This window comes from Amblyomma maculatum, chromosome 11 (assembly GCF_055883805.1).
Source record: "Amblyomma maculatum isolate TAMU_Amacu chromosome 11, ASM5588380v1, whole genome shotgun sequence".
Taxonomy (NCBI): Eukaryota; Metazoa; Arthropoda; class Arachnida; order Ixodida; family Ixodidae; genus Amblyomma; species Amblyomma maculatum.
The window spans coordinates 85,297,837-85,369,925 of record NC_139354.1 but is presented as its reverse complement, the minus strand read 5'-3'; the positions used below and the strand labels follow the sequence as shown (position 1 = coordinate 85,369,925).

The 72,089-nt window shown below is 45.9% G+C and overlaps 1 protein-coding gene and 1 long non-coding RNA gene across 2 annotated transcripts; both read right to left on the bottom strand.

Annotated features, from left to right (window-relative positions):
- Positions 1-28,755: 28,755 nt before the first annotated feature.
- Positions 28,756-36,556, bottom strand: LOC146174304 (uncharacterized). The gene is made up of 2 exons (XM_084584160.1): positions 35,654-36,556; positions 28,756-29,306 (listed from the first exon to the last, which is right to left on the bottom strand). Exons 1-2 carry the CDS (start codon positions 36,544-36,546, stop codon positions 28,928-28,930), a joined length of 1,272 nt encoding a protein of 423 aa, XP_084440286.1. The 5' UTR covers positions 36,547-36,556; the 3' UTR covers positions 28,756-28,927.
- A 3,960-nt stretch (positions 36,557-40,516) lies between these two features.
- On the bottom strand, positions 40,517-46,290 carry LOC146174303 (uncharacterized). The gene is made up of 4 exons (XR_014702293.1): positions 45,846-46,290; positions 43,881-44,052; positions 43,326-43,406; positions 40,517-41,417 (listed from the first exon to the last, which is right to left on the bottom strand). It is a non-coding gene; the product is annotated as an uncharacterized LOC146174303 (long non-coding RNA).
- Between the last annotated feature and the right edge of the window lie 25,799 nt (positions 46,291-72,089).

The window sequence follows — 72,089 nt, the reverse complement described above, 5'->3', positions numbered from 1 at the left end:
CAGCAAATTTTTGACCATAACAACCTGCGGGGTGTGAAATTTAGACCAATGGACACCGAAAAAGGAGGTCGGTTGACAGCAAAAAATAGACATAGATCGGTGAAACTCTGATTCACATATCCTTAAGTACGTCTGAACGGTTAGAATTTGTAATCTATATATCAAGGATGGAATCCGGGCTTCAAGGTAGAGCACATTGTTGGCAACAAATTTTGGAAGTCCCAGACACAACCGAAGTGCTTCTCGCTCCAACAGAACAAGCGGTCGAATTTTATAAGCTGCTGATCCAGAAAACAAGACTGAACCGAACTCTAAAATTGGACGCACATACATAACATAAATCATTAAAAGGACATCTCTCCGCATTCCAGACCTGGGACGACTAATTCGGCGCAACATGCCCACGGCCCGAGCCCCTTTCGTAGCAGTATGGTTAATGTGGGGCTGCCATGAAAGATTATCATCATAAGTGACCCCTAAATACTTTAATGATTTAACCTGTGGTATTATTTGCTGCTGATACATTACAGACAGACTTACAGAATCTTTTATATTAAATACGAGGACTGCGCTTTTGTTGACATTTAATGTGAGACGCAAGCCACACAACCAATTCTCAATAGAGTTTAGGTACGTTTGCAAATGGAGATAAAGGGATTGAATATCTGATGCAGTTGCAAAAAACGCAATATCATCCGCATATACGTAAGTGCGAACATCATGATTAACTGGTATTGAGCTGAGTAGTATGTTGAAAAGGACTGGTGAAAGGACTGCTCCTTGCGGCACTCCCCTGGCTTGCTTATATCTGCCAGAATGGACGCCATTTAATGCACAGTAAAACTCTCGGTTTTGGAGGAATTCAGATATCCAGGCTACTAAATAATGTGGAAACTGAAGAGATTTTAATTTTTGCAATAGAATGCTATGCTCAACGCTATCATAGGCCTTGGCTATATCTAGCGTTATCAATGCAGCGTGCATTTTTTTGGCGCCGCGCTAAAAAAACTCGACTCGCGAGATCAGCATGCGCATTCCAGATGGAACACTTTTGACGGAAACCAATTTGGCAAGGGCTGAGGCTATTTTCTTTATTCATGAATTCCGAAACACGTATAAGTATGACTCGTTCAATTAATTTTACAATGTTTCATGTTAATGCAATTGGTCTAATATTATCAATGGACAAGGCACTGCCTTTAATCTTAAGTAAAGGAATTATTTTGGCAAGTTTCCATTCTGGGTGTATCCAAGCATGTTTGATGGAATAATTTACTAGCTCTAATAACGTCTGAGGTGACTCGTCAAAATGAATTTTTAACATTTTTGAAGTTACTTTATCAGGACCGGGAGCAGCGGCTGGTAATCTCATAACTATAGGAGAAAGCTCAGAAACGGAAATTTGAGGATCATAAATAACTGGTTCCATTGGCATTACAGATATCGAGCCCGAAGGAAGTGCAGACGAGAAACGCTTCTCCAGTCCTTTGGAAAGTGTTTCAATTGTGTCTATTGCTTCATGTGGAGTCAAAATAAAGGAATGTAGATTTTGTGCTTGCGGAATCTTTTTCCGCGAGCGTAAAAAACCAAAAAGAGCAGTTCGATTGCCAGATTTAGAGAGGAAATCAAAATGCTTAGCATAACACTCGTCCTTCGCTTTTGCAACTGTACGTTTAAAAGTAGCTGCAATGAACTTGTAATCCTGCCAGTTTTTCGGGCACTGGTTGTGGAGAAGCTTTTTCCATGCCGCCTTTCTACGTCTGTAATCTCGGGAGCAATCAGCATTCCACGAAACAGCTGAAGTATTCCCCTTTGAGCTCCGTACCAAGATCTCAGATTTCTTACGGCAGTCCTCAATCACCGAGCATAAGCGTTTTGATCTTTGTTCTTCATCCGTGTTAGTCAATGACTCAAGATTAGAGCGTAACGTTGACTGAAAGTTATTATAGTTGATAAATGACTTCAACTGAGAAGTCGCTGAAGTTACAGCGCGTTTAACATCAAACGCAATCGGTATGTGGTCACTAGACGTGCCACAATAAAGTGTCGACCAATTATTAACGAAGAGACTGGGAGAGGTAAAAGTTAAATCTAACACAGATTGACTGCGTTTTCTTATAAAAGTGGCCGAACCCGAATTTCTACAGGAAAAGTTATTATTTGTTATCCAATCCCAAAGACGCTTGCCACAACTATCTGTCTTGTAGCCCCATGACACATGATGCGAATTAAAATCACCAGCCAGAAGAACTGAGTTTCGACAAATAACTAATAGCAGATCTAGAGGTTTTGTATCTTGTACACCGCTAGGGAAATAAGCATTCACTAAGGAAAACGGACAGTACCCTGGAATTTCAAAGTCTAGGGCCAATAACTCACAATCTATAGAAGATAACTGGAAAGAAATCTTAGCGCTGTGACAGAATTTTGTACAGACAAATATAATTAAACCTCCTCCTTTTGATTGGCTGTCTTGTCGGAATGAATGATAATTTTGTAAATAGAAATGCTTTTCGGCTGTTAGCCAAGTTTCTTGGAAAATAATTATGTGTGGATTATATTGAGAAGAAATGTAAACTAAATCTGTGGAAGCTGTTAGAATTGAACGACAGTTCCACTGGATAACTCTTAGTGCCCCTATGATTGTGAAATCTTGGCAGCCGCAAGTGCCTGCCCCAAAATATTATCCTTTGGCTTTAACGTATGCTGATGTTTCTTTGATTTTGGTTGGGACCGCGGAGAAGAATGATTGGACGTGGGAGACCCACACCGTTTTAGAATTCTTACATCTGATTCTACCATCTCTGCGTCATTAATGTTTTCATCGTCATCTGGGGGAGCAGCCCTGTTAGGCGAAGCAACAGTAGTGCTTTCAATCAGCTGAGAGCTTTCAGAGGGCATATTTGCCATGAAAGGGGCTGTTCCTGATTGCAGGGCTTGAGTTAGCTGAACTGCCAGAACGTTAGAAAAACACTCTGTGACAGTAGCAACTATTCGGTCGACCATTTTAGTCATTGATGCTTCCACTGCAGTCATTATCGCCTTTGAGATTGATGCATCCAGAGGCACACCTGATCGGGCTGACACACCTGCATAACCGTGTAATCGTTCCTTAACTTCTGTTACAGCGTCACGACGCGAACAGCGTTTTCTATCTATTACCTCTAGAATTTGCAGCTCCTGTTTTCGAGATGGACACTCCAAGGAGTTTGCAGCGTGGGCTCCACCGCAAAGGCAGCATTTGTCGTTTTGTTGTGAACATGATGACGAATGATGACCATCGCCACATTTGGAACACCGCATGGAGGACTTACAACCACGAGCACTGTGACCATATCGCCAGCAATTAGTGCACTGCAGTGGCTTAGATTCAAGAGGATGCACACGGAAGATCAATGGCCATGCTTTTATCTCTGACGGGCATGAAGTTCCCGCAAATGTGGCAATCACCGACTCTGTTGGTACCCGCGTATTATTAACCTCTCGGCTGCAACGATACACCGCTACCACACCAGCCGCCGAAAGAAGGTCGAGGGTCTCAGCTGGAGTTAAGAGTCTACTCCTCGGACTAATCCCTTTGTGCATGCAAGATGAGTAGGGATAAAGCTGCTCACCTGAAGCGATCCAAATGAATTGCATTTAAGCAGATCCTTCACGCAATTGAGGTCTGGAGATCGGCACAGTATCCCGCCACGCCCAAACTTCTCACTTCTGTGATCGAGTCATACAGGGTAGCGGCTTCCTGGAGAGCAGCTCGAACAGTCCCAGGGTTATTCATTTTAATCAATCCGCCATCCTTGGGCACCAGCGCCACAGGAATGTTTGGAACGCCAGATCGTTGGAACGTTTTCAGAGGTAGATCGTGAGGAGTAACGAAAGCCGACCAGGGGGAGCGCCCTTGGTCGGCAGACTGCGTAGACATCACTTTACAGTTACAATCTCTCTGCGAGCGTTATCAACACGGTGAAAAGCGCAAATGCGCAGGGGAAAACAGAAAAAGAGGACTAGCCGCCCAATACTTAGCCGATTCACGCCTTCTGCTCGTAGCAGTGTACCAGCTGACTGGATCCCTCTGCCGCCAGGCAGGTGCTTGCAACGGCGAGCCCAGCGTACTTCTTCTTTGTCTTCGTCGCACAACGCACTGGTGCATGTCGATGGCTGAAGTGCTGACTATCACAGTACATTCCATTTACTTTCAGCTTGGCCTCAAAAAGCTGAACTACTCTGACCGGCATAAGTATTCTCAATCTAGCCTTACGCACACCCTGAACCCACAGTTGCTCTGCCTTTCCTACTTTTTGTTTCAAGCGGCAGCTTTGATGCAATACATGAAGGGCCTGCGAGCGGTCGCACACCATGTGGATGTGCCGCGATACGCAAACAGCAACATGTTTTGTGTGCACTTTTGCTTTGCCGCAGCCACAAGTGGAACACAGAGACATGGGTACAACAAGGCTGCACTCACTTCGACAGGAAAGGTTATATGAAACTGCGCTCCAGCTATAGTCAATCGCAGCCCACATATCGAAACAATTGTTTTGGGTCCTGGGGCCAATGCTTTGCGGCACTGATGCCAGTCTTTTGAGCGTTTGGGTTAAGTATACTGACAGGTGTGCTGTGCAGTTGAATAGTCATGATGAAGCGCAAATCTCTGCCTGTGTGCAGCAATTAGTTCTTTTTTTGACGGTCTTTCATAGGCATCAGTCATATGGTGGCGCTCTGAAGCTGTACTTGCAGCTGGCTCTCTCAGTGAAGAGCCCTGAGACCATTTCTCAACATCCTGAAGGTGCCTGTGGACGTACGCTGCCTGAAATAGTAATCGAGATTACAACAGTTCACTTAGATTTTCGTGTAATATTATAAGTAGAACAAAGTTTTAACTTACAAAAAATAGGCTTCATTTTCACTGGAGTGACACTGAAATATCCCTTTCTTGATTTTCCCATTTTCACTTTCCAACGGTCCTCTCCATTGTTCTGTGCCTGGAGCCTTGAGAAATTTCCATTTAAGTGAATAACAGCCAGATGGGACCCAAAAAGAGGGTATATATGAATTAATGTCTCATACTTTGGAAAAAAATATATTTCTTGTTGCCTACTAGCAAAATTATGCCGAGTAGAGGCTACTATAGGGAACCATTATGCATTATATTCACATCACTGCAGCAGAGATTGCTTCTGTTTCAGCTTCTATATCCAGCGCCTTTATATCAAATTAAGAATGTGATGTAATGATCTCCAAGCAGCAGAATGAATGTATGACATAGCTATACAACATCATATCATGAATAACTCGTATTCTCCCTGTTGTTGTATTCTAGCTATCATCATTAGTCCAAGTGATCAAGGGAACCTTGAGCATTCTTGCAGTTTCATTACAATAGCTTCGGGACATTCGAGACGGTTCTAGAGGGGTCGAATATTAGCGCTGATAACTTCCAGTTCCGTAAAAATTACCTTTGTCTTGGGACTGCACTAAGATGAGGAAAACAAAAGAGAGACGAGAAGTTTTTGCAGCCAGCCCTCCATTCCTGCTCTCAAGTTTGTGTCATTGCAGTGTCTCAGCTCTTGTGCTTTCTGTCTGTATGCATTCCTGGTGCACTGTTATTTATTTCATTTTATCTGCCTATTTTTAACATAACAGCAATCCCTTTCAATGAGGGCCCTTGGGTGGCCTGTGCAGTATGTCTATATCCCCTTGTCTCACTTTTTCCATGGAAGCAGGTTACACAATGGCTAGTGCTACCATCCTACCAAATATGTTTTTACCATATTACATGAAGCATCCTTAGAAAGTCATAAGTGTGAACCGCACTCTCCTCCAAATGTGTGAAAACTATCTTTGACATGGCAGTGTTACATATTTGGAAAAGACACAAGGTAAGTTCAGCTAATTTTACAGCAGTGTATTTACTATCAGAATGGAAGGATTGTGGCAACTGGCTCAAGTGCATTGAGTGCCTACTTTATGCAGAAGTTAGGATTGAGTTACGTGGTGGTGCCTACTTTATGCAGAAGTTTGGACTGAGTTACGTGGTCGGCACTTTTTTGGCAGATGTCGGGGTCGGCTCCTGTTAATCACAATTGCAGGGTCTCGTTTTACCTGGCTTGATAACATGAGAGCTCCAGAATAAACACAGCACTAAGGAGACGGAAGGCAAGCTCAACTTCCATAAAAGAAGGCACCTAATGCGTCCAGTAACACTAAAGCGGGTCCCTCCTCACATTAAAAAAGAAAACCATGAACTCGTTTTGTCCTTTTCTCCAGACTTCAGCACTACAGCAAGAGAAAGACTGTTTTGAGGGGCTTTAAATGGGTCACAGTGCAATTGTTCAGCCTTCCAGGGCTATTCCATAGCATGAACTAAAAGCGATCTGCTTAGTTGCAAGTTCCAATGCGCTGCTTAACAAGTTGAAGAACCAAAAGGAGCAAAAGTAAATGGAGCAAATAAAGCACAGTATTTCATAGCTGAACAGCAGCTTTTTTTTCGCACTCCTCTGGACGCTGTTCCTTTTATAAAGTCAATATTATGTACATACACAAAAGCTTCATGCAAGAATGTATTGTTTGCACATGCCACGCAGAAAAGTTGGACTGCATAGTCACACTGCAATAAAAAATAATGTCTTAGTCTTCTCTTTCATTCAACTTACCTTACATGCACCCCAATATCCAAGTATGCAATCGATTTGGGAGCAAACCTGATGAACAAGTTGTGAAGAGATTCAAGGGAAGATGTTTGGGCTTTGGGAAACAGCTATCAAATGTCCTTCAAAAACCGGGAGCTCAGCTTCTTGAAAGCATATGAATCTGTTAAAAATACATACATATAAATATATGTACTGAAAGGGGGTGTTTACTGTCCTTTAACAGGGATAATAGCCCTCTCCAAGTTGCACAAAGAACCACACAAGAGTACAGCCAGTCTAGGCCTTCTACAAGCGAGCTCGAGCAGCGCAGCGGCACTTTGTCGTCCTTATCCTCGTCTTCGTGGTATTCTCGCCTACTTCGTCCTTGTCTTCGTATATCCTCGTGTAGTTCACTACAATTTCCCCCGGGGCGAGGTGGAGCCATCCTGGCGACCTATGGTGAGGGCAAGAGGAGCGGATCGTAGTACGTTTTAAGGCGGCTCACGTGCACAGTTTCGCGGCCGCGATGACGCATGTCCGAAGAGGTAGTGAGTGCCTCCACGATGTAATTCACAGGGGAGGTTTGACGGATAATGCGGTAGGGGCCGTGATACTCGGTTCGAAATTTTGATGACAGTCCCGGTGGGGTGCCGGGAACCCAAAGCCAAACAAGGGATCCTGCAGGAAAAACGTGTGGCGTCTCATCTTTGTCGTGGTGATGCTTTTGGCGGCCTTGAGATTCCGATGTAAAACACCGGGCCAACTGGCGACATTCCTCCGCATGTTTGGCAACGTCTGAAAGGAGAGTACACTCGGAAGAGTCAGGACGATATGGTAAAATAGTGTCCATCGTGGACGACGCCTCACGCCCATAAAGGAGGAAAAAAGGGCTAAATCCAGTAGTTGACTGCGTGGCGGTGTTGTAAGCGTATGTCACGAAAGGAAGAACAGCGTCCCAGTTCGTCTGATCGGCGGCAACGTACATCGTCAGCATATTTCCGAGAGTACGATTGAAGCGCTCAGTCAGCCCGTTAGTTTGAGGGTGGTAGGCCGTTGTGGTCCGATGTATGACGCGACATTCGGCCAGTAGAGCTTCAACGACGTTGGATAGGAAGACGCGTCCTCGGTCACTTAGCAGCTCTCGCGGTGCGCCGTGGCGAAGAACAAAATGATGGAGTAAGAACAGGGCAACTTCACGGGCAGTAGCGGCGGGTAAAGCGGCGGTCTCGGCATACCGGGTGAGGTGGTCGATGCCGACGATAGTCCACCGGTTCCCAGAAACCGTGCAGGGAAGTGGCCCGTAAAGGTCAACGCCAATGCGGTCAAAAGGGCGGGCCGGGCATGGAAGTGGTTGTAAGGGGCCAGAAGCACGAGGTGTGGATGACTTCCGGCGCTGACAGGCAATGCAGGAGCGGACGTATTTGCGGATATAACCGTACATGCCGCGCCAATAGTAGCGTTGAGAGATTCTTTGAAACGTCTTGACGACACCAGGATGGGCACACTGAGGGTCGGCATGGAAAGAGGCGCAAATTTCATGTCGTAAATGGCGAGGAATGACGAGAAGCCATCGTCGACCATCAGTCATATAATTGCGGCGGTAGAGAAGACCATCTCGTAGGGCAAAGTGTGGTGCTTGACGGCGTAAAGCCCGAGAAGGTGCAGCAGCGTTAGAAGTCGACACGACGTCAATAAGAGAGGCGAGCCACGGGTCTTTGCGCTGCTCCGCAGGCATGTCAGCGATGGTTAGAGAGGAGAGGACGGGATCAGCCGCCGTAGAGCAAGCAGGTTCGTTGGAGAGGGGAGAATGAGACAGTGCGTCGGCGTCCATGTGTTTACGGCCAGAGCGATAATAACGCGGACGTCAAATTCCTGTAGGCGGAGAGCCCATCGTGCGAGGCGGCCGGACGGGTCTTTAAGAGAGGACAGCCAACATAACGCGTGGTGGTCCGTGACGACGTCAAACTGGCGACCGTAAAGGTAGGGTCGGCATTTCGTCAATGCCCACACAATTGCCAAACACTCCTTTTCCGTAACTGAGTAGTTGCATTCGGCTTTAGAGAGGACACGACTCGCGTACGCGACGACGTATTCGTGAAAACCGTTTTTCCGTTGTGCCAAGACAGCTCCGAGGCCAACGCCACTCGCATCAGTATGGACCTCGGTGGGTGCTGTCGGGTCGTAGTGGCGAAGGATTGGTGGCGAAGTCAAAAGACGGCGCAATGCGTTGAACGCTTCGTCGCACTCGACCGACCACGCAGTTAAGTCATTGTTTCCTCCGAGTAGTTTCGTCAGGGGTGCAATTATTGAAGCAAAATTCTGCACGAAGCGCCGAAAATAGGAGCATAGACCTATGAAGCTTCGAAGTTGCTTGAGCGAAACCGGCTTAGGAAACTCCGCCACTGCGCGCAGCTTGGCCGGATCAGGGCGAACACCTTCCTTAGAGGCGATGTGCCCCAAAATAGTCAACTCCCTGGCACCGAAGTGACACTTCTTGAGATTCAGTTGCCGGCCGGCGTCAGTAAGGCAAACCAAAACTTGCCGCAAGCGCTCTAGGTGCGTAGCGAAGTCGGTGGAAAAGACAACAATGTCGTCCAAGTAGCAGAGGCAGATGTGCCACTTGAACTTCCGCAAGATGTTATCCATCATCCTTTCGAATGTGGCGGGCGCATTGCACAGACCGAAGGGCATCACATTAAATTCATAGAGGCCATCCGGCGTCACAAATGCGGTCTTCTCTCTGTCACAGGCGGCCATTGGTACTTGCCAGTAACCTGCACGTAAATCAAGAGATGAAAAGTACTCGGCACCTTGGAGGCAATCAAGAGCGTCGTCTATACGCGGAAGGGGGTAATTGTCCTTGTGGGTAATTTTGTTGAGGCGCCGGTAGTCGATACAAAAGCGAAACGAGCCATCTTTCTTTTTCACTAGCACCACTGGTGAAGACCAGGGGCTTTGTGATGGACGGATTACACCACGTTGTAGCATGTCCTCAACTTGCTCATTGATCACGCGACGCTCTGCCGCTGACACACGATAGGGGCGCTGTCGAAAAGGCGAGTTAGAGCCGGTCTGAATGTGATGCGCGACTGTGGAAGTACGGCCGAGAGGTGTGTGGGCGGCGTCGAAGGCGAAGCGAAATGTCTGTAAAAGGGCCACAAGCTGAGTCCGGTAGGTGGAAGGAAGAGCGTCATCGATGGCGGTTCGGAAGAAGTCGTCTGGCAACGAATCAGGCGTCGGATCGGACTGCAGAGCATCAATGTAGTTGCTGCGGTAGGTCTCGGAGGCGTCCAGGTCAGAGAGAAGGTGGGCTGGTTGAATAGAACCCGGAGATTCCCCACGTAGCAGAGTAATCGGGTGCGGAGACGGATTGTAGATGAGTAGCTTCGTGAAGCCACCGTGAACATCGAGAACAGCAGGTGGCAGCGGCAGGTGCTTGCGGTGGATGAAGGATGCAGACGGCGTAAATAAAACACTAACGTCTGACACAGCAGGACACAAAAGAGGCACAAGGGCACAAGCCTCTGGTGCTACGTCGACATCTTCAGCGATGGTGAGCTTTTGAGGACACACTGAACGGTTGTCGTCGGGAAGTGCGTCGCACAGTGCAGAAAATTCTACTTCAGCTCGGGCGCAATCGATCACGGCGTTATGTTTAGACAAGAAGTCCCATCCGAGGATCACGTCGTGGGAACAAGATGACAAAACGACGAACTCGACACTGTACAAAATACCTTCAATGACGACACGCGCTGTACATGCTGCTAAAGGTGCAATTCTCTCTTCACTGGCAGTGCGGAGCGACAAACCGTTAAATGACGTCGTAACTTTTCGTAATCGTCGGCAGAGTTGCTCATGAATCACTGACACTGCAGCACCCGTATCGACCAGCGCATATACGGACAGACCATCGATAGAAATCATTATAACGTTCGTGGGAGAAATATGAGGCCTTGAGCTTTTCGCAGAGTACGCAATTCTTGCCTCAGGAACCGCGGAGCTTAGTTTCCCTCATCAGCAGGGGGTGGTCGCCGGCGCATTGGTGACAGTGACCTGCGACGTGGAGAAGGAGAACGATTGGTCGTGTACGAACGCTGTTCGGCGGCGTATGCAGGAGAAGACGGAGCAGAACGAAGCAGCGGTGGGGAGTACTCCGAAGACGCAGGCTCGGGACGCGCAGCCATGCGGCGACGGCACCGACGGGCCACGTGTCCAGGGCAACCACAGTAGTAACAAATTGGGCGATTGTCAGAAGTACGCCACGGGTTGTAATAGCGCGGAGTCGCAGGATGAAGCGGAGCCGTTTGAGGAAGCGGTGCATGGCGTAGGACAGGCTCCACGGGTGGTAACGGCTCAGGCGGAGGCCGCGCAGCCACTGCCGCGTAGGTCAAAGGGGCTGGGACAGACGGTTGGCTATATTGTAGTGGTGCTCCGACGTATGTCAAAGGAGCGACGGCAGGAGCTTCAGGAAGCGTAGGAAGTGCTTCTGCGACTTGTTCGCGGATGACTTGCTGCAACTTTGGCGCCAAAGAAGAGGAAGCGTCAGGACGATGGGGAACGAGGGACAGTTGACGGGCAACTTCTTCTCGAATGAACTGCTTGATTTGTTGCAGCAAGGGGGACTGTTCTGCGTCAGCTGTTAAAGCTGCAAGAGGCTCCTGGTGTGAGAGCGAAGGACGAGTGATTTGACGGCGCTTGCGTAATTCCTCAAAATTTTGGCATGCATTGATGACGTCGACCACGGTTGCTGGGTTTCAGGCCAGAAGCATCTGGCACGCGTCATCGTCGATTCCTTGTAAAATATGACTAATCTTGGCCTGTTCTGTCATTGAAGCGTCCACGCGCTTGCACAGATCTACAACATCTTCAATATAACTCGTAAAATTTTCGCTGGGTAGCTGTGCACGGCGGCGCAAGCGTTGCTCAGCGCGCAGCTTGCGCACTGCAGGCCTACCGAAGATATCGGAAAAAGTAGCCTTGAAAGCAGACCACGAGGAGATATCGGCCTCGTGGTTGCGGAGCCACAGGTTGGCAACGTCCGTCAGGTAGAATATCACGTTATTTAATTTGAGACCGTCGTCCCATTTGTTGTGCGTACTGACCCGCTCATATGATGACAGCCAATCTTCCACGTCGTGGTCGCCGGTTCCGCTGAAGATAGGAGGATCACGCTGGCGCAAAGCTCCAGCGCAAAACACGGCGGATGAGGGGCCGGTTGGACTGGGGGTGGTTGCGTCGGTCATTGCTTGTGTCGGGAGTGTGCGGCTTCGAAGCTCCAGGACGGCAGGAAATCCTTACCTCCACCAAGTGAAAGGGGGTGTTTACTGTCCTTTAACAGGGATAATAGCCCTCTCCAAGTTGCACAAAGAACCACACAAGAGTACAGCCAGTCTAGGCCTTCCACAAGCGAGCTCGAGCAGCGCAGCGGCACTTTGTCGTCCTTATCCTCGTCTTCGTGGTATTCTCGCCTACTTCGTCCTTGTCTTCGTATATCCTCGTGTAGTTCACTACAGTACATATAAATATTTGGCTGACGAGTTGCAGTATTGGTGTATATTCTATTCAATCGTAGATGCTGAACCTGCTTACAGCTGCTCCATTGCAGCGAAAAACAATTTTAGCATTATATACATAAAAAGGCCCCAGGTCTTCCACTACTATTTTACTGTGAAAAGAAATCTAAGAGATGTCGATCAAACATGCTGCACTTTGTCTTCTTTAAAATTGTCAGTGTTGGACAGTATGGAAATTCCCATTGTATTTGTGTTCCATACTGGCAAGTATAACCAAGCTGCCTCGGTATTAAAATATCTTGCAGTCTTAGCACTCAGATTGAAATTATATTGTTTCTTCACTTTAATATGGGTTTCTTTCTAGGCTATGTCATATGCGAATTTGCTGTCATGTGCAGATGTGTAGAAAGTTTTTTCCGTGAAGTTCTATTTCCATTACAAAGATAAAGGAACGATCGCACATTTTGACTTCTCTCATATCGAGAACCAAGAGCCAAGAGCGAGAAAGAGTTGAGAGTCTTCTTCATCGTTACTCCGATGTATTCGCTGATAGAAAGCTGGACTTGGTAAGGTGCGGAGTAATTAAGCACCGCATTTTCACCGACCACTCACTGCCTGTGTACCAAGGGGCCTATAGGATCCCTTACTCCCAAAGAGAGGAAATGGCTAGGCAGGTCCAGGAGTTGATAGAGAAAGACATTGTTGAGCACTCTAAATCTCCGTGTGGAGCGCCGGCGCTTCTAGTTGAGAAACCCAACGGTTCATTTCAATTGGTAATAGATTACCGGCAATGGAATTATGTTAAGATGATAGGCCCCTACCCGCTGCCACAAGTACAGGAAACCCTCGAGCAGCTACAGTCGGCCAATTATTTTACGGTTGTCGACCTTGAATCAGGGTTTTGGCAGATCGAAATGGATCCGCAGGATGTCGAGAAAACCTCATTTAACACTGCATCTGGCCATTTTCAATCGGACTCGTTAACAGCACTGCCATCTGGAAGAGAACCGTGGACGTAATCTTGGCTGGTATGCTGGAAAAGAGGTGCTTCGTCTACAAGAGCGATACATCATTTATAGCAACACATTTGCTGAGCAATTGGAGGCAGTCGAGGAGGTGCTGATCAGGTTGCGAGCCGGTGGCTTAACATTGAAATTTTAGATGTGCCAACTTCCGCAGCAGCAGGTCAGATACCTTGGACATATTGTTTCTGCGGACGGAGAAAAACCCGATCCAGGTAAACTAAGTAGCGTCCATGACTTCCCGAGGCAACCGGAGTTCGAGATGTGCGCGATTTTCTTGGCTTAGTCGGATATTACAAAAAGCATGTTCGAGACTGCCTGAATCGCGAAGCCACTGAATGCATTAACTGCAAAAAACACCCAGTTACTATGGACGGACGAGACACAGAAGGCGTTAGAGGAGTTAAAAGAATAACTAGTAATCGCCCCATTTGCTGAGATACCCTGGCTTTAGCAGACCCTTTATTGTGGCGAGCGACGCCTCCAAGTTTGCCGCAGGTGCGGTGCTATCTCAGAACTTTGACGGCAGGGAGCATCCAATCACGTCCGCAAGCAAGCAATTCAGCTTAGTCGACCAGCGTTACAGTGCCATTGAGTGCGAGTGTCTTGCGGCAGTTTGGGCACTTTCATTGCTATCTCTACGGTAGGAGGTTCATGTTAGAGATCGACGGCCAGCCCTGAAAGTGGCTGCTAAATGTGAAAGAACCAAGCACGCGCCTCGCGCGGTGAAAACTGCAGCTTCAGGAATATGATTTCGAGATAGAACACAAACCAGGTAAGGCGCATACTAACTAGGACGCATTAAGTAGAAACTTGGTTCGTGCCATCAGTGAGATTTGTCCGGCCTTATGCATGGAAGATCTCCGCACTGAACAGCGCGAAATGACAAAGCACTGGACAAATTCTTTCGTGCTGCTTCGGGGGTGATCCCCCAGGACGCGAACAATCCTTATTTGGTGCACAACCAAGGGACACTGCGAAAGCGCACATGGCCGACTCGGCCAGGAAGAAAGGCTGGCCAGGTATGGGGAAGGGTTGTGGTTCCAAGGTCGCTAGTACCCCACAAATTGAGGGTTTTTCATGATGCTCCGTACGAGGGCTACTGTGGAGTAGCGAAGACACGGAGAAGGTTGGAACGCTACTACTATTGGCAAGGCATGCGTTCTGATGTGTGAGACTACTACGCTAACTGCCAATCTTGCCTAGAAATAAAGACCCTGAAAAACCGCAGGCCAGCTACCCTTCAGGAATTTGAGGATGTGTCGACGCCTTTTGAAAGCGTGGGAATGGATATCATGGGCTTACTTCCAACAACGATGACAGGAAACAAATATGTACTGGTGCGTGTGGATCACTTGACGAAATACGTTCAACAAACGACACTGCCTTACGAAAACGCAGAAACCGTGGCGCGCGCCTTTGTAGAAGCGGTCGTTTTGCGGCATGGCGTTCCAAGGCACCTGTTAACGGATCATGGGTTACATTTTCTCTCGACATTGATGAAAGATGTCTATCGGCTTCTTGGGATTGACAAAAGGCAAACAACCCCTTACCACCAGGCTTGTAACGGCACTGTGGAGAGGCTTAACCAAACCGCAAGCAAACTATTGTCCCACTACGTTTTGCGAGGTCAGCGTGATTGGGATTTATGGATACTGTTTGCTGTCCTCGCCTGTAACACGGTGGTACACGAGAGCTTGGGTGACTGGCCTTTTTACCTTTTATTTGGCTGCGACCCAGACACGCCAAATGCGGTGGTGGACGGAGAGCGACGGATGTCATACGGGTCACTGGAGGATTATCGAGCAGAACTAACCTCTATATTGCAGGTGGCTCATGACGTGACAGCGGAAGCATTACGGGAAGCAGCCAACAGGAGGAAAAGGCAGTACAACGCCAGGGCTAAGGCGGTACTATTCAGGGTGGGAGACTGCGTATGCTTAGGGTGTGTGCAGGTACAGGCAGGACTCGCCCGTAAGTTGACCTCTAAATGGAAAGGACCATACCGCTTATTAGAGCAGCTCTCTGCAGTCAATTTCAGGATTCGGTTGATCGCAGGTGCAATGACGGCTATGGTTCACGCTAACCGACTAAAGCAAGCACCAACCTACTCGTTTCTTGCCGACACGGTTGCCTCACGGGAACAAGAGGGGGAGAACGAGCAGCCAGGGTTGGGCCAGACACTTCGAAACATTATCTTTGATATCGATACTAGATACTCTGAAAAATTGTATTTCCGATGCCGATGCACGATACACGATCGAAATCCAGCCTACTCGTTTCTTGCCTACACGGTTGCCTCACGGGAACAAGAGGGGGAGAACGAGCAGCTAGGGTTGGGCCAGATACCTCGAAACATTATCTTCGATATCGATACTCGATACTCAGAAAAATTGTATTTTCGATGCCGATACACGATACACGATCGAAATCGAGTTTCGATTCAGATACTCGGTACTATATCATTGATACTTCGATACATCACTGAAATTCTAACATAATAAAGGTTGTAATACGAGTAGCGGCATTAGGAAATCTTACCGTGCCTTCTGGAATCTTTAGAGAATTCCTATGGTATAGTTTTTCTCAAAGGAGCGATTACGCCAGCACGGAGTTATTGTTTGAGCAGCTGTCCATCTCAGAACTTCACATTCAATTGAAGCCGTGGTTACAGTTAAGCGATTGCTTCCGCGAACAGCTTAGCGATAATTTTTTTGCGCTACGGTAATGCTCTTGTAAACCGACCTGTGAGCACTTGGCTATACATACAATTACAAAGATGCAACCTGCGTGCGTTTGAAGAACTGGCAGTTATATTGCCGTTAGTGTGATAAAATACTTTTGAAGTTCTACATATTGTTAAAAGCTAGAAGGAAACAGGAAAAATAAAATGGCTGAACGTTATTTAGTTCGGAAAGAGCGCGATGTAGGCGTGCTAAAAGCGACGCTAATGAGAAACGCCTCTCTACATACGCACACGAGCACACTGCAGGGTTGTATTAGATGAAGATGCCTTTTATCAGCATGTAAGTGTGAACTATAGCCGTGTTTACTTGAGCATCCTGGAGGCAGTTTGCAAACTGGTGGTTCACTAGCATCGCTGGAGAACCATGGCTGGTTGTATATAAAATGTAGAAGTCCTTTTTTTTTAACTGAAAGTGGCTAATGTGGCGTTGATCAATTCGCATATTTCAAAAAAGTAAAGTTTCTTTTTGTCTTAAGATAGATATATTTTTACCAGTTTTATTCACGGCTTGCTCAAATGTTGTTCGCGAAAACATTGGTTGACAACGCATAAGTGTGCTGGAAAATTGCATTCATACCTTTCATGTTATGCATTTCATAAAATTGTGGATATAATATTTTTTCCAGAAAAAAAAATCAATTGGAAGGCTGTGCGGTTAGGAATGATGAATTTGTTTTCTGTCAAATGCCGTAACTACAAGAGCGTGGTTAGCCGACTGCATCGTGACGGATTGAGGCCTTAGAAGCTTGTGTTCTCGCCGCCAAGCAGAGTCGGCACGCGGAGTCCAGGTGTTTCGGGTTGGGCATAAGTTAGCGCGACCGACAGCACACTGAGCGCAGTGCTTGACGAGAATCAAACGCCGCAGAGACGGGGGCGGATGGCAAAGGGTGGGAAGAGCGGGTACAGCAGTGTGCGTGATCCCTACTGCGTGCTCGCCTTGCGTTTCTGCTTTGTTCATATCTCTGTTAGTATGTTAAAAGCTTAGCTGCTTCGTGGTACGCACTCGGTGCTCAAAAATAAAGCTCTTCGTGAGCACCTACTTACCATTGTCTCCTTCAGCTTTAGAGAAAGAAAAGTTGACGTTGAGGGGCGGAGGAATTTGTAAGGAACTCAGGTGGTACTAAAATCCGAGCTGTTTCAGAGCCTGTACTACCGTCTGAGCGAGCGCCGTCAACCCAGTCTCACAGCGATTTCGTATTGGAAGTTTTCTTTAGTGTCGAGTATCTTCAAATTACACGATATTTTAAAAATGTATTTTCGATGCCAATACTGCGATGCTTTCATTTTTCTGCACTGGCGTAAAAACTGTAGTCCCTGAGATAACCTGGAAAACTTTCTGCAGTCGTAGCTCGGTGGCACCCTTTGCGAGGAGTAGGCATTGCAATCGGCCGAAACTCTAACGCAGATAACATTGCAGCAAGCAATGCCAGCTGACCGGATCCCCCCCCCCCCCCCCTCTCTCTCTCCTTTGAGCTGCTAGGTACCACCTTCGTAACCGAGTGAATGGCCCAAAACTCCCTAGCTAACAGCTACGAAGGATGAACCTTACAAAAATGAGCATTGACAGAGTTGACAGGCTGTGGAGAACTTGTGGAGTCAACAGCTTCCACACAGGTTGTTGACTGTGGTCAACAAGTGTAAACAAAATGGAAATTTACCTTTAGTCGACAGTGTAGGTGTTGACTAACATTTGTGTACAGTTTGTTAACCATGTTTTGACCTAACTAAATATATATAGTTCTTGACTAACACGTGTATAAATTTTGTTAACTATGAGGCGCGCGCGATTGACTGGGCGAAAGATATACGGATGATTTTCGAAAATTCTCAGGGAGACCTTAGTTCATAGTTTGACTCCGTTAGCTTTTTTTCTTGCTAGTGATTTTGCACTTGCTTCCTTTAGTGATTTTCGTCTGCTGATGAGTCTGCTTCCATGTGTATTTCATTTTACCCATCTGGCACAAAAAACCAAAAACGCGTTGCAAATTTCGATGGAGGCGAAACGAAGTGGCGTCCGTGTGCTGTGGCATATCAGCGCACGTTAAAGATCCCCAGGTGGTCGAAATTACTCCGTAGCCCTCCACTACGGCCCCCTTTTCTCTCTTTCCCCTTTCACTCCCACCCTCCTCCCTTACGGCGCGGTTCAGGTGTCCACAGAGCAAGTGTGACAGATACTGCGCCTTTCCTTTCCTTTGAACCAACCTGTTTGGCCATGGTGGTTCAAAGGGACCATGAACCAACATGGGGCCATGAAACAGGGGCCATGAACCAACATGTTTGGTCATGGCCCCTTTTCCCAAGCATTTCACCCCAGAAGAGCCGAGCACCAGGCCGGGGAAAATCTTGTACCCATTGGAAACCGGTGGGTACCCGGCGGTACTGGGGATCGAACCCCGTACCTCCCGAATGCGAGGCGGATGCTCTACCGCCTTTCCCAACCAACCAACCAACCAACCAACCAACCAACCAACCAACCAACCAACCAACCAACCAAACCAAACCAAACCAAACCAAACCAAACCAAACCAAACCAAACCAAACCAAACCAAACCAAACCAAAACCAAAACCAAAACCAAAACCAAAACCAAAACCAAAACCAAAACGAACCGAACCGAACCGAACCGAACCGAACCGAACCGAACCGAACCGAACCAAACCAAACCAAACCAAACCAAACCAAACCAAACCAAACCAAACCAAACCAAACCAAACCAAACCAAACCAAACCAAACCAAACCAAACCAAACCAAACCAAACCAAACCAAACCAAACCAAACCAAACCAAACCAAACCAAACCAAACCAAACCAAACCAAACCAAACCAAACCAAACCAAACCAAACCAAACCAAACCAAACCAAACCAAACCAAACCAAACCAAACCAAACCAAACCAAACCAAACCAAACCAAACCAAACCAAACCAAACCAAACCAAACCAAACCAAACCAAACCAAACCAACCAACCAACCAACCAACCAACCAACCAACCAACCAACCAACCAACCAACCAACCAACCAACCAACCAACCAATAATAGATGTTGAGGATTTCTCTCATTTTACTTACGCAAAAAATAATAGAATCAGTTTCAATGCGATAGCCTGTTAACAAGTAAATTATCGTTTATTATGTTGAGAAAAAAATTGAGGTCCCGAAAAGGTGGCTCTGGATGGATGGAATATAGGAGCGTTCCCTTTGAAACGGGGTGGGAGCGGAAGCTATCATGCTCATTTCCCCCCCTGTATCTTAATTATTGATTTAGATTGGTTAACTAAACCATCCTTCTATTTCTTAAACTTTTTGTTTCTACATTACTAACATTATGTCACTTCTCTGCTTTTAAGCCACCAGTCTTCCAGTCGTGTTTTGCTAGTTTCCACCGCCGGTTTATTCACCCGGCCACTGTTATCTCAAAACCCAGAGCTTCAGGAACAGGGATTGCGCCTGCATCAACTTCCGGATAGATACCATTACATTACACCCTCTTGACTAAGGCCCTTCCATGGAGGCCGTGACGTCACGCCAGTTGCCCTCGCTACCCCGGACGCTGCCTTCGGCCGCCTAGCGTTCGCAATTAAAGTGACACCCAGGTGCGCGTTTGTTGCAAGTTTTTTTGCGTTCGTTATTATTAAGGAAGCTTGACTAAGACTTGAGTTTAATTTTTTCGCACCAGTTATGCACCGCCAATGTCTAAGGTAGATTTTAGACTTGTAAACAGTGTTCTAAAATAGAGTCGCAAATGCTTTTCTACAAATAGTTTTATTGACAGGAAGGGTTGGAAGCGGCTTTCTTGCTTGACGTCTTAATTTTTCTGTCCGCAGCTTTTTTTTTGCGCTGCACTTTGAATATGATCGTTTCTCATTTTACAAAATTTGTTCAAAGTAACGTTTGTTGCGGCACGCACTACATGCCGCACTAGAGTTTCTGGTGTGTGACCATTTTTACAGGTTTCCAAGGCGGCATCTCGCAGAAATGAAAGCCTACGGGGCTAGGCTGCCACCGAATTTGTATCTTGTAGGCCGTCATTTCACCCGCCACCGCTTCGGTAGTGGACAACGGCATGGCCCTCCGGGGCTGGGACTGATTCAAGTAAGCTGTGCAGTACGTGTAAATAGGTGGTAAGGCATTGGACACCAGATGAAACCTGTCACTGTCAACTGTCAAAGTCTTTCCTGTTGCTGCATCAATGTGTGATAGCCTCTTCATTAGGTCTTTCTCTTGGAAGTGAAGTTCACAAACTTGCGCAACGTATGAAAATGTGTAGTCACTCATTGCCGGTATATGGGCACACTATTACATATCTTGCGTGTTATTAAGCAGTCCAGCACAGTACTGCATACTTCTGTTCATTATCCCTGTCCTGGTCAAATTCACTAAGACTACCAGTCTTTTCATGTCAAACATTATTTAAGCACTACCTGATCTTCTGGTCGAGCACTTGGGACATGGGGAGTACGGCATAAACTTCAGTTTCTTATCATTGAATGCACACTGGGTGTGAAATACTTCCGCGGGATGACTCTAATCCACGATTCATTTCTTGGAAGAAGGCAGCGAAGCAGGTAACAACACACAACGTAAGAAGCACATACAAACACGAGGACAATGCTTGATTCCTGCTGGCATCCTTTGGAAACGCGAGAACACGTCAAGTGTAGTCTTCTGCGCAACCCCATATCCTCGTTTCAAGCACCGAGATTCTGGTCACACCAATATTTTGCACGCACTGATACATGCAAAAATGCATGCACACGATTGAAAGCACACTTGAGCGTGGGAAAGCAACTAAAAAATACCGTCAACGCGGAGCTGCGCAGCTCCAAACTTAATCACGAGGGTAGGCAGCGACGACTAAAAAGCTGATATTCAGTTGCTCAAACATTTTCGCTCGAACCTGTTTCCGAGAACGTTCGGAGAAAGCCTTTATTGGCTCATACTGTCGTCGAACAAAGCTATCCGGGCGAGCGGCGCACCTGGTTGGTCGACAGAGAAGTGACATCACCAGCCACCAAAATCGAAGCGACCAACCAGAAGTCTCATTTTGTCTAGCGTTCCTGCCATCTGCAATCCCACACTTGAACGCGCGCCAAAGAACGTCACGCGACAGAAGCGATAGTGTACCGTCCAAACGCCAAAGGTGCTGGCAGAAAAGGACAACTAGCGTGACGCAGCCGCTGGGGAGAGGAGGATGTGGCCTTGTAAACGTAGAGAAGTTGTTGGCCTGTCAGAGGAGTGCTGCTCATTTGAGTCCCGGAAACTCACACATGTCGGGACAAGGTCCTATGCAGTCACCGCAAGTATACACTGACGGCCGTCTAGCAAGCCACTGACCCAGGAACAAGTGCTGCCGATATTTTAGTTGGTTTTCGTATCAAGGGAGATGCAGTAACTGTCGCAGCACCTCTTACAGCATTTTCATTAAATATATGGTTGTATATTTTTGTTTCAATTGGTTATTGTGAAAAGGAAGATCAGGTCGCATCTGTAAACTGCATTTTCTGTTTTTTCCCAGAGTGATGCGGCCAGTTAGCGTTGGTACAGGCTGTCTTTTGTTGCATTTTCGAGTCGGCGTTTTGGGAGCCTCATCACCACGTCCCACGATAGCACGAAGATTCTTGGGATTAGTGGCTTATCTAGTTCATGTAGTGCTCATGCATCAGGTGCGCTATCGTTAGGAAGTAGCTTGATCAATTTATGCCCCGCAACTGCGTTCTGTCGTCGCGCTTTGTTGCCCTCATTACGCACCTCGACGAAGGCCTTCAAGGGCCGCAAGCAAATCTGTAAAAGCTACTCAGAAAAGCATGATTTCCAACTATAAGGCCTCGTTCCTTGATATGTTCTCGGTTGTTTCAGAACTGTAAAGAAAGGTGTCCTTAGGAGACATTTCACGCATGCGTGCAGATTCGGACGTCGTCCAGTAGAAATCCGTTGATTTGGTTGGTTTTATAGCATTCACAATCTCACAAAGCAAGGAGCGAGCACAGAACATCGGCTAAATAAGTCACACGCGGGAATGGACGCCGGAGAAGCTTCCACCGCCTTCATTTTCAAGGCTTGGTTTAAACACTGTACTCTTATGATACCTCTCCAAGTCATGTTTGCAAATGGCAACATTTCTGAGTTTACGGAGAAGGTGGATATCGGCTCTTTTCGTTCCTACCAAGAAGGCGAGACGTCTCAAAACGAGACTATGCGCTTGGAAAAAAAGTATTCCGGAAACGCTTCCAAAGGAATTGGCATAGTTCCGCACCCCAGCCTCTTCTTTTAGCGCTTCGCCTGCTATTGTGGCTGCCCTTAACACAGTAATAATTAGCACATCCGTTTTGCATAGAACGAAGCGCTTCTGTTTTATAATAGAAACGCCAGGCGCGACTCGATCGCCACGCGTGCCAACGAACCTAGCCGAGTGTCTGCTCCTGCGGCGTCCCTGCGTTTCACATTTCGCCACCACGTGGGAAATGCGGCGATGCCATCGCGCCGCGGAACGTGAGCTTAAAGACGGCGCAATGCCACCGAGAGAGGCGCCCGTGTGCTGTGCGATGTCAGCGCACGTTAAAGAACCCCAGGTGGTCGAAATTACTTCGTAGCCCTCCACTACCAGCTCCTCCGTGACTCTTTCCTCTTTCACTCCACCGTCCTCCCTTCCCTTACGGTGTGGTTGAGGTGTCCACAGAAAGCGAGACAGTTACCGCGCCTTTCCCTTCCTATAAATCAATCATAGCCACCGAGATGAAGCCTATGCAAGACGTCAGTCAACGGGAACCAACATATGAGGCTTTGAAGGGCCGTCGTGCTGATGATCAAACATTTCGAGTTCCTGAAAGTGCATCTGCGATCTGTACAGCTGCATGCAACTTCAAAATCATCGGGAAGTTTTCATTTCTTGGTAGATAAGTCAATAAAAGATGTCTATACCTAAAGTCTTCATTGGTAAACACGAAATGACCACAACAAGCTCAGCCACGTAAATGTATGTCGCACTACGTATATTCTAACATAGCCAGGTTAAGTCGCCGTCGTTTTTTTATTAGAACCGACTCTGCTAGCGTAGTGGAGCTAGCCATAAAGATACCGGCCAACCTACGCGATATCGAGCAGACCGATCAGTATAGGCAATGTTCACAGGGCTCAATAATCAATAAACGTTTTCACCACCACCAAATTCGCTTCTTTTGTAAATTAGTTGATAAGAAAAGAAAGACGCAGTATCTGTCAAGGTGACTTGAAGGGCAAGTTATCACGCACGCGAAGGGGGGTCTGCCTTGCTTAACAAAGCTTTCGCTTATTTTGTAAATTGGTTTATAAGAAAGGAATGCGCTCTAATTGTCACTTTCACTTAAAGGTACGGACGCGAAGCATGGCTCTATCTAGAGTAGTTAAGCTTTTATTCAAAATTCGTTGAATGAAGAGGCAATGTTAAAGTTGGTATTGCGTCAACTCTGGACGCGAAGATTGAACAAAACAATTTCTTTTCCAGGAAACAGCGGCTTTCTTGCTATCGCTTTAAATGCATAAAGCGTTTTGGGTGCAAAATATTTTGCATCGGTGATGCGGAAACTACAGAGAGCAGCAGCGGTTGCGGTCATCGAATCAACCGCTAAGCACCTCTCATTGTTCATCCAGGTTACCAGGTGCCTGCGGTTTCCAAACCCATTGTACTTCATCATCATCATCATCATCAGCCTGATTATACCCATTGCAGGGCGAAGGCCTCTCCCATATTTCTCCACTTAACCCGGTTCTGTGTACTTCATTGTACTTCATTCCGTACCAAAGCAAATTGGTTAACGCCCTGCCACCCGTTAGCGAATTGCGGCTGTTCACTCATTATCGAAGCGTCATCTTCCACAATCGTGTCTTCACTGAAGCGCCTGCGCGACCGTTCTGCTTGCACCCTTCAAAGCTGCCACCTCAAGTCCCCAAGCTTCATTGAAGTAGTCGAACCTACCGCTAAGCATTTTTAATTGTTCATTTAGGTTGGAGCAGTTACTCACTTGTACTCATTTGACACCCTTTGACTGCAACCACAGCTACTGCTGTCTCGATTTGCATAACTGTGTGCTTTGTATTAACGTTTTTCACAATGCCAACAATGCCGAACTGTGAATGACAAGAAGGTTGAACTCTTTCATCAAGTAGTTGCAACCGTAACTAACTGTCAAGCTTCAGCAATCCTGACTGGATGTAAATGGATTGAATAAGGAAGTTTGTGACATGGATGCTAGCCTCACGCTCTTGAATGGTATGGTCGAGAAACTTCAGAGCAATGAAGGTGAACTCCTCGCCGCTAACAAAACCCTCAAACTAAAAAATGAAATTCTTAAAAATGGCATCCAAATCAGGACTAGTATTCAAGAATCAAAAATATAGAAATCAAAGATGTCCCATGCACCTAAGGGGCACTGGACTGCAATTTTGGCGTCTATTGGAAAAAAAGTGATCTGTCCTGTTGACACTGCCGATTTGGATATCGTTCATCGGTTTACTGCACCGTCAGGGCAGAACATCATTGCTCGGCTCATTTCCCGCCCTAAAACAAACGACTTCTCGGAAAAGGCTCGTAAGATACGGATCGACATTGGTAGCTTAGGCTTACAAGGGGAAGAAACGGATCCTAAATACGTTAATGACCATTTGACCATGGAAAACAAAGTTCTCACTAGGGCACGAACGCTCAAGAAAGAAAAAGAGTGGCTGTGTCTCTGGACGAAAAAGTGTCAAATGTTAGCACCCAAGACAGGTAACAGCCACGTCCTTTGTATGAAATCTGATTTGAAACTGTCTATTTTCAACTGAGAAAAGGCACCCTGTTTAGGGCCGACTAGTTTCCCAGAATGGCCTCGTACTTGACGCCTTCAGCTAAAAATCTTATCTTTCTTTTTCATTTTAACGCACAAAGTCTAAGAAAGCATTCGGACGACATTGCTAACTTATTATCAGCTACTGAACACCAGTTCTCCGTAATCTGCATCAGGGAGACTTGGCTGTCTGGTGCAGATAAAGAACTGTATTCGTTGCCTTCCTACAGCGCAGAATACTAACATCGTGGCGATAACGCATATGGCGGCACAGATATTTTTCTTTTCTCTTCAAGTCATTATCGTCGTCGTCTAGATCAAGCAATAACAGTTAAAAACAGTGAATCTTTATGGATTTGACTGGGCGAATATTTTTTTTCACAAGATAAAAAAATCGAGACCTTGGCTGCGTATACCGACCGCCTTCGTCTCCAGTTAGATTTCGGTTCAGCTTCACATTATGTGTTAGATGCTCTATCAATGGAACGCAAAAATGTTATTATTATGGATGACATCAACATTAACATATTAGCACCCGATTGCCCTTCGTATTAAAATTACATGGACTGGATTCATGGTTTAGGAAATCTGATTACTATTCCGAGATGCTCCTCGAGCGGTGGTTCAAGCTCACTCATAGATCACACCCTATTCAGCCTAATAACCAGTCCCTGCACTGGTGTCATAGAGGCCGATTTAACTGATCACTCCCATATTGTTATTCATTTGTATTCCTATGCTGACCAGGTTAGCCATACTGGCTCCGAAAAAAATACTCTTAATGCTGAATTATTCCTTGAACACATTGCCAGCGTTGACACGTCAAGAATTAAGAATCTTGAAGAAGCACAGGTTGCATTTATTGAGTTTTCATAGTCATCTCAAATGCTATCAATAAGTGTTCCCCCTTATCAATGCGCAATAATAATACTAAACTCCGATGAATTCCTGGGTGTCTGCTGGCCTTTTACACATTTCGGGGAAAAAAGAAAATCTCTTCACGAAATTCAAACAATAACCATTTATCATGAGACCTTTAGCACGCTGTCAGAAATAAAATTTAACTATTTAAACATGCTCCTCAAAAAAGGCAAATAAATCCTGCTGGCAGTAATGTCTATAAAAATAAAAAAAATTATTAATGGCTTCATTCAAATAAACAGCTAAAAATCTACCATTTCTGCAATTACTTCAGGCTAGAAAACATACAACAAGCCTCTAGACATTCCTGATGCATTTAGTGATTCATTTCATTCACCTTCAGGTAATACGGATATCCCGACTAGACCAGCATGCAACGATCTCGCCATAGCATTTTTTTTCTTTTCCCAGTGTCTCCTGATGAGACCTGCAAAATAATACGCAATCTAAAGGACGCTATTTCAGGTCTGAATAATATGCAATCGTCTGATATAAAGTTGATTGCCCATCTCATCTGCGATGTCTTTGCTCATATTGTTAACCTTGGATAAAAATCAGGAATTTTTACTAGCGCATTGAAGAAAGCTAAGCTTGTTCTTTTTTTCGAGAAAGGAGATAAGCATCACCTTTCTAATTACCGCCCCATTGTCATTCTGTCAGTTTGCAGAAAAATTATCGAAAAGCCCATTGATAGACTAAATAGTTATTTATCAAGTTTTTTCATTCTCTGTCCAGCACCAGTTTCTGTTTACAATGTACTTCTGAACAGAATTAGCTGTGATCTCGCTTATCACATTAGATCGTTGAATGATGCGGGTAACATTGCTGGTGCTTACTTATCGACCTCTCCAAAGCGTTCGATTCACTCACAATATGCTATTTATTCAATAAGCTTGACGCCATTGGAATATCTGGAGGTGCACTTACGCTAATCGAAAGCTATTTATTCGATAGGAAACAAGCTGTATTCATATAAGGGGCATATTTGGAATTCAAGACTACAAACATTGGAGTTCCGCAAGGTTCATTCTTTGGCCTTCTCTTGTTTTTATTAAATATTAGTTACCTCCCTGTGTGATGAATTATTATTTCCAACTGCTTCCTTTATGCAGGGGACACGACCATCTTATCTCCGAGTTGACATATAAACAAGCTAGTAGAGAAACTGAATATTGGTGCAGAGAGTGTACGTAACTGGTGTCAGAATACTTTGCAGTCCATTAATGCTTCCAAATCCAGTTTAATAGTTTTCAGCTCACTTCAATAAATTATTTTAGCATTTGCTCAAACTCAATCTTTGCATCTGACCATGTGTCCTTTCTGCGGTGGAACTTGATAAAAATCTTAAATTTCGGACTCACATTACTTACATTTCGCGCATAATGACTTGTGGCATCAGAAATCTAATTAAACTTTGCCAGTGTTTTGATATTCCCACACTTATTTCTCCTTATTACTCTTTCATCGACACCCACATTAAATATTGAATCTCCTTTTGGGGAAGAACATATCCTTCGCATTCATCTTCCCTTCAAGTTACCCAAAATCTAGCTATACGCATTATTATTAGCAGATGAAGGGCATTTTTTGTTATTACAGAAAATGCCCTTCGTCTGCTCCAATCCCACAATGTCCTTTCTGTGCCAAAATTAATCGAGTGCGGTTTTAGTACTCTAATTTATAAATCTGCTAGGTACTTCCATTTTTCCTAATCACTAATGACCAAATACCGCATTGCAGCGATATACATTTCGTCAACCGCAATTATTTCTTACTGCCTAAGCCAAACAGATTTATGCCTTTAAATTAGCTCTTCGTAAGTTTTTATTACCTCCCTAAATGTATTCTGCAAGGTTCATTGCCACTGCATAATTTAATATTCCATTTTATAATTTTTTGTGCGTTAATTTTGTGTGATTTGGTGTAGTATCGTGTTCATTTGAACAAAAATGATTTTATTAATTTCCCATGTTTCTCTCTCCACAATCCATAAATGCTAAATTATGTACAATTTTTGCCACTGCTCACCGCATGTGTTTTGAAAAAACTTTACAGGAGGTCCCGTCAAGTCACCTCGGCTTTGCGATCCCCTTCTGTATTGTTTTGTAGCTTATGTCTTGATACAATAAATGAAAATTGTACTTAAAAAACATTTTCGCGGCTTCAGTCATGTTACTTTCCTGTAGTAGAAGTTCATTTGGCAAATCCAACCAATTGATATAAATATGCCTATTTTGCTGCATTAATATAATTAAAAGGCACGGTGTTTGGCCCATGACCATTTGCAGATTCTGGCATTGAAAGAATAGCTACTCGGAAAATTCTCAGCAGACTTCCTATGCTGAAAGTCGTAATCAGCAGCTGTCACTCGACAGAGAAACGTTATTCAGTAGGGCGTCATACAAAGGACACATCGTAAAAGCAGACGTGCCAGCGCAAAAGGAGGCCATAGAGCTTTATTCACACTTGTTAGCACTGTGCGGCTGACACTACCAGAAAAGTGAACAAATCCCAGTTAGGGTTTCTCATCGCTTTCTTTTTTCATGATCCACAATATCAAACGACTCGCTACGTGGCCAGTTATTCTTCAGAACCAAATGTTCCATACTAACGAGGCACTTCTTTGTAGCCATAACTGAGATTATGAAGTGGAGGCTCAGTTATTAAAGCAAAAAGGCATCAGCATGACTTTTGACTTCAACGTAAATCAAGGGTCAGCCATAATGATGCTTTCTGAAAGAGTAAAGAGCCACTCTATTGGCGTGCACTGGCTCACGACACCTCTGCACTCAGGAAGCAAAACATCGAGCTATGTGGATATCTTTCCGACAGATGACATACATGTTGCTATCATCCTATCAAATTCTTTCGCTGAAGCATATATATCGTGTACACAACTGACACATTATGCTGCGCTCTTTTATGCTCAAATTTCATAATCGCAGAGTTCTTCAACCTTAAATCCTACACCAGAATCATATTTTGTGCAGTAATGAAGATAGCCTTTGACAACAACCTGCATGACCAATAAGCTTGCGACAAGAAATATATATATTTTTTTAAAACAGGGATAAACGATTCAAAAGTAACTTCAGCTTTTGTTGAGAAAACTAATGTACGGGAACCATCGCCTAAGAAATTAAAATAACTATTTCTAGGTATCTGATTGTCTAAGTTCTCCTTCTAGACATTATTGTATTAGAGAAGCATGTCCAGAACATTAAAAAAACAACGTAAAAGGCGCTACTAAAATGCGAGAACTAAATAACAAGTGGAGCGCCTTTACAACGGCTTATTTACATAATGCTAAAGTTACTATTTTGAGCAATAACGCTCGTGCAGTCTTTTTCCTCCTTGTCGTTGGTACGCGGGCACTGGAATGCCACAGAAAAATCAGCATTGTCCTTGACAACCTTATTCATTAACATATCGTCCAAAGAGTCGCAGTGGTAGTAGGCGAAGCGGGCGTAGAAAAATTGCGCTTCTGACATCTGGAAGAGGCTCCAGGCATTCTGCACTATGTACCAGCTTGGTCTTGCAGAAGCCGGTGTGATGTTCTCAGCAGTGCCGGTGCCTGAAGCCCCGACAAGGGCTGCGACTTGCAGCCCATGCTTGTAAACATCCAGTATTGGAACTAGGAAGTCATCGACCGTTGAACCAGTGGTCAGGCAGGTCCTGCATCGGAAACGTTGTATATGTAGCTGGCATGTACCGTTAGCATGCCTGCGTCACGGTTATGTATGTTTCGCATACTTCGAAAATGGCTCCGGAGTACATTATTGCAGATTGTAGTTGCAGTACACGTACTACTCAGACCTGAGACGTGAATATTACTTCCCTAAATATGCCGAGTGCTGAATACAAGGTGTTCCGAGATGAGACCAACAACTTCTTACATACGTTCTTTAGTGTTTCAAGTAAACGTCTAAATCAGTTATAGCAGTTTTGGCGACTAACAAAAATTGAAAAAGGTGGCATGGAAGCGACTGAATATATAAATCTGAAAAATATTTTTACAGCTACAGATGCACTGAGTATTACATTAGAGATTTGCGGCAGGCAAAGAACGACAGTCCCATCAATATTTACAAAATGAGAAACCCATAGGCCCTCGGCACTGTGGCGCAATCTATTTCGGTGATTTATGGCTCATTGAGACTGTCCGGTGCTTGCGAGGGGTGCCTGTAGACTTCGATGAAACGCGTCACTGTGGGCAGTTCAAGCCGCTTTACATTCATTGCCCGATCAGGGCGACCTCGCTCACTGCCGCTGGCAACTCCATTCAGTTTATCCGTGACATTCACAGCATTATATATCTGAGCGGCACGGTATACAAACACGTTGAATGGATTTGAAGCCCTCAGACGTGTGCTTTGACGCCTGGAGAGTGCCAGAGCCGTAACAGTTTTCTCACGAGAGCCGTTCATAGACAATTCCTTTTTCTTCGAACACAATCTCATCTACGCAGCTCTGCAATGAACATAGGTGTGTTGTTATTATTCGAGCATACAGATATTTGAAAATATACAAGTGTTAAGAAATCGGAGCACATGTCCATTGAGTCACCGGGGTCCTAAAGAAGCACGTGCCGCGCTAGAACGGTATACGAGAAATGTTTTCTCCATGCGAGGAGCGCCCATAGCCTTGCCCTTGTCGACGTCAACCTCGCCTCTTCTTCACTCGGTGGCGACGAGAACTCAGCAGACCTGAAGGTAACCGTACTCTCCAGACGTTTCAGCCACGTCTAACCAATGACGACGCGCGGCTCTGCGGGAGTAAAATGCGACGCTTAAACAAGCAGAGCTACGCGTATGTGCGTGCCGGTCGTGGCGCATCGTAACAGACGGACGCAATGTGCCCTGTTAATTGAGGTCTCGTCGCTTGAACAGCCAGCCAGTGTTTGAGCTACTGTTGCTGTGGGTTAGCAAGTGCTACTGCTCGGCTCCAGGAGTGAGCCCGCTGCTCGGTAAGCCCACTGATTCGCGAGGAACCAACGCTCATCTTACATGGCGGCCCCATGGCGACTTTCCAGACGTCTCTCTGTGACAGTGCCCGGTGAACAATTTAGTGTTTTTTTACTTTGTTGTGTATTTTTAGTGATATAAAGCCCCTTTAGGTGCATGCTTTATATTGCCTTTCTGTGAACCTCTTCTCTATATTAGGTGTTATTATGAATCCATCTGAGTCATTTTTTGCTTTGTGAAAGATTGTTTTTGTTCATTACTTTTGACTCTAACCCTCGCTCTGGCTTGAACCGCCGAAAGATGGGAACCCAACGGCCACCCCATTCTGTCACCTGAAGATAGTTGAATTCTGACAGAGTTTGCTACTGAACTTGCTACGTCTTCCCCGCTAACTCTAAAGGTGTCTGGTAGTGTGCGCACCTATAGTGGCGCATCGCGAATAACATAATTATTAACTGGGAACCCATATTCTGTGTCCGCGACAGGATGATTTCTGAAATTAAGCTCAGAGTATACAGAAGGAGTTGGAAGAGTTTACGAGCAGATCGCAAACGTTGTGGCAGCTGAGCGATATCGAGAGGCACCACGCTGAAGCGGATGTTTAGGATCCGCTGAGCAGTGCTATGTATCAGCATTTATGCAGTTCAGTCTCAAGATGAATCTCAAGGAGATTGATGCGTTGGGTCGAAAGGTCTAGAAGGGGCAGAACTGATAGAACGGGTCGACCAAAAAGAAAAAAAAAGGTAAAAGAAGAGAGAAAGAATGACCAAGGAAGCGAGCAAAGGCAAAGAGGCAACAAGAAGAAAAAGAGCGCGAATGGCTGAGGAAGCAAGCAGAAGAAGAGAAACAAAGATGATAGTAAGAGAGAGAATGCCACACGTATAGGTTAGAAAAAGCGAATTCCTAAAGAGAGATATTCTGAAGAAGCTGGCTAAAGTTCTGCGGTCGAATATATCGCCGAGCCGCCGGAGGTTACCTTAGCCCGTTTTTGCAACAGAAATTTCAGAGAGGACTTAAATGGGGCTACGATTTCTCAGGAAAGTGAGAATGTGCCTTTCGATACGACAGGTGGCCCAGAAGCTGCGAAAGCGAGCGAGAAAGCTCATGCATGTTCTCTTCGCCTGACGAGAAGGACACGATTGCAGCTCCAGATTAAATTGCACCTTGCCTGAGTGTATGAGTGATCGGTATAATGAGATATGAAGTAACATCAAGCACGAAACCTAGGTTGAAGGTGGCAGCGCTGATTATAAAATTAAGGATTCAGAGGTGGAAGAAAGCGAGGGCTGCACTGTAATGCACTTCAAGGAAAATTGTAAGGAACAAAGCTAATTAAAAGTCAGAATGACTCCCCGGTGGAAAATGAGCACCGCTCGAAGAAGGTACGATGAAACGTCGTAAAAAAAAGGAAGAAAAATGAAAAAATTGAGGTAGAACAAAGTTGTTCTCAACGAGATGCTTCTTCAAGAAAACGACGTTCTGATTATGGAAGTGAAACCGGAGAAAACGTGCCTCTGCAAGCAGTACAGAAGAAGGCAAGAAAGAAAATACAACTCAACACTACTGATGTAGGCAAGGCGAGCAGGAAGGGTGCGGAAGCAAAACAAGGAAGAAGCGACTGAAGGACTGGAAGCGCAAGCGCAAAGAGTGTAGCACAAGCCGATAAGGAATGAGACGGCCTACTTAAAGCAGTCCTAGGCATGCTAGCGCTAGCTCTGGCGAATCTTCCGATCGGAAAGCAGATTTGAGTAAGAGAAGACACAAGAGAGAACAAATAACGATTGAAAAGGCTCTGTAATAAGAGAAAAGAGAGCCAAAGTCGTTAGAGGAAAAACTCCAGTCTAGTAAAAAAGAAAACTCTCGTACCTCAAATGTGGAGAGGAACTATGTCCCAAGGAGGAGGTGCAATCCGAGTGTGGAAATATAGGTGCAAGTATGCTAAGAGTTAATGGGCTTCTCAGTAACCCATTACTCAGCAACCACTTCATTGTATTAGTATTTTTATATGGATCATTATATTAATTCAAAATGTGGTTTCTTCTAAAATTCTTTCTTGAAATCTAAAGAAAATTAGGTTAACTTGTCCTGGGCATATTATTGTTTGAGAAAGATGATGAATCATTCGAACTAGCTGCGTTACTGTGAACAAGACCTTGCGAAACCCTTGTTGCGCAGGTGACAATAAGTGGTAAGTCAGGATAATTCGAAATATATTTAAAGACTGTGTGCTCAAACAGGTTGGTGCTTTTGGGTTTAAGAGAAATGGGTCTGTAGTTACGTCCGATGTGCACTGTTTTTGTGAACTGGAAATTTCTATGCAAGTTTTCTGACTAGAAATTTCCATGGGTAAGTAACGATTGAAATATTTTAGTCGGAAATTTTCTCAGTTTTAATGCTTTAAATAGGATTTAGGACTCCTTCCAAACTGATCAATACGTCCGATGATGGAAGGCGCTGTGTGGAGTTGTAAAAGCTGGGAAGTGGGTCCTCATCTTTGGTGCAAACGGAGGAGAAGAAAGGAATTGAAATTTTTAGCACTGCCTTGAGTAGGTGTTCATCATCGGTATTACTTTGATTTTTTTTTCGTTTGATATTAATGTCTCAAGATTTTGCCTCGTGCTTCACGAACAAATGTTTTCAGTGTGACATAACGAATATGTACTTTGATTTCTTGATAAGATAATTTATTTCACATCTCATGCTCTGAAGTTCTGTGACGTTTAGGCATCCTTGTAAGTACATAACTCCTGATTTTACCTGGTTCTTCACGAATAAATTTTGTCAAAGTGACATAATGAATATGCACTTTCATTTCAAGACAATTTAATTCCCATCTCATGCTCTGAAGTTCTGTGAGATTTCAGGCATTTCGATCACGAGAGCACGCTTTCCTTTTTCTTTTGATGCTGAACTTGAGATGAATTATTTCTCTGGAAACCTATAGATTATTTCGATAGCATTTTTGTAGACATTGGGTACAAACAGCATGATACAATACATCGTCGTCTTGGCAAATAAATATGTCAAATCATCAGTGCTACCATTTCACTTAAATAGAGACATTAGGATCTCAAACTGCCTTTTAATGTAATCGAAAGCACTAGTCATCAGAAGCTTGAAAGTTTACATACTAAGTAGGTGACTTGCCGCAAGCATTAAGCTAACATATCCATGCACAAAACGGCCGTTTCATGACCAGACAACACATCATCAACAGCACATTGATTTAGGAACATTGTCAGTGCACTGCATACTAGAATGCGGTCTACTATGAAAGACCTAGTTGCGCACATCGTTGTAAAATCATGTGCAAGCTGATTTATAATAAAGTTAAATATCACGTCAAGGAACACCTCACTACAATTAACATGCGCATCTGTTGCAACATATATAGGAGACCCAGTGAATAGGCGGGAGGTTAAACTCATCTAATAGCAAAATGCTACCTATCATTCCTAATACACTGAATGCGATGCATTCTGCCGAGAAATATATCCACCCATGTGTACGGTGCGGTTGTTTAATTTCATACTACTCCAAACAGCATGGAGCATCTAAAGTGGAAAAATTGTGACGCTTGATTAGATGGCCACACTTCACCTTTTCCATCTTCATACTACATATCTAACATGTAACAAGGGGGCAGGAAATAATTATCTGATATCCGTATCGCAACCAAGGTTCTGTAATTGCTGCAACGCCAGGCTCCCCATCTATAACTAGAGTGTCTAGCATGTGCACCACTTTTGCTCGAATTCTTGTCTTTTCGCTGATTATTTTGAAGCAGAGATGATTACCTTCTGTGCGTAATTTACCTGCACTCATTTCTCAAGTAATTCTTACTTTTAACCTTTTTTGGCGTTCCGCATTCAAGCTATAAAATGTGCTGTTTACCTTTAATTTTCCTAAAACAAGCTTTGTATTAGTTCGTGCCTCGCGTTCTTCAATTGCTGAGTCCCACAACTTTTTCTTTATTCGCTGTACTCTGTTTAAAAAATCCTCATGGAAGTCTGCAACCCTAAGCATGAATGAGCACGTTTTACCAGAACGTCTACCTAACATGTGAAGTCTTTCAATAGGACTCGAATTCAGCCCTAAAGTAGCATCAAATATCTCATCTTTCACCTTACACATTAGGGGTCCCTCATTCTCCTTTTCATCCTATGCCCTTACATTAATAGTATGATTATTTCGACGGGAACGCTTCTATAAATCACTAACATTATTGAGGAAAGCAGATGTTACAGCGCTGGAGTCTACCACGCTGGTTGTTGGGTTTTCTACCGAGGGGCAGGATTTATCTAAAGTTTGTACATGAGCACCAATATTGCAAAGTTAGTTCGGCCTGTTTATATTTATAGTTTCAAAGGATTGTTGTTTCTCTTGAGCCGTACTATGGTTAGATAAAATTTCAATCTGATTCTGAAACAATTCCTTCGGTATCACATCTCTAATTGGTCGCAGATTTTACATCACATCTCCAGAGACACTAAGCGACACTAATAGAAAAACAATAACATGCAGGCAACAACTCGTGGACACGGTAGCACTATAAGACGGAGAACATCACGACGGAAGCCATGGATTCGATGATTATCATGCATGAACAGCGGAACGCCAGGCGACATTTTCACGGGAGTGGCAGGCAAAGCAAAAGCGTTTTTTTACTCAACAACTGATGAAGGTTGGCACTCGATTGCATTCACTCGATTGCCTCCTGAGCAATCGAGTACCGTAGGTTATCGTCCCTTGTGGTTAGAATAATGTCGAAGATGCAACTTCTACAATAATAATGTTTTTCCCAGTGAATCTATTGCATAATAAACAGTTATTGAAGAGCAGCTTGTGCAAATACTTCCTAAGTGAAGTTACCACCTCTGAAACGAAATACTTGTCCTAGACATTCTTGATTATATGCATCATTTTGGGATTGACCTATGCTTCCAATTTCATCTGACTGAAAAAGGTAGCAGCTTGCGGAACATCCAAACGTGGAACGCTAATCTGTTTACATTGGTCATTTTCTGAGTAATAACGTCGTTGTGACATAGAAATTACCTGTAATATTGCAGCGCCATATTCGTCTTTTGAGACCAGACATCCATGTTGAGAACGTTTTCCGTTAGCAGGAGAGCCAAGCGAGTCACAAACACCGCTGCGTCGGTAAGCATTGGGTCTGTAGTACCAGAACTCAGCCAGCCATATCCAAGTGATGAGACGTAGAGGGTCGTTTGGTTTATAAAAACCATCCGCTGCTTCATTTCGACCTTGTCATCGTCTCGCAGCGGGGGCAGGCCTTTTCGTGCCTTCTGCATTTCAGAGTCAAACTCGTAGTTCAGTGCCAAGAACAAGTTCCGGACGAAACCCTGTTTAGACATCAGCGGCACGGCCGGCTCGTGGAAAATCAGGTCTCCAGGCAGCATGAGAGAGAAGTTTTTCATCGCAGCCAGGAAGCGTTCCGTGTCGTTTCCGGCCGCCATCAGCTTCCTGTAGAGGGCATAGTTAGAAATAGTTTTTCGCGTGGCCTCAAAGATATTGTGCAACTGGCTGTCCTTGGTGGGAGTTGCGAGAGCTGTCACGTACGCAACGCGCCATAGCTGAGCGCTATTGTATACGTGATCGTTGCAAACGTGTTCGCTAGTGACTGTTGGCGAATTCAGATGTTTGTCCCCTTGAATATAGCGCATGGCATCCAGAACAAGAAGGAGCACCCTGTAGAACACCGATAGAGGCTGGTTGCTTGCGTTAGTCAAGAGCCGAATATCCTCCAGAAAGCTAGCTTTAGACACCACATATAGTCCTTTGATGCTGTCCACGTCGATAAAGAAATCTAGGAAAATTCCTTTGAACTGCGAGGCTTCCAGGTCCCCGAAGACTTCTCTCATCTCTGCCCACGACATCGGTGACCGTTTCCAATCGCTTAAGAGAAATTTGTCTTCCCACTTTTTCATGTCTATTTCAGTGTAGTTGGTGCCAAGATGCCCATTTAGGATGGAGAAAGCCTGGTCGTAGCAAGAAGCATCACAAAACTTCCAGTAGTCACCGAGCCGATAATATGTTCTGAGGAATGTGAGTTCAGTTGCGTCGGCAGCGGATGCATGTATCTCAAAGAGGAAACTCAAGCCGTAGCGCTTGCTCGCAGCGACTGCCAAATGGAGGAGGTCTGCGCCGCTCATGAGGCTTGTGGCATTCGCGATTTCCAGAACAGCTGCCGCGACGTCCCTGATCATCCTATTGTGCTGCCATATCTCCTGAACGCACGACGTGTAGAGGGCGTGCAGTGCTGCTGCAGCCTCACACCCATAATTGTTAGTTCCTTTCACGATGTTGCCAGTGACATCCGACTGAAAAAAAAAAACAAGCGCACAACAGCAATGAAGTGAGACATGGAGATGAACTGAAATACGCACAAAGATACATTGAGCTTAAAAACCGCTCCAGCATCGCTGCAGGTCAGTTGCTCGCATTATTTAGTTGCGTTAGTTTTTGAAGTAGATAAAAGATAAGAAGTAAATGCATTTATGCCCCTGCTTTCTTGACACCATAGTTCAACGATGAGAACGGGGTCAAGAAATTTAATATGCAGCAGATATTATCAAAAGAGCAACTTCTGCCTTTTGGGCGCGTCGCGATCCATTTAAAAGCTCCCGCCTGCTGCTCACTTACAGGTCCTCATCCGCTTCCACACATTTTGCTCGCGATTTTCTTAGGGTTTGCCACTAGTATTTTCACACACTTTTAAGCACAGAACATTGTGCTAGCCTATTAGCAGCGACACCACCTGGCAAATATATGAAGCACCGTTTTAACAAAGCTCTAAAAGTATTGGACGCGAGGACATACCGTGGCGCCGCCTCTCGGGAGTGCCCGCATGACGAAGTAAGTGGGATAACGCACGTTGAACGGCTGCTATAGGATGCTTTCCTAGGCAGTTCAGTTGCGCGTTAGCATTACGTTCATTTATTTATTTAATGTGCGCCTCGGCCTGGGCCTGTGTAAGCTTATTTTCAGGTATGAGACCCGGTCATTCGGCAAAAAAGCCCTTCACCGAATCAGAGTTATCGAAGTTGGCGAGCTTACTGCTGCGACGGCGCGCACCAGCTGCAGTATATCTGCTGTTATGAAAAAAAAAATGAAGCTACCACACAACCAGTCAGATGTAAGCAGTCAGTGCACGGATAATGGGATTCCCGTGCAAGAGCAGATGACCGTCAGGCGCCAGGATGTTGTTGAGCGCCTTCGCATAGCGCCGGCGGAAGCGGCACCATTCGCCTGCTCCCTTGAACGTAGCAGAGCAAGCAAGTTTGACTGCTATGATGACATGGATTAATTTTTAGCAAGTGTGAAGTTGTGTGTTCCACAATGCGAAGTGTTGCGCACTGACTACCGTCATTGGGCCTTGGTTAGAGCGGATATTTGTTTTTCTCGCGCACAGTAGTTTCTTTTTTTTTTACTCATATCGCGATCAGCACATCACAACATGCCTGCAATGCTCTAACTTTCGCTTATTCACGGACGCTTTCATTTGAAATTATTACAGTACTGGAGACGTCACCTGAGACAACTCACCATGCGCACCGCTGTCCGAGGCGGCAGAATCTTCTAGTTCACTTCAGGGGAGCTTCTGTGTTAACGTGTTCATTTAAAATAATTTGAGACCTTCTTGCCTTCGCACGATCCCTCCTTTCTTTCGGAGGATACTGCTCCATGCAGAAGCCATTATCTTTTCCATCTTCCAGCAACAGTATCGTTAGAATTTACAAGTGATAAGCGCAAATTAAAACGCGAGCACCGTTTGTTCTGCCGCTCACCGAACTTTTAGCGCCAACTGTATGGACAAAAGCTCGGTCGCTCAAATGCCTGCAGCACACATCACGAGAGTGATCACTCGCTAATTTGGCCATTCAAAATTTAATTAAGGAAGAAAAATCCTGTGAGCTTATATTTCGGGTAGCGACGGGAGCTTGCGCCAGGTTCCCTCGATTACGTCTGGGTACAGAGCAGTAACGAACCGTATCAACAGCTTAAATAACCTTCAGCAGCTTCAGTAACGATGCAAGATTAAATGGTGCAATGCTGGCATCTATATCAACCAAAACTAGAGAAATAAACGCGACTGTTAGGTTTTAAAACACGCAAAGGCAATCGAGCGTATGCTTCAGCAGCAGTAAGAGGAGTCACGTGATCCCCCTTTCTCCCCTAAAACGACACTAGCGCCGTTCGCTCTAGTGATGGCGCTCGCGCCCAATACCTGTGAGCCTTACGTGCACCGTGTCTGACGCGTGATTTAGGGTTCCAGTGGCTTTAATCTGATCCTTCCGAAGCGACCAGAGTTGGTAGCTCCTGCCATCTGGATGTTCTGTGGTGTCGTGACAAACCACAACATTCGACTAGCCAATGTCCGGCCATTTCGCTCCCTAAAACTGCCAGCCAGCGCCAGGCTTCTCGTTTTTCTGGCACCTCCAACTTGCCGCAACAACGAATTTTCGAAGAACGGGGCTTTTATGTTATTGCATTAAAATATCGCCAAACAGGATTGACACTTTTTGTGACATAAGCAAAGTATCGATGCCTTTACATTTTATGTCGCTGCTAAAAGAAACCATGCTCGGAATATAAGCAGCCTATATAAGTAGCATTCATTGACTACGAGAATGCATTTGACTCGGTCGAAACCTCAGCAGTCATGCAGGCATTGCGAGAACAAGGTTTATGTAAGCCATGTGTGAAAGTAATGAACGATATCTATAGTGGCAGTACTTTTCAAAAGCTTGTTTCTTTCTCACTGGAGAGCGGTTCAAATCTGACCAAACGTGGTGATTCGCCTGCGTTGAAGCAGGAGGCGAAGACGCAGAAGATGAAATATATATAGAGTATTTACGAAATTATAACGGGGAACTATAAATTACATATGCAACGTCACACAGACAAAAGGTATAGCTGTAACAAAAACAAATTATCTCAAAGAGAGATACCGCCTGCAGAATCATTCTTATCCACTGCGCGTTTCAGTTAAAGCCTAGGCAGTTGTAGACTTACGTGCTAAGCACGGAGCCTGCACTTAGACTAACTTCTCTTCGGTCCCCTTTCCTTTTTATTTCATTGGTAGGCAAAGAGAGAGGGGCGATCATTTTCGGTTGTCTTCCCCTTGTGTAAGTTAACGAATCAGAAAAGATCAAGTAGGGTGGGATCTACCCTGTGAGTTGAGCGCAACCTCAGAGCCAGTGCCCTGATATCAAAACAGTCATCTAAAACAAATGGAATCCTTACTCTCCGCATAGAGGAACCACGCGCTCTCCCTTCACGGTTCGGGGTATCCTTCCCACTTTCATCTCCTACACCGTCGCCCCTCCACACTTCCGTGTCTCGTGAAATTCTGCAGACCAGTTCAGTCTAGCTCGCCGCAGCGCCTCAACAACAAAAAGGAGGAATCCGGACCGGCTCAGATGAAAGGTGGCGTTGGGAAGTCGTTTTCGTTTTTCTATTGTACGCGTGGGGAAACATGTCTGCTTCAAACTGCTCAGGTGAAGTCGCAGCTCCCGGTTAGAGATGAGCAATAGTATAACCGCGTCTTATCAATTGCTTTCCAGTGTAAAACAAAAAATTGGTCTGGTTTAGCTTATGGTTAAGCCTACACTGTAAAAACAAAAACACCTTATTAGGCGTTTTCGCATGTCTATAACTAACACCCATGCACCCTTGAAAAAAAGTGGCTTCAGAGTGCCAGTACACCTTCAAAGATGGTGCTTCGGTTGGTCATAACACCATTCTATGGGGCCAATGCACTGGGGTGTTTTCATCACCTTTACACCCTATTGCAGGGTGGAAGCAGTGGCATTGCACCCTTACACCCCTCGATAAAAATCAGTGCGGATAACGTCCATATATTGCATTCCCTAATTAGGAATTACTTTTGCCACTACACGTTCCTTAATGCTTTTCCTATGTACACATTTGCAATCAAGCTTAATGGTATTCCTTTTAACCACCTGTAATGCCAAATGAGCATGTAAAGAGATGCTGCATGCCATTATTTTGACATCTCGAATCGCCCATGCCAGTATGATTGTTTTTTCAAATTCACAGAGCATGTTACAAAAAAATGTCACACAGAAGGAAACTGGAAGTCTTTTATTCGGCATAGAAGGGTCAGGGTTCGGGCTAGTGGGTGCTCGGGTGCTGGTGGAAGGGGGGGGGGGGCAGGGGGGCACTTGTGTTCTGTTTCTTCATTGATGCGCGATATGGAACCTCATTTATTTAACAATACTGCCACTCTCCACCGATAGCCTAGCAGACGGGCAAAAACATACATGGTATGTACGTAAATACCTAAAAAAAATGAAAGAAGCAAAACAGTTCCAACAAATGCAGACAACAAAGTATACAATTTTTTTCAAAAACCGAACCGAACAATGAACACAACAGCATGGTGACATTTCTGAAAAGCAACAACAAAACGTTTAGTCGTATGCAACAATAATCGCAGTACACAATATTAATACTATGCTTTGTCAGTGTCAACGCGTGCGCTTGCATAAAATTCGGCCTTAAGCGATGAAATAAAGCGTCGTGCAGCGCATCTTGGCTTCGACACGCAGACGTCCAAAAAGAGGTGCTCTATAAAGCAGCACAAATTGTCGGACCCCTTGTCATATGTCAGATTGAACAGCCAAAATCGACCCATTATTCGAACAATACCCTAAGTAGAGTCGATGACTCGAAGAAGCTTCCGCTGCTGAATGGAGGGGAAATGCTCTTCAGCTTCTTTGATGCTGCTCCCAGTATATCCGACGCAGGGCGTGGCAGGCTTTTCTTCCTGTTCCTTGATAAAATTGTGAAAGAAGTGCATAACAGAGCAGCTGTATAAATATGCACTGCACCTGGCAAAAAGCAAATTCAACATATTTTCTACTCTATATTTAGAATACGCCAATGCTCCTTTAGTGTACAGCAGTGTGCTTGGAAAAGGGCCCTATCGGAAACCACTGGTGGTTATCTCACAATTAACAATGCAGAGTATACTGTTATGGTTGGTTCAGGAGGCACAAAGCCAGCAGTCTGATCCAGTCATAAATGAGAGCAGATAAGGTCAACCCATTTTTATTCATGCAGAATGCTGTTGCATGGTAATTTTAGATTATGCAAGCTATTTTATCAAACAAAAATGGCTACACTCATCAAAAGCACCTGGGTTAGGGAACTTCAATGCTGCCCCACGAACTTTTCATTTCACATGAACTGGAATGCTTATTATGATAGTTAAAAATGTAAATAAACAATAAACAGCACTGGAGCACGGTGTTTACTACTAAAATATTAACAGCTGGCTCAATTGAAGGCTTCACACAAGGCCTACAGCATACCCTGCACTGGCCAAGTAGATACTGCAGAACCAAACAAAAAAAAAACGTGGAAAGAGCATACTTAGTGATGAGGCACTACAAAAAAAAAAAAAAAAAGTACATGTAATACATAACACATAATGCATTTCTGAACTTTTGCACGTCTTCTTGTGCTAAGTATGAACCAGCCGAGCCCTAGGTCATCGCAATGCTTCCTGAAGTGTTTACATTCAAGGTTTAGTAACAAGGAAAAAGTGTTCTCGCTGCTCTATGTGGCAGCTCTGAAACTTCATCACACATTATTCATTGAAAGTGTACACTGGAGCTTTGAGTTGAGCGACAATTACATGTGCAACAGCAGAGCATTACCAAACAACCAAACAGCAGAAGCTCTAAAAAATGTCAACACTGAAGCATGGCATGTTAAAACATTTTCCACGCATAGCACATTGTATGCATAGACATCCAGAACATCAGTGGTGAGCCTCAAGAGGCGGCAGGAAGCTCAAGTGTTCAAGAAGTTGTAATCGTTATAGCGGCAGGCAGTCTGAGCACTTAGAAATACTAAAGGTTCGAAAACTAAAAATATGTTGACTAACTTGAAATGCAAAAATAACAATTAGAATGTTTACTATAAATGAGAATGTCTATGACAGTGCCACATGGTTAATGCATGAAATGTTAGCATCTGTAGTTGAAGGCATTATATTTATACAGCATGAACCTTGAAACACAGCAGTATTTTCTCCCAACCAATGTGGTAAACCTAATCTCAGAAGAATTAAAATTATTACATCATTTCAAACTTGGCTAGCAAATTACAGCATTTTTTTAAAACAACTATTAAACTGCATTACCCACCTTCAGAAGCCTGTAAGATACCACTGTGTGGCAAATATTTCTTTTGAAGCAGTCTCAGATTATATATTCCAGACATTAGGAACATGTTAGGTACTAGCATGCATGAGCAGGTTGAGAGACCCCTTTCCAGCAAATGCTAAACCCCACCAAGCTGCCTGCAAGAGCCATCTGATAAAGCACTGCTGGTCCACTGCAGCAGAGTGCTTAGTCAAATGGCACACTGCACCAATCTTGACATTACCAGTGCTTCATCAGGTGACTCTTGTATTCAATACGACGTGGTAAGCATGTGATGGCAGGAGTCTCTTAAAAGTGCTTTTGATTGTACTTACAGTGCAAATAATCCTTTCACGGCAAAGAATTCACAGTTGTGATGAAAACTTGTGTAGTATTTCTATTTGAATTATGAATCACTAATACATATTACAAGTTAGACGTTAAACCATTTTAGAAACAAAGAAAATTCGCTAATAATGTCGGTTTCAAGTAGGCTTCCTGAATATTCAAATGACAAAGAGAAAACTTACAAATGATACAAACAACATCCAGAGCTCCCGGCTGGTTCCCAATGTTTGCCAAGAGTTGCAGAATGCATACTGTCTGTACATCTACAATAGAAATAAGCAACACAACAATGGTGTACCTCCTTGCAGGTAAAAAGAGACAGCCGAGTTTTGAGGCGATTATTTATTGTCTAATTTAGGAAGGCAAATAAACAAAATTTAAAACTTGTAGAGGCACGCAAACTGAAAGCCAGACATCTGACAGCAAAAATTAGCAAAGCTTGTGAAGATTCGAATCAGGTATCACCTAATTCTCTGCTACTAGTTGAACAGATTCGAAAAGGCTGCACCATTACAATGGAGAAGAACAATAGGTAATTTAAATTTAGCTAGTGCGAAAATTGTTACATATGAAGAAATGCACAGGCTAGTTATGGTTTTATTATTCTTTCTGATGCTCAGCCATGTTTTTAGTATATCTATAAGGCAATGCAAAATGGCAAAAATGTAGGCATTTAGCGAAAAACTGCCAATTAGATAGCACATGCAGCAAACAGAAGGAAACAGCTTAATACTCACGCTTCTTTCTCCTTTCACATATTCCCTCAGAACATACTTCGAGCACCCGGGCAATGTCCTTTTTTCTTGCACGAATGGTGTCTTTCAAAACCAAGACAAGTGTCTTGTTAAGGCCAATTTCAACTGCCTCTTTGCCGTCCTTCTTGATCAGCATGTTGACGTCATGTAAGAACTGCAAGTTTGTGTGAATGGTAGCCATAAAGAATTCATTTTACTCAATATTTCAAGTAACTGAATATTAAAAATCATCGTACAACAGCTAAGGCAATTGATGCATTTGTACATATCTGAAAAAAAAAACTGACATTAGCAAACAGCAGTTACAAAAATTCACTAAGGTTAGAAAACTGCAAAAACCATCAGTATTTTGCCACTCATCGCCAAACTGCAAGCAATATTAAGGAAAGTCTAATATAAAAAATAACAAAGCAAAAATTATAATCCTCCTTCCCTCAACTTGCCACACGGCTGAATGGCAATAAAATGTTTAATATATCTCTAAACTAAGGGTCCCCGCTCAGCTTTAAAAAGTAGGCTTCAATTCTTAGAGACAATCTACAGACATGCATCGTTAGCATATGAAAGTCAAATTGTTTTCTGGGCCCTTCAAATCAGTAAACTGCTTTCAAAACATACATTACAAATTTTTTAATAACAGTAAGTCACAAATTTGCCTGCAATATGCGCACTGTGATGAGCAAAGAAGGTAAACATATGCGACTAAGGCTATGATAACCGCTTCATATTTACATTTAGGCAAAAGACAAAAAAAGTAAACATCTGGTCAGAATCAAACTCTGTAATAGCAACATCCGGTACAATATTTGGCCACGGAATTCAAGCTGTCGACCTCTACTTGAATGCTGAGGCATCAGTATCGAATATGCATTGATTCTAGTCTAAAGACACTACAAAAATCAAGTAATGCGGTCAAACGGTTATGTTGAAATGTGACCATAAAAAAAATGATGAAAACTGGATGGTTTGAACCACATCAGCTGACTTAGCATGTGTACAAGTGCCTTAATTGAAGTCTTGCTGAAACTAAAATACGTACCTAAATGATTCTTCGAGAGCGAAAGTAAACGCCATAACAAAAGCAGCATAATAAAAATGCAAATTCACACTCCATGCAACCGCAAAATATGGTCCCTGTAAAATGAAAAATGCTCCCATTGTGATTAAAAAAAGGCAAATCCAGACGCGGAGAGTTCACATAGGCTCATGATAGCGGCATATAGTTTACGCAGTTTGGAATAAACTATTATGCAACCAGGCCGGCCGACCAGCGCACTTCGATGCCGAGAGCACGAGCGCAGAGGCGTGCCGCGCTGAACGGCCGCCGAGAACGAACATAGCCTCCTCGAACAAAAAGTTTAAGGGCTGCGGGAGGACGCTCCCCGAGCAGCAGGACGGTGCGCGCATATGCTCCGAGTAAATAAAAAAAAAAGGGGGGGGGGGGGGGGGTTCGCAGCGCTCCGAGTGAAAGAAGACGACGAAGCATGAAACAGGTTTCAGGAGAGCGAGCGCGAAGTGTAAGAGACAAGGGAGGAGGGGGGAGTCGAGAGTGCTAGGAGAATTAAGGTAGTACGCCAACATGACCTTGCCGCACGAACGGAAACGTTAGGACAAAACCGAGTCGTTGCGAACTGAGCGCAAATCAAACTGTCAAGAAACGAAAATCGTTTCGTGAACCTCCTGCGCGTACAAAATGCAAGGAAACGTAGCACATACATTATTTCTGTTCAAGAAAGTTGAGACATGTTCTTGCGCGAAATCTGCGTAACTCGCCGTGACATCTACCACATGTGCCATGTCATTTTGGCAGCCAGGTGAAAACAAGCGCGTGTCTCACGTTTTCATTTCAGCACATTGTGGAGCGTTCCGGCACAAAAAGACACAGAATGCAGCAATCCGGTAGGACACTGTTGCCACAAAGCGCAATATGCGTGAGAATAGGCTTACCTTTACAGACGATTGCGTCAGCCGCAAAGTACGCTGTCCGCCTTCGTATCACCGGCACCGAACCAACCAGTGCGATTTCAGCGCGAGTGCAATGTAGTCGGCGCATATACCTCTTAGTCACGCAGAAAAAAAAATCGTCCATGCCTTCTTCTTTCGAACATCTCAAACATAAAGCGGTGCAGCAGTCCTTCGGCCTGAGCAAAGCAAAAAGAAGCCCGGACACTTGCCGACACGATAAATGCCCGTTTGCGCTAAACACCACATGTAGAAGGCACTTCACAAGCGTACACACTTCTGTAACACATATGCATGGGAAATGCAACACATTTCACGAGGGTACACAATCGAAGAAGCACATTCAGCATTCGCCGAAACGTGGTCGAAACGCACCTCACAATGCTAACGGCCATATTGTGAAATTTGAAAAGAGCGTTCGTAGCTACCGGCGGCCTCCTGGCGGTGAAATTTTTTTTCAGTTTCTGTTTCATTTTTAGACAGCACTCGTGTGTAATTTTAATTTTAGCGTTACTTTTGGTGCTTTATTTAGGTGTTGGGTTATATTAGAAGCACCGCTTGTGTATAAAAGGCTACGAAGTTACGCAGCCTATACCCCCAGCATGTTAGGTGATATTGCTTGCCCGTAACACCCTAAGGCATATTCTCCAACCAAAGCACCCCTTTGGCATGCAAGAGGTGATTTCCAATGGCACGAACACCCTAGACTCAGGGTGTAAGGGTGTTTTGAATCAGACAAATGCCCAAAAAGGTGTTTTTGTTTTTACAGTGTAGGATGCGAAGCATACGAGCCTAAAAAATTAAACATTACAAGGCGCTGTTCCCCCTGTTCAGGAGTTTCTTCAGCACGCATTTTCCGTTTGGTAGCATTTCGCCGCTCGAACCGAGTAGTACTCGAAGCTTCATCCTTCACCTCCGTATCAGTTGTCGAACGTTGCCGTCTAGCTGCATACTATGCACGTCGCTTGGCAAGCCGTACTTTTCATTCTTCTCCCGTTTCCGTGGCTGTTTGCAACTTGCGCTTTGCGGTCTGGAGAGCCGCCCTCTCCCTGGCCGACATCTCGCTGCTCAACTGACTCAACGAGTGCGTCGCCTTTTATGCAACTGGGTGACGTCAGTATCTCCTAGAGGTAGGAGCGGGAGTTAGGCCACCGGCGAAGGCTGCGCGTCCGCGAGCGAGTGCACGAGTTGAGCCGTTGGTTGAGTCCCAGCTTTCACAGCTGTTGTGACGTCATATCGCGTGGTGCGCCGATGTAGGTCAAGTGGTAGCTACGCGGCCGCGCGCCAACGTAACGTTGGCCGCGCGGCGCAGCAAGGAAGAGCTCGGTTGTGCGGCTAGTATGCTTCGCATAAAAAACATTCCACTCCGCATTCCACACATGGGATGGGTGATGGATATCCGGGTGGAGACATGACTGCTTCTCCTCTCTTTTCTCTGCAATGCCTGGCCCTCCTTGTGGAACACAACCAGCATTCTATAGAACGTGTCAAAGATCACGGACGTTCTATAATACATTTACAGGAAAGGAAAGGCGCAGTATCGGACAACCTTGGAATGCCGCTATCGTCCTCGCGGTAGACAAGCAGAATTCCGACGAGCGTTTCACAAACCGGAGCGTAGCGCCGTTGGTTGAAGTGCTAGGCTGGGGATCCAAAGGATAGAGGCTCGATTCATGGTGGACACAACATTTATTTTATTTACTTTTATCTATCTGCCGCATGGTAGGCAAGACAAATGATGTCATTACACCATGACGTTCTAATCTCGCGATATCCCGTGGAATCTCGCGAATATGTGTGACACTTCTCGCGAATGGGCGACCGTAACAGCTATTAAACGTTTTTGCCTAAAATGATATCACTACCGGAAATCGAGCCCCCATCCCTCGGATGCCCAACCGAGCGCTTTAACCAACTGCACCGCACCCGTGATCGTGAAACGCACATCACAGCGCATATCCCTTCCTGGAAACTAGTTATAGAACACCGGTGAACTTTGATGCGTTCAGCGGAACGCTCGTTGAGTTCGACAAGGGGGCGCGTGTACCGTGTGCAGCAGCTGTGCTCAGGTTTTGGCATCTTTCCACTGCTGATTTTGCAGTGCTCTCGATGGTGATGGTGAAAACGTTAATAAAAACAGAAAGTTACATAGAGGTTTTATGGAGTCAGGCTTAGTGCCGTTCCCCTCACAAACACTAGGTGGGTCCCTAGTAAGGGCCCCCTGTGGCTCCCGCTTCCGCCATTGTTTGACCAACGTCTTCTGGGCTTTCAGGTCGAAGCAGGCGAGAAGGGTGGCCTCCTAGTCCTACCGGGTGTGGTTTGGGCTGGGTGTAAGGGCAAGGTTGCAGGGGCAAGCCCACACCATGTGGAAGAGGTCCGAGGACATTTCCAGTCAGTGCGGCCACTCCGCAAAGAGGACAGTGTCAGAGTTTAAGTGGCGCCGAGCACATGATGGTGTTCTTAAGGAGGTCAAAAAACAGGCATTACTGTGCTCTCTTATTCTTTGTAAATATTGTGTCGGTTGAGGTCCAGCTGAGGTCTTGAAAGGAAAGTGTAGGCCGGTGTGAATTCCTCTTCTTAGGAGGGGGACGACGTCTCTCTGTTAGAGATCGCGCCGGCCGCGGCATCTGCTGCCTCCTTTCCTCCAAACCCTGAGTGGGCCGGAGCCCAGATTTAAAGCGGCGCGGGATAGAGTTCCCACGTACGAACTGTTTTGCAGTAGTCGGTCGGTCATGTCCGGTCTGTTGTGCAGTAGCCGGTAGGACAGGTATGGGACCCAGCTCTGTTGAACCTTCCTACAAGCCCCTCGGGAGGCCATTATGATAGTTTTGAAATCAGTGTGTGGCTTGTAACGCGATGGCGACCTCCTCTGCCTGGGTTACGCTTCGAGTAGCCCGTTCACCGTTTTTAGACTCGATAATTTTGGAGTGAGAGCTATACTCGGCTACTAGTCGAGCATTTCGCGGTGGCCGGCAGAGTCCAGTTGCGCGCATGCGTCATTACCATAGCAATCAGCGAAGAGCTGCATTCGGAGCGTGCGCTTCGCCTTCGCTGCGGCTAAAGTAAACTAGAAGCGCTGCCCCATGCCCACTTAACCTTCGGAGCCGCGCGTGGTATCACGCTGATGAGCAGTTTTGGGCATGAACCGATATCATGGTAAGCGACGAAACCCTATGTGTGCGCCGCGCGCTTTCTCGCCGCCTCACCGCACGCCGCTTATTACCCAAAGCATGCGTCGCATGGAGAGGAAAGCGTCTAAAAATTGTCGGTGGATTAGCTCGGTTATACCAGGGTATACGCGACGAAAGTTAAGGCTAAAATCGTATCGTCAGTTCTAAGTCGCGTACCTTCTTTCTCATCCAACGCATTGGGGACCTGAAGTTCCGCCTTTCGGGCCGCGTCATACTTACGCCTATTCTGTTAGACGAACGCCACGTTGTTTTTCGATTTTTTTTTTAGCCCGCTGAAGTGTCTTGGTCGCATTCCATCGTTCATCACGGGCCGTCTGTAGTGAAGCAGGACCAACATCTCTCCTCCGTGCCTTTTTCGCGCGCTGTTCTGTTTCCTGTGCTATTCGTTTTGCCTTCATCTCGGTCCGATGTCAATTCTAGGCCTCCTTCTGCTTAGCAGACTTGTCGCTGTCCATACTGCTGCCTCAACTGTGGTTGTGACACTCGCGAGGTCTCCTTTTCCATCCTCTGACATACTATTAGGCATGCGACACAACAGGCGAAGCGAGCGAAGGCGAGTGCAACAATGAAGCAAGCGGTGTGACGTCGTACAAAATGGCGGCGGTGGAACTGCCGGGGATACCAGCGGTAGCGAGCGCTACTACAGCAACATACACACCAAACAACCGAGAAACCCAGAAATATTATGATACAAGAAACCGGTAAAAACCGACCAAATAATTAGGTTTACAAACGTTTAGCCGCGACAGAGGAGACAAATTCAGAATCACAACCTTCGTAAAAAGAAACGTTCAGTTCAGTTCAGACATTCAGTCGTGTCCGATTCTTCGTGACCCTATGGACCATATCACGCCACTCTTTCCAGTCTCTCACTATCTTCCTAACATCACATAACTTCATCTACAGCGCCTCGAGGATGAGGATGCCATCTAACCAACGCGTTCGCTGCCTACCCCTTCTCCGGTGGCCGTCAACCTTTCCGAACATCAAATCTTTCTCTAGATTCAACATTTAACACGAGAAAACCTATTTGCTGGAGATAGCGTGAAGTTTTTGGGACAGTGAATTTGCAGCGGATTTTGTTTATATAGCGATGCAAACGGCGTGGGAAAGTGCATTCATGACGTGAATGCGTAATGCCTGACGGCCAGCTGACGACGGCCGGCTCAGCGCCCTACGTAGTTATCTACTCTGCCATCTGTGGCGTGGCCGCCATTTTTCACGCTGGCTATAGACAATCACGTTCTGAACATAAAATCTCAATATAGAATGACTGTCTTAATCTGCGTGATGATTGCTCACCATCACGTCGCTCATCACGTTGAGCTTGACTAAGCCTTGCTCGACGGCGTTCTTGCAGACGTACGCATAGAAATTTGTGCAGGGCGCCTGGGTATGGTCGATGACTGCGAACAGCTTCGCTGCCTCCTTCGAGCAGCAGAATGAAGTGTTCGTGCCTCTGAGGTCGTCTCGCGTGACAGAGTGGTCTACAGCAAACCAAGCCATGGCGCCGATGACTACGGCCAAGGAGACGCCACACGCGCAGCCAAGGCAGGCTCCTACCGTGAGCATGTTTCTCCGCAAGACTGGAATCCGAGAAGTCAGGCGGCCATTGACAAGGGGCGAAAATGGGGTTTCGCTGAAGATCCGAGGCTCCATCTCAGCAATTGATCTCTTTGCGTGGAGCAGGCCCCGAGGAATGCGTGCGCATCGAAGTTGCCAGCGCCTTCTTCTTTTTCTTTTACATTAGTAAATGGCACATATCCACAAAGGAGGATTTGCCAACGTTCAGTGCCGACTGCCAATTTTACTACAGATACTGAATTAGATACAGTTATCAACTAAACAAAGAAAAAACAAGATTTAAGACCACAGAATTGCAAGAAAGGTAAAAATATGGAGCAAAAATTTTGAGTTTGTAAATTTGGATTACAATGAGCAAGCGAATCGTTTCGTAGCTGTAAGTAGTTATGTAAATAATGACAAATTTGAGGCAACGCGTATCCCGTTGCACTCGAACCGAAGGAGAGAAGAAGCGGGATCGACAATATAAATCCCAATTGTCCTATTGGAATTTCTTGCTGTACCCTTCTCTGATGATTTCCTCAAAATTTTCAATCTCAGCGCAAGCCTCACAAATTTTTTTTATCTGTGGCCGCATGTAATTTAGGCGGGAATCCTGTGTCCCATAAATGTCAGCGTTACCTCACACTGCCATGATAGAGAAGGAGGAACTTTCCATGAGTAAATGGGGTGTTGGTATTCTTATTTATATTGCAAGGGATCATTGCATCAGGCGCATGTGTATAATTGCGCAGAAAGCGGGTCATCCCAAAAATTATTATATTAAGGATGGTACATAGAACAAATGCATCAAGTGCTTAGTTAGCCAAGAAGTCTGCCGCTTCAATTTGGAAAACACTACAGTGAGCTGGGACCCAGATGAAGCATATTTCTTTCACCCATCCCGGTAATACCTACTTTAGTGAGCAGCTCAAGAGACTATCCCTTGCTGATTCCAGTGATAAGAAAACTTAAAACAGTGTGATAGAAAAATTATTTTTGACATATTGCAGGTAACATTTAAAATACAAGCACAAGTACCAAAAACGTTGGGTTGGTTGGTAGGTTTCACAACATTTATTTCCATCGGAAATGGGCGTCTCTTCCCCGCCCCCGCCACGCGTGCCGGGGAAGACCACGAGTCTTGCGCCCGCGGATTGGAGGCCAGCAGACAGCCCTTGGCTTGTTGCGGCCTCTTCCGCCAGATGGACTGTGGGGTGCTTTTCGTCCTTTCAAACATTCCCCGATCGATGCATAAATGTAGCGCGGCGGGGGTAATAATGATAAATTGTAGAGAAGACTATAATGATCAATGCTATCGTAGGCCTTGGCAATGTCGAGCGTCACTAACGCTGACACCTGATTGTGGCACACAGCAAGGCGAATTCTGCTTTCTAAATCTACATGAGCATACCATACTTATTATCCATGGCGGAAGCCCATCTGGGCAGAAATCAAAGCACTATCTTTTGAAATATACCTTTCAAGGCGGCCATGCACAATTATTTCTATTATTTACCAGGTTCGAAGTCCAAGCTATCTGCCGAAGCTTTCAACATGAAATCCCTAACCAGGGCCTTTCAACAGTAATATAATTTTCATTCGCTTCCGGACGTGGGGCAGCTATGCAGTTTTTATTAATTCCTTGACCAGATCAGGGAGGTCCAGAGTGAACTTTTGTGCTAAAATATTGAGCATACCTACTGTAACCTTTCCAAACCTGAAGCCGAGGATTGCATTGAAGAAATAAAAGTTAAGAGTCGTACATTTCAGCCTCTACATAGACGGAGCAGGGTTGGTTGTGGTAGACACATTTATTGCTAATATTACAGATGGTGGGGAGCAGCCCCCTGCATGGCATTTGAGAGCCCCTTCCATCTACGGAGGGCCCTCTTACAAAGCAAAGTCTTTGGAGCGCTATCCTAGGGAGAGCACTACTAATAATCTAGCGCTGGTCCTGATCAGAGGTGGTATTGAATAGGTGCTCCCGGTAATCTAGGGCCACCTCTAGAGAAGGAGGACGTGGGAATGAGGCACAGGTAAGTATTGTGAGTAGAAATTTACCAGGTTCGCACTAAGCTTGCAGGAAGAAGGAAACTGGTCAAGAAAGCGGTCGTATAGAAAAATAAGGTATGGGACTGTGCGTGTTTGCAACTTGCGTCTTCCTGATCCCGTGATTCAACGTAGTATTCAAATGACATTCAAAAATCTTGATTTGAAGTGTTTCATGATCAAAGGACTGACAACATTTATACAGCGAAGAATCAGGATACACCTAACTTAATACAAAGTGCCCCAGTGTAGGGCTTCCAGTGTTCTGTTTCATCCATTGTCATCTGCATAGTCAATTGTTGTGAAGGTAATATTTTTCCGGAGCCCTGAATCATTAATCATTTTCTCTTATTAATGTTTTAAACTTAGAAAACACTGGTTGCTCAATTTATCTAATTTCTTGTTGCAAAGTTACTATTTCATTATTAGAGATATGAACACATATAAAGGCCGCGCAATTACGTACATGTGAGGAGAAAAGTGATCTCTTAAAGTTTGAAATCGTTGATATGCAGAGAGAATAACATCGAACCTTGAAGTGATACCTGAGGCACGCCCACAGCGACTGGTTAAAAAGATCTTACAGCAGTAAATTAGATCATTTAAAGGGGGTTTAGGTAACAGCTAAAATATGGTAAGGTAAAACACTAAGACTAGTATTCATGCGACTGACGGCTGTCTGCTACATTCCGGCACCTGGCAGAAACGGGTTTATACACAGTTCGGGTTAAGAGAATTGGCTTTTCTCGACTTAATTTCACTGTCGCCTTTTTCAACCAAGCGCGCCATTTTCGCCCCTTTTTCGGCCAAGAATTAGGAAAACTTATGCACAGCTCTTTGAAAGGCGCTGTGCGTCTGTAATCGGGGACACACGAGCTACGGGTAAAAGTACGCCTAATAAAAGGGGGCGCTGGCCCCTCACATATTCACGCGCTTCTCGCGGCCTTCTCCATGAAGAAGAAGACAACGGCGGAGATGGAACCTCGGATCTTCAGCGAAGACCCATTTTCGCCCCTTGGCAGCGGTCGCCCGACTTCATGGATTTATGTCTTTCAGAGAAAAATGCTGACGGTAGGAGCCTGCCTTGGCTTTGCGTGTGGCATATTCTTGGCCGCGGTCATCGGCGCCATGGCCTGGTTTGCTGTAAACCACTCTATCAAGGCAGGCGACACGAGCGGCACTAACACTTCCTTCTGCTGTTCGAAGGAGGCAGCGAAGTTGTTCGCCGTCATCGACAAAGACGAGGCGCCCTGCAGAGATTTCTACGCGTACGTCTGCAAGAACGCGGTCGAGCAAGGCCCCGCCAAACACAACGTGATGAGCGACGTGCTGGTGAGCAAAGAATTACTCAGCTAAAGAAAGACCTTTTAATTTCGGAAAGTGGTTGAGTTTAGGCAGCGTGAATAACGATGGCCAAGCCACTGGATGCGGAGTTGAAAAGTACAGCCAGTAGCCGTAGTGGGCTCGCTGTGTGATCCTACATAGTGACATCATGAATTCGTTTTCCCATGCCGTTTTCATCGTTGCATCAAATATAGAAGGCGTTGGCTGCATAAACATTCCCTGCAAACTGGCACAAACTTCAGGACAGCTAATTAATTCGTTCAGAGGAAAAGAAGCCCCTCTATTTTTTACACTTTTTCGGTGAAAACCTATACCGCGTCGTAGGGAAGGGCGGAAGGTGGAAGTGAAAGCGGAAAGAGAGAAATAGGAGCCATAGTGGAGGGCTCCGTAGTAATCTTGACCACCTGCAGATCACTAACGTGCAATGACATCGCACAGCACCGGAACGCCACTTCATCTCACCCGCATCTAAACGCAGCCGGCGGCGGTAGGGATCGAACACGGGCACTCCGGCACAGTAGTTGGGCGTCTTAACCACTGCTTCTTTATCGCGGCTTTGCTCAGGACATCTCCAGCAATATGTTTCGGTGATTGTTGGTTGGTTCACAGGAAGGGAAAGGCGCAGTATCTGTCACACTTGTAGCTATGGACACCTGAACCGCGCCGTAAGGGAAGGGAGGAAGGTGGGAGTGAAAGTGGAAAGAGAAAAAGGGGAACCGTAGTGGAGGGCTACGGAGTAATTTCGACCACCTGGGATCTTTAACGTGCGCTGACATCGCACAGCACACGGACGCCACTTCGTTTCACCTCCATCGAAACGCAGCCGCCGAGGTCGGGTTCGAACCCGGGAACTCCGGCACAGTAGTCGGGCGTCTTACCACTGCGCCACCCTGGCGGGGCTTTCGGTGAAAGCCATTCTAGGTTCGTGGCACGAAATCCCGTGCGCCAGGTTTGTGTGCGAGATCTGTCAAATCCGAGGGATTCCGTGAGATGTGGTCTTGTGTAGCATTTCTGCCATCTCCAATCCCACACGTGAACGCACACCAAGGAGCACTATGCGACAGGAACGAAATGGTGTGCCGTTCAAATGCACACTTGCCGGGGAGTGCGTGACAGGTAATGCGACTTTCCTTTGCTCTGAATTAAAATTATAAGTAGCACTGAAACGAACGTCGATAATAATCAAACCTAGTGATAAGAGAGGCAGGGTAGGCTTTCGCCATTCTTTTCTGAAGGGACATCTAAGAGACCTCCCAGTTTTTTCTTGGGGTAAATGTTCAAGCAGAACATTTGCTCTGGAGATTTTATTTACTCGTCCTAGATTTTCGAACAGCGAGACTGTGGCGAACTGTTTGAGCTCATTTAGCGTTGAGAGACGTCTTATTCTTGTTTAATATTTAGATATGTATGTATCTGAAGCAATGTCGGAGCCGCATCATGAATATGTGAGCCATCGTCACCATTTTCGTCCAGGTACAGGCAACAAAAGATGTAAGTTACTAAGCACGGAGAGTGTTATTATTGTGGCAGTCAATTGCAGAAGTCATTTCATAAGCCAGCGCGCGAAGATGGACGTCAATTGCGTAAGACACGATAATTAAGAGTTGAATTAAGGGGCTTTAAAGGCATGGCGTACATGAATTTATTGGCCATTACGCGGTCCTTGTTGCGAGTTGTATCTCGAAACATTTCAGGCCTGTACTAAAGCTTAGGTTTTATGAAAGGCAGAATTATTCGAAGCATATTGTCACGGACAAGAGGGCTAGATGTGACTAAGACGACGGGACGAAGCTCAACCAGCAGGCAAAGTTCCGCGCACAGCACGCGAAACCACTTCGGCGTCCTTTTCTTCCAGGTGTCACCTAAAAACATCTGGGACACCAGGTGGCATTACTCCCCCTCCTAAAAAAACGAAAGCACAGACTGGGCGCGAGCGATGGGCGATGCAAGTCAGTACAGAAAACGAATATAAAACAGAGGCGGTGCCCTACACACCTAAACGAGTGCATAGTACACCGCACATTACTGCGTGAAATACGGTTTCATGCGGACAACGTGCACCACCTCGGAGCGTGGTTGTCGACGCGAGGTCTGCACAGTACCCGCTGGAAGGACTTCGTATGTCACTTCTGTGACACGGCGCAGAACCTTGTAAGGTTCAAAGTATCGCGACATCAGTTTTTCAGACAAGCCGGGCCGGCGCACCGGTGTCCACACCCAAACTTGCTCTCCTGGTTGGTATGTGACGTGTCGATGACGGAGGTTGTAGCGACGCGTATCCTTTCCCTGCTGTTGCTGAATGTGGATGCGGGCAAGTTGACGTGCTTCCTCGGCGCGCTGAGCAAACTGCTCAGCGTCTGGGATGAGAGGGTTATCCGTGCAGCACGGAAGCATGGCATCTAACATCGTCTGAACGTCGCGTCCATAGAGCAGGCGAAATGGCGTAAAACGCGTAGTAAAACGCGATGGCAGTGTTGTAGGCATACGTGACGTACGGGAGAATCTCGTCCCAGGTCTTGTGCTGGGAGTCTATGTACATTGCAATCATGTCGGCGATCGTTTTATTGAGTCTCTCCGTGAGGCCATTCGTCTGTGGGTGATAAGCAGTGGTTTTGCGATGGCTCGTGTGACTCAGCTCAAATACGTCGTGCATAAGTTGTGCCGTAAACGCCGTGCCTCGATCGGTGATTACTTGGGACGGTGCGCCATGGCGCAACACGATCTGCTGCATAAAAAACTGGGCGATCTCAGATGACGTGCCACGCTTTACCGCCTTGGTTTCCGCATACCGTGTGAGATAGTCGGTCGCAACTATAATCCATTTGTTACCGACCGATGTCAGCGGAAATGGGCCCAGAAGGTCGATGCCGATTTAGTCAAACGGTGTTCGGGGAGGCGCAATAGGTTGGAGCAAACCCGCTGGCTTGAGAGGTGGCGCCTTTCGACGTTGGCACTCAGGACAGCCTCTGACGTAGCGATGAATGGCGTCAGCGAGTTTAGGTCAATAATAGGCTTGACGAACTCGGGCGAGTGTGCGTGTAAAGCCCAAGTGGCCGGAGGTGGGCTCATCATGGCAGGCAAAAAGGATATCGGCACGCAGGTCGGCTGGCACTACGAGGAGGAACGCTCGGTCAACAGTGCTGGAGTTCTGTTTGTATAGAACGCCTTCCGGACACAGAAAGCAGACAGGTTTCGAGCAAATTGCCGAGGGATATCAGCAGCGCGACCCTGCAGGTGGTCAATGACAGGTCGAAGGTCCGGGTCAGCTCGCTGTCGGGTCATTATGTCTGAAGAGCTCACCAGTCCAAGAAAACCGCTCTCATCGTCCGTGCTCTCATCGACTAAACCGACGGGTGCGCGCGACAGCGCGTCAGCATCTTCGTGCTTCTGGCCAGATTTATACACAATGGTGTACTCAAATTCTTGGAGGCGAAGACTCCATCGTGCTAGGCGCCCCGATGGGTCGCGGAGGTTAGCCAGCCAGCACAAGGAATGATGATCGGTGACAACTTTAAACTGGCGGCCGTAGAGGTAAGGCCTAAATTTCATGGTTGCCCACACAACCGCAAGGCATTCCTTTTCTGTAGTGGAGTAGTTTGTCTCGGCGCGGGAGAGCGTGCGGCTGGCATACGCTATTACCTTTTCGACGAACGAGTACAGCGCCAAGGCCGATATTGCTGGCGTCGGTGTGGACTCGGTGTCAGCGTCTTCATGAAAGTGCGCAAGAACAGGGCTTGTTTGCAGTCGGCTGTGCAGCTCCGCAAAAGCCTCTTGTTGCTCGGCGCCCCACACGAACTGTGTATCATCGCGCGTGAGGCGAGTCAGGGGGGCGGCAACTTTGGAAAAATCGGCGATGAAGCGGCGGTAGTACGTGCAGAGACCCACGAAGCGTTTCAAACTTCTCTTGTTTGCAGGAACGGGAAATTTGGCGACAGCAGCAGTCTTGTCGGGGTCTGGCCTAACGCCTGCGGCACTCACAAGGTGACCAAGAAACTTCAACTCTTTGTAGCCAAAGTGGCACTTCTCGGGCTTGAGCGTCAAGTCAGCTGACCGGAGGGCATCTAATACTGCGCGCAGGCGTTCGAGGTGTTCTTCAAAGGTTTCAGAGAATACGACAACGTCGTCGAGATAGACTAAGCAGATTTGCCATTTGAGGCCGGCGAGGACGGTGTCCATCATGCGCTGAAAAGTTGCCGGCGCTGAACATAGGCCAAAAGGCAGCACTTTGAACTCGTACAGTCCATCTGGGGTGACAAAAGCTGTTTTTTCGCGGTCCCGCTCATCAACCTCAATCTGCCAGTACCCACTCTTCAAGTCAATGGAGGAGAAGTACTGGACGCGACGAAGCTTGTCGAGCGAATCGTCGATACGGGGCAGCGGGTAGACGTCTTTTTTAGTGATGACATTCAGCTTTCGATAATCGACACAGAAGCGAAGGGTCCCATCTTTTTTTCTTTACCAGCACGACAGGGGATGACCACGGGCTGTTGGATGGTTGTATGACACCATCACAAAGCATCTCCTGAACTTGTGTCTGAATCGCTTCACGTTCCGTCGTTGAGATACGGTACGGCTGCTGGCGGATAGGGCGGGCGTCGTCAGGAGTAATGATGCGGTGCTTCACGAGAGGCGTTTGCCGTACTTTCGATGAGGACGCAAAGCAAGAGCTGAACTCTAGTAGGAGGGCACGTAGCTCACGATTCTGTGTGTCCGAGAGATCCGGACTAATATTAAGACGGTCAAGGGGGGGCTGCACAGTGCTAACAGCCCCAAACGTAAAACATTCAGAAACATCCGCTAAGGAGTCAGCAAACGCGATGGCAGTAGCACGAAAAAGATTCCGGGGTTCGTTGGTGAAGTTAGTCACCAGGAGATCAGACCGGCCGTCGCGGAGATGGATGAGGCTGCGCGCTGTACAGATGCCGTGGGTGAGCAAAAGTGACTGGTTGCCTTCCGCGACCGCATGCCCGTCACGCAGTTCGTCGCAAGTAACAGTCACAAAAACACTGGCGCGTGGCGGAATCGAAACGCTCTCGGCGGAAATTCGAAGGGCGGCGCGGCGTTGGCGATTCTTGACGTCAGTATCAGCAGCTTTCTCGGTTGAAAATGTCACTGTGCGCTTTCGGAGATCGATAATAGCTCCATACTCCCGGAGAAAATCAACCCCAAGGATAACGTCACGGGAGCAGTCAGGTATAACGAGGCGGCTTATAATAAACGTGGAGCTGCGAATTTGAACTCGTGCCGTGCACAGGCCACTAGGAGTTACGACATGTCCGCCAGCGGTGCGAATCTGCGTGCCCGACCATGGTGTCATGACTTTTTTTAGAAGCGCTGCTAGCTTCCCGCTTATAATCAAAAAATCCGCGCCAGTGTCCACCAATGCGCTAACCTTATGGCCGTCGAGAAGCACGGGTATGTCCAGCGAGAGTCGATTTTCATGCGTAGGAACTGTCGTCGGTGCCGTAAAATCCAGATCGCTCACAGGTCTCTTTGTCAGGGGGTCTTCGTCACGTCGATTGCAAGCGGCCTCGCGCCCGGAGGTCGCTGTCTTTAGTTTTCCCGGTGGGGACTTGGCGAGCGTCGCTGCGCCGTCCAGGATGGCCCGCGCTGCGGCGATGGTCGTCGTGGGGACGTGGATCGTGACTGCCGCTGAGAAGTTGGCGCCATGCGCTGCTGCGCTAAGTAGTCTTCAATCTCCCGGGGTCTTTGGCCTATTGGAGGGCGACGCATGTCGATAGGAAATCCGTGAAGTCCAAGGTGTCGATAGGGGCACTGGCGATAGAGATGACCTGGCTCCCCGCAATGGAAGCACAGGCGCTGGCGATTTGGGGCGCGCCACAGGTCCGCCTTCCTCTGGGGTGGTCGTCGGTTGTCGAAGAACGGCTCAGTGTGTGCGGAATACAGTGAGCCTTGATCGGGTGGCGGTAATGGCGCCGAAGCAGTGGCAGGGCGTAGCGCCATATCTGCATAAGTTGGACGCAGGTACTCCGTGGGGAAAGGTTGTGGATCAGCGGACGCTACCGAGGGCTTCAACGCTTGAAGCTCTTCGCGGACAATGCTAGCTACAGAGCCGACCGTCGGCTGTGGAGCACCGAAGAGCTTCTGGATCTCTTCGCGTACAACTGAACGGATGATGTCGCGTAGGTTCGGGGTAGGCCCGAAGGCCGAAAACGGCTCCACAACCGAAGCGGCGACCACCGGCCTGTCGTAAGTGGTAGACCGCTGCTGGAGCATCCTCTCTATTGTGACAGCTTCCGAAAGAAACTCGGCAACCGTCCTTGGTGGATTACGCACGAGGCCAGCGAACAGTTGCTCTTTAATACCGTGCATAAGGTGGCGCACCTTTTTGTCTTCGGTCATGGCCGGGTCAGAACGTCGGAAGAGCCGGATCATGTCCTCCACGTACATGGTCACAGTCTCATTTGGCATCTGTATACGAGACTGTAGAGCCCTTTCTGCGCGTTCTCGCCGATCCGCGCTGGTATAGGTCTCACGAATTCGTCGGCAGAACTCACGCCATGATGTTAGGGCGTCTTTTCGGTTCTCGTACCAAGTACGAGCGCCATCTTCAAGGCTGAAGAAGACATTTCGAAGCTTGGCGGCGTCGTCCCACTGATTAAACGAGGCGACCCGTTCAAATTGGATAAGCCAGTCTTCGACGTCTTCGCTCTGACTGCCGTGGAAGGGCTGAGGCAGTCGTGGATTTTGCAGGGTGTAGTAAGGGAGCTCCTTGCATAGCCGGTCGAGAGGCGCCTGCGGTGTTGAACTCCAACGGCCCGTGCTCAGGTGGTAGGCCTAGGTTCCTCCGGCTAGCGCGGTGAACAGGAGTGTCGATTGGCACAGGACCTGAATCCTGGGTATGCGGAGGAGTTCGGGACACATACTGGGATCGATACCCCGCACCGACACCAAAATATGTCACGGACAAGAGGGCTAGATGTGACTAAGACGACGGGACGAAGCTCAACCAGCAGGCAAAGTTCCGCGCACAGCACGCGAAACCACTTCGGCGTCCTTTTCTTCCAGGTGTCACCTAAAAACATCTGGGACGCCAGGTGGCAATATAAGCGCTTACTTAATGTGTAGCACCAATAATACTGTGCACGTTATAAACCATGCCATCCTTACCATACCATCTATCGTCGCCGCTGGTACCATAGGGGGGATGCTTGAAACCCTAGAGCGCCTAGTTAAACATCGCTTATCAACATCGGGACACGATTTTGTTGTCGGCTCCCATTCGAATCGCGCATTCAGAGGTCACCTACCATTACTAGTGGTTAACATCTGCAACTAACATCGAGTAGCGCAAACGATTGGTGTGAGGCTTCTTCCGCGGACGTGCACTTACTTTTCTTTGGTTTACCCGACTTTAGCACCCTGAGCTAAACCCACACCCAATTATATCAGCAGCATGTTCATCACATTTTGATAATATTTACACAGTGTTAACAAAATTGCTCAAATTAACATATAAAAATCTATTACGTGTTTAAAATAATGTTTCGATGATTTGCTCAAATCAAATATTATGAAGTTACAACCAAATTTCCAAGGTGCGTCCAGGACAGCTTCATACCCTCTGTCCTAACCTCCCGTATATACTGTAAAGTCACTCACCACCACTTTCAATTCCTACTCCCTTCTCTTTAGACGTACAAGGTGTGTGTCAACTTTGAAAAATGCTTTTTTTGCATAGGTCAAACATTTTCGGTCCTAAAGGCGAACAGTATCGAGTGAAATAAGGTGAACATGAGAATCACAGGTTACCATTATCTATAAAAACGAATCAATTAAGTAGTATATCTACGCCGCTGAGGGTTGATGTAATTATTGGAAAGATTGGGTAATTTCGAAAGATTAAGAAAACGTCCGCCTGACAAACGAGAGCTAGAGCTTTTTCAAAGTGAGTAAACTTCGGCAAAATTAAAAATTTCGCCGCATCACCACCGCTTCTTCCGGCATTAGCTGAATGGCTTGCATGTGAACAAGCAGTCGGTGTCCCGCTGAATTGCAAAAAGAAGAGTATCTTATTTCCTTCATGCACAAACGATAGAGGACCAATGTTTTGCATGATCGCATAAGATGCGGTTCCACATAATACCCAATCACACTAATTAGCAATGTGGGCAATGTCCATTGAAATGCATCTTAACAAATGCAAATAATAATAAGCCTATTATCATTCACGAAGTTTTACTTGCTGCACGATATACCTTAGGCATTTCGCAGTGAGAGTTGTGCCAAAAATATACATGCGCATCACTCACATATAGAGCATATAGCAATCAACAAATCCGCCCAGATTATTATTCGTAAGATGGTGCTACTCACAAATAGGACTTTGTTGAGCGGCGTCTGAACTACGCCAGAGCTCTCGTAAGGTGTCATAAGATGTGGCTTGCCATTTCGCTTACACAGAACCACGGCTGAAGATAAGCCTCGACTCCAGACACACACGTTCACGCCACCGCCGCCGCCGCTAACATCCGGCCATGGCGAATACGAAGAGCTCACTTCGATCGAGCAAGCTTTCTTGTCGCGCTGGTTGTCAGGCAGTTGTCACTCATCCCCTAATTGACCTCGCCGGGGTGGCGCAGTGGTTGCGGCGCTCGACTACTGTTCCTAAGGGCGTGGGATCGAATTCCGGCCTCGGCGGCCGCTTTTCGATGGAGGCGAAATGCAAGGCGCCCGTGTGTTGTGCAATGTCAGTGCACGTTAAAGAACCCCAGGTGGTCGAAATTTTTGAAGTCCCCTACTACGGCGTCTCTCATGGCCTGAGTCGCTTTGGGACGTTAAACCCCACAACCCAACCCAACCATAATTGTACAGCCTTTTTCCTTGCAAAAGAAGGTATGCAGCTGAAAGATCTGTAGAAGGACCAGGGAAAGTGAACAAGCCACACGCAGTGCAATGAGGCGAGAGGGAAATCAGGTTTGAGCAGGAGAGTGAAAAAAAAAACTAAAAAGAAAAATAAATCACCTTGTGTGGAGAGGTGATTTGCGAAAGATGCGAAGAGATTGGAGAAGAGATGCGAAAGCGACACTCAGAGGAGGCAAATGTAGTGAAACGTGGTAAAGGACAGAAATGCCTCGGCCCTTCTCAGCCAAACGTCAAGTAGCGAAATGTCTTCGTATGATTTTTAGAGCGAAAAGCGCGGCTTTGACATTGTTATCGCTTAGGAATCTCCAAACACTGCCATGATGTGTGCGGTCACGTGCTATGAACTTTGTAGGTTAATGCTGCCGTAAAATTATCGCCATGAAATTAGGAAAATAAGGATAAACTATACTAATACGCATTGTGCAAAATGTATGCTATTTCACAATTGCATAGTAGGTGCAATGTGCACTGCCTCGAAGAGAAGTTAAGTGTGTACATCATGTGGAATGCTTTTTATTGCACCGACGGCTTTTTGTGCAGTATGCAATGTTTTTTTTTTACTGATGACCATATGTATATTTCGAATTTAGAAAGAATGATATACAAGGCTAAAGAAGAGGAATTTTGCTTTTTTTATATTGTAGAAAGGAGTACGGGAACATTGGCAGAATGCTTAGAGGTTTTTAAGTTTTGGCTATTGTATTATAAACAAAATATCCGGTGATAAATTGTCGTGAGATGTAACACCTATGCTTTCACACGAAGAGGAGGGGCATATCTTTGAGGATCCGACTAATAGCATTAACTCAGACAGCTACTCACTGCGCGCTCCAAAAACAGATTCTGTTTTGGTTTTACTGACAATCCGCGAATCGGAAAGGGTGCAGTGGTGGAACAAAGCACCAACTTCCAGTCTTGCCAAACGCTGCTTTAAAAGACAAGCGCCGTTTAAATATCTGTCGAAAGCCCCGAGTCAGCTTTCTGTTCAAAACCTCTAAAACGAGCAGCGCTTGTGTGAGAATATCCGTTTCACTGGATTATATTTTCCTACAGTCGTGTTAACCTGCAGCTTTCTTTAGCTTATGCCACCCAGAAAAACTAGATTCCTTGTTTTTTTCTACTGTTTGACATCTGTAAAATAGCGGGGGAATATATACTGAATGTTAGATAAGTTATTAGAATCAACTTTTTATGAAGTACACTGACCCTCAGGTTTGCATGTTACTAGGCAAAATGCGCTGGTAGAAGCAAGAATTAACCTTACAGTCCAATATAGCACAAAAACATCAAAGACATGATTAAACTGCAGCATCTCATAATCTTCCATGTTCTTCCACTTAATATTATTGAGGATTACAATGCTTCGCTTAACCTCATTTTGGTGTGGTGAGGAAAGGAAAGCAGTAAAGGTGTTTGGCTGACCATCTTATCTCAAGCAAGTAGGAGCGTGAACGCTCTACGCCATGGACACAAAGTAATCTTGAAAAGAATTAAGCAGCTTTTCTTCCAGCCATATTCAATAGCTATCAGGATCTACAGCTCTCAGTTATTTATTGATGGCTAATTAATGTTAATAATCTGTTTGCATTATTTATCACTTCGTTTCAGGATACCCTGGTTACATATATTCCAGAAGTGTTCTTTCTTTACTTCAAGGATAATGTCACCTGATTTCTGTACGTCGTTATCATCATCATAATCACCATCATCGTCATCAGCCGGACTGTACTCACTGCAGTGTGAAGGCCTCGCCCATATTTATATGATTAACCGGGTCCTGTGCTAGCTACATCCACGTGACCCCTGTGAACATCTTAAACTCAACCGTCCATCTGACTTTCTGCCTCAACCTGCTACGCTTTGCTTCCCTTGGAATCCAGTTTCTTACCCTAAGGGACCAGTGGTTATCCTCTCTTCGCACTGCATGTTCGGGCCATGCCTATTTCTTCTTGATTTCCACTAGAATGTCGATAACTTGAGTTATTTCTCTGACTCTCCCTACACGTTTCCTATCTCTTAGTGCAACCCCTACCATTTTTCGTTCCACAGCCCTCTGTGCGGTAATCGGCTTATGTAGAACCCTCTTGGTTAGACACAACGTTTCAGCCTCATAGATGAGCACAGGTTGGAAGCAACTAGTATACTTTCCTCTTCAGCATACCGGGAAGCTGCTAGTCATAAGGTTTAAGTACTTGCCAAGTGCGCCCCATCCCAATCTTATTCTTTTTGTTATTTCCTTTTCATGGTCCGGATCTGCGGCTACAAGATGTCCTAAGTAGACATCCAAATCCTTTATTCAGTAGTTTGTACAAAAAATACTTGGGCAGGAACAAAAAGCTACTGTACTAGTAGCTTGACGGGGTTCTGCCCCTGTCTTGGCATGGGTGGAAGACAAAAAAAAAAAAAACAGGCACTTATGCACAAAACAGAATTCACAATGCTTTCAGATCACATGCAGTCAAACACAACATCGCGTAATTATGCACTTGCTCGGAAAATCCGATTAACAACAGCAATAAAAAAAAAAAGAAAATACAGGACATTGAAATGCACACTTTGCAAGAAATGATTGTTTAGTATTCTCTGTAAAAAAATAAAAGTAAAAAACAAAAACTAAAAAAAGTAAACAAATGGCAGGTTTACGTACTTTCTAATATCAAGTGTTCTTTCCATTTTTTCTTTGAGATGTTATGTATATCGATACTGCCTTCCTCTAATAGATTAAGGTATTTCGGCATGTGGTATTGTAGTCTGTGTAGGCCATGATTTGTACGTGAAAACGGAATTACCCCCAATTCCTTTCTTCTAATCAGGTAAAATGTTTCTAATGTTCTTCTAAGATTCCATATGTTTATAAAAGTGTTATTGTTATGTCTGATAGCTTCTGTGTATTCAATAATGAGGTTGAATTTGTGGACGTGCTGGAGAGGAAGCACATTAAACGATGAAAATAGTTTATTAGTATGGGCGTCATAGGGGACATTTGCTACGTGTCGAATGGCTTTTTTCTGCAGTAGGCACAATTAATTATATTACCTTGGGTTGTATCAGTCCAGACAAGGCTAAAATAATTGATGTGAGAAAGAAATAGTGAATTGTAAAGCAGAAGTATAATTTTTAAAGGAAGCATCTGCCTGAACCGACAAAGTAAACCAGTAACCTTTGCTAGCTTTCCTGCCACATGGTCCACATGCGTATTCCGACTTAAGTGCTGGTTAAAGATTACCCCTAAGCTTTTAGCGTCAGTTACTAGATTTATTTTATGTGAGCCATGTTGCACATTGAAATCTGACTAATATGTTTTTGCACAGGTGCAAACAACAGCGCTTTTGTTTTACTAGCATTGATTTCCAAACCGTTTGTTCCACTCCACTGAAGCAGTTTCTTTAGTGCTATATTTGCATAGTGTTTGAGATAATAAATGTTGTTCGACTGGAAGAAAAGACGGGTATCATTTGCATAATTAATATAATGCGCACTACTGCTAATATTTATTACATCATGTATATAGATGTTAAAAAGTATCGGTCCCAATACGCTGCCCTGTGGTACTCCTGCAGTGATATTTAAAACAGAAGAACGCCATTCAATAATTACAACACACTGCTTGCGATGATTAATGTATGATTTAAGGAGTGTGCCAGGGATTCGACGGAAACCGTAATGCTCTAGTTTTGCGAGTAGGATGGTATGGTCGATTCTATCAAACTCCTTTGAGAAATCGATGAAAATACCCAATGTAAGTATATTATCCTCAAAACCTTTAAGTAACCTTTAATCTTGGGGGGTACCTTCAAGTAATTTAGCGCACAATATTGAGACGGGCCATATCTGCTGGGAATACCTACCAAGGGTAGAGAAACCTTTGTTAAATTTTATATCGCATCACTCTAAGATAGTAAAAACACCCGGCCCGTTTAACACGTGAGATAATGGAGGCCTACCACATGAGGAAAAAACCTAGGTTGTGTGTTAGTAAGCCATCGATTTATCTACATGAAAGTGAGATTGCGTGCCTGTATCCCACGTGGCATCACGTGTTTATTCTTTTTTCCATATATTGAGTTCCCTCTTTAATGAACTTTCAGTTGTGAGCCAGCGCTCGTCTTGTGTTCCTTTTCTGTGGTGTTCGTCTGTCGCACTGTTTTTCCATCCAAAATGCTGTTCCTTCCCGAGGCTGTTGAACATTACCTTAGTCTTCTGCATACTGAGTTTTAAGCCTACCTTTCTACTTTTCCTGTCTAGGCCAGCAATCATTGTTTGCAGTTAATCTCCTGAGTACTTAGCAAGGCAATGCCATCAACAAATCGCAGATTACGGATGTATTCTCCATCTACCCTCATCCCTAACTGCTCCCATTCCAAGTCTCTGAATGCTTCCTCTAAGCAAGGTGTCAATAGTATTGCGGAGATCGTGTCTCCTTGCCTAACACCTTTTTTATGGGCATTTTGTTACTCTCTTTATGCAGAACTATGGTTGCTGTACAGCCACTATATATATCTTCCAGCACTTTCACGTACCCCCTGATTTCGCAATGCCTGCATGACCGCCGAGGTTTTCACTCATTCAAATGCTTTTTCACAATCGATTAATGTTATGTATAATGGCTAGTTATATTTCGAGCATCTTTTTATCCCCTGGTTGATGGTATGGATATGATCGATAGCTGAGTAACCTTTCCGATAACCTGCTTGATCTTTTGCGTGGGTGCAGTCTAATGTTGTCCTGATTCTACTGGCGATTACCTTGCTAATATTTTATACGGAAATGACAGTAAGCTGATTAGTCTGTAATTTTTCAAGTCGTTAGCGTCGCCTATTTTACGAATTAGGAAAATTTTTGCGTTCTTACATGGTTCTGGTACCGGCGATAACACCAGGAACAACGTATACATCGTGGCCAGTTTTTATGGCATGATAGAAAAACTTAGAAAACTAAGAAAACTTAGAAAACTTACAAAAACTTAGAGAAAATAGAAAAACCCGTCCTTCAACAAATTTATAGTTACGCCCTAATATAAGAAGCTAATTTACGTTTCATCTCCTAACGATATTGTTATAAATAGAGTTTTGTTCTTATAATCCTTAACATTCGTTGTTTATCCTTGCCATACGAACATTCCTTGGTTTTGTGGGCCTTCTATGTCGTAGCCCTTGAATGTGCATTGGTTTCACCATGTTCATAAATAGTTCTTTTGTTTTATCAATAGAGGATCTGAACATGCAAAAACGTAGGAATTCTCTCGTTCCTCACGTCGAAAAAAAAGCCTGTTCATGAATCCTCAATAACAGTTGGCATCTGTCTATATATGAAATATGTATGAAGCAATCAAGTGATATGTGATGACCAACCTGACCAAAGAAAGCAAATCATGATCAACTTTTTATATGAATTGGAATGAAAGCTTCGATTGATGTGAAAGTCGATATTGAGAAACGCGTTTGGTCCCTGCTAGTATTTATGAAGTAATTACAATCGAGCAGGTTATAATATTTACCACTGGTGTGCTACGTGCATAGGGAATACTGTTGATGGTGGTAGCAGAGACCAGGTGAAGTTTTTTTCTTGTTGCCAGTGTTAACTTTCTATGAAGAAATGAAAAATATTAGCGACGCTAGAACATAGAGGTCTGTCAACACAGAAATGTTCCCCAAACTTTGGAGAAAGTAATTAAAGTACGAAAGAACTGAACGCTGAAAGAATTCCTTTGCAGCTACCATTCATTACCTCCTAATACATAAGTAATTAGGAGTGTTTGAGTTAGAGTGCGGCATTATAAGGGTCTCATGATAATTTTGGTACCAGATCTAGTGAATATTGATACAAACTATAGTCGACGACGAAGCGGAGACACTCAGAGGCTAGTTGGTGTAAATGACGCAGTTCGTTGCTAGCTGGCGTAGACGACGAAGTTGGTTGCTTGTAATCGCGCTCAGACCGCTCTTGGACTTCAGTAGTCTTCTAGGCTCAGGGTGTTTCCTGAATCTTGGGCGCAATACCTGTTAAAGTCTGGTGGATGTGCGGAGTACGCTTTGCCACGTTTACACGCTTCAAGACGGATTTGACTCCGGTCCACCAGCGACTCAGTCGCCGTCTCCGCGGACAGTCGCATGAGTTTGGGCCCCTTACCACCCCCACAAGGATGACACAGCCGCAACTCTCGAGCCACCTCGACATGGCCACTGATCACAGGCTTTCGGCTCCGATCCTCTGCCACCCGCCGCCAATACCACCATCTTTTCACGGCGACGGCTTCGAAGACGCTGAGGATTGGCTGGTGACTTTCGAGCGAGTGGCTCGTTACAATGGCTGGAGGGACGAGCGTAAACTCAGCAATGCTTCCTTTGTCCTAAGAGTCTGCCCGCACATGGTTCGAAAACCACGAGGCCTCCCTTACCACCTGCCAAGCGTTTTGCCGTGAACTTGTGACCACCTTCCCCAACGCCGACCGCTGAGAGAAAGCCGAAACTTCACTTCAGAACAGAAACTAGCGGCGAAATGAAAGTTTGCGCATGTACTGTGAAGACATGACCCGTCTTTTCCAGCGCGCAGACCCCAATATGGCAGAAGAGAAGCTTCGCCACCTCATGAGTGTAGTTAAGCAGGAGCTTTTTGCGGGCCTCGTTCGAAGCCACCGAGTACCGTTGCTGAATTCCTCGCGGAGGCAACGACCAGGTTAACTACGCTCCAACAATGGGCCTGGCAGTACAACCGAGATGTCCGCAGCCTGGCCCCAGAAGTTTTTTCGTTGTGCGATGGAGGCATTGCGGACGTCTTACATGACCTCATTCGGTCGGTTGTTCGGGAGGAACTCCAATGTTTTCGTCTGCCTCAGATTGCGCCCATGATATCACTGACGGAAGCCGTCAGAGATGAAGTACGCCAGGCTGCGCATGAATTCCCGGTCACCAAAGTAATGCAGCGCTTCGACGACATGCCCACGCACACATCCGTTGGTCGTCAGGCAGCTGCCTACGACCCTGTCGGTACCATGCCTCCACGGTTCGGCGACAAACGAACGTACGCATCCGGTGCACGTCAAGCAGCTGCCTGCGGTCCTATTCACCGGGCACCTATGGCATGTTAGTCCATATGACACATCGGTTCAAGCTGTGGCGCCTGTTCCTCGTCCTTCGAAGTCGGACGTGTGACGTACACGGGACCGCAGTCCAATCTGCTACCACTGTGGGGAGGCCGGTCACCTCTACCGTGCATGCCCCTATCACCGAGTGGGACTACGCGGCTTCGAACCGGATGCGCCCTGTCCACGAAACCGCTAATGCTCACTCGAAATTGAAGCTCAGCTGTTGACCTGTCAAAGCCATTGAAGATACGGACGCTATGAATCTAGATCTTCATCTCCGCGCGGTACCGTTGCCCAAGCCCTCGCCGAGACGCCAGCTATACTGAGCGGCGTTCTCCCAGTTGGCGACGGGAGAACTAATTCCAGCTGTCTCCGGAGGCAACGGCGCTGCTGTCGGGAATACTAAGATTCTCCGCCGCCGATACACTGATACGCTGGATTCTCATAAGGGCAGGGTAGCGACAGTATCCGACGCGCTACTTCTGATTTGTGTGTGTCAATTAACGGAACTGACACAATCGCTTTACTTGATAATGGTGCAGACTATTCAGTGATGTGCCGCGCCCTCGCCTAGGAATTGAGCAACGTTTTGATGCCATGGTTGCGCCCTAGCATTCGCACGGCTGGAGGTCATCTCATTAGTCCGGCTGGAAGGTGCACAGCCCGGATCGGCATCCGCGGTTTCGTCTACGTCGGTGCATTCGTCGTCTTGTGCGACGGTTCGAGAGATTTCAACCTGGTCCTCGACGTTCTGCAGGCAAACGGTGCTCTGATCGATCTACACGAGGCACGAGTCACATTCTCGACTAAACGGACAGTGGCACGCTTCGACACCCAAGATCCCTGCATCCATTCTCTGCGTATAGTGGAGAGTAATGTCATGGTGCCACCATGGTGCAATGTCCTGGTGCGCATGCAGAATGGCCTATTTCGTGACTTGAAGAGCATGGCGTAGGGACTATCCTGCTGCTTTTTGAGAGGGGTCTCATTGTTGCCCGAAGTTTTGTCCACCTACGGGATGGCTTTACTACCGTTCTGCTCACCAACTTAGCAAACAAATTTCAGCACCTCGTCAAAGGCACGGTGATCTCCTTTCTCCAAGACATCGCGGAGTGCCCATATTTGTGTGCCGTGGAAGGAGCCCTTCAAGACGATACTGGACCGCGTCACGTTTTGCCACCATTCGAAATAAACACCGAATTATCGCTGGCTCAGAAGGATCTCCTTTCGGCTGTCTTGGCGGGTTTTGCAGACTGCTTTGCCACATCTTCCAGAATGGGCCAAACTGGTGTCGCCAAGCACCGTATAATTACAAATATGAGACCACGCGCCCCGTATGCCAATGGCTATACCGTGTTTCTCCGACAGAACGAGCAGCAATTCAGAGATAGGTCACCGAAATGCTTCCTGACGATGTCCTTCAGCCATCTACAAGCCCGTGAGCTTCGCCGGTTGTTCTCGTCAGAGAGAAAGACAACCCTCAGCGGTTCTGTGTCGATTACAAAAAGCGCAATCTCGTCACTGAAAAGGACGTTTATCCGCTTTCTCGCAAAGATGACGTACTAGATCGACTGCGAGATGCCCGATACTTATCGTCGCTGGACCTAAAAAGTGGGTACTGGCAAATAGAGGTGGATGAGAGAGACCGGGAGAAGATGGCTTTCGTAACACGCGATGGCTTTTATGAGGTGCTACTGTTCGTTGCTACTGTTCGGCATATGCTTGGCACCGGCCACGTTCCAAGGCATGATGGACACCGTTCAGTCCGGTTTAAATGGCAGTCGTTTCTGGTTTACCTGGACGATGTCGTCATATTTTTGACTATTTCGACCAACACCTAGAACCGTTACGTCTTGTGTTAAATGCTCTTCTACACGCCAACCTGACAATCAAACCGGAGAAATGTCACTTTGCCTTTGAGGAACTGCGCTTCCCTTATCCGTAGTCAGCGCAAAAAACCCTGAAAAGATTGCAGCCGTTTCTCATTTTCCGTGACCGACTAAGAAAAAAGCTGTTCGACAATTCTTAGGTTTGTGCTCATATTACAGATGCTTTGTACGAGACTTCCAGCACATCACGAATCCGTTAACCACACTGACTAGAGATAAC

What these genes read in the sequence shown, in the direction of transcription:
- LOC146174304 (XM_084584160.1), bottom strand. Translation starts at nt 36,546, where the DNA reads ATGAAAAAGTGGGAAGACAAATTTCTCTTAAGCGATTGGAAACGGTCA. An exon ending in ATGGCGCTGCAATATTACAG is followed by an intron (nt 29,307 to 35,653) that starts GTAATTTCTATG and finishes TTTCCGATGCAG; the next exon opens with GACCTGCCTGACCACTGGTT.